The following is a 72089-nucleotide window of genomic DNA, read 5'->3' as shown; positions in this document are numbered from 1 at the left end:
ACACATAAAACTCCTTATTTTAGGTGAACTAATTTCATCTGAGTTCCCCAAGACTTTTTGACATACATTATGAGGTATTTATACCAAATAATTCATAATGTACTGAATTATGATGTCACTTTGCCTTATGCATCCCAGGCACCACGTCTCCCTGTTGCCACTGGAAACGTAGGAAAAAACTAAACCCCATTATCTTTGATAACTTGATAGTATGCGTAGGAGTTCAAAAGTAGTAAATGTTTCAGGTATTCATACAAAAAGCAATCTGATAACGGTTTCTTTCCGGGGGGAACCATGGCAATTAGATCAGTCTGATCATCTGCAGGTAATTTTGATAAACATGCAATACAAGAAACATCATGATGACAATTTTCAAGACAATGAATATATCCAACACAAATCCAGTACTGTTACTTTATAGTGTTCAACAGAGTATTAAACTGTGAAGCAAGATGCATCAAATATTCTTTACTGTTGGTGGTTGAGGCACATGCAATATTTTAAGCCTTAGTTGTTACACTAACTCTCCTGTCAGCGACAGCTGCATGAGTCCTAAATAGCTAAATAGCTTGAATTTCCAGCATCCATCCATCCATCCATCCATCCATAAACCTTGAAGTTTTCTATTTTAAACTTAATTCTTCTCTGAAACTGATTGCTTTGATATTTGGTGTGCATGCGTGCGTGCGTGCATGTGTGTGTGTGTGTGTGTGTGTGTGTGTGTGTGTGTGTGTATGTCTAGAGACTTAGTTAATTAGAAGATGATATATTTCATTGATTATTTTCAATTAATGTTTTTGGTCAAAATCTGAAACATTGCTCATCAGTTTGCTTTTGATATTTGGTGTGCATAATTCTGAGGAATATTTAGTGTGAATGTTCTTAGGGATATTTTGTGTATTCTTAGGGGTCAGACTATTCAGATTTGTTCATTACAAGACATCTTCTTTTCGCTTTTTTAACAGGAATTTTGGGGTAATTTGATAAATTGTGCATAACTGCCAAGAAGTATCAAATTGACAGTTGTTTCACAATCATTGTCCTACCGTAGCACTTGGTGCAGTGTTGCTTCATTGAAGTCAGCACACATACATATACAATGGGTAACACTGAAGTAAAGCACTTTCTCTATGTGCTACACTCATTTATAGCATTTATATCAAGTGTAAAAGTATACTGTTTCAATTGGTTTATTTACAAGCCTGGCATGTGGCCTTTCTAATGTGGTCAATTAGCAAATGAAATAGTATACTTTTATGCTTGATATGGATGCTATAAATGATTGTGGTACATACACAAAATGCTTTACTTTGGTTATGGGTTGTATTAGATGAACAATAAATATTCACGACTCCTAGGTACTAATTACTTCAAATAAATAGTCATGAATATGTATCACTAAAATTACCAATTTAACTAATTAAAAATCGCCTAATAATGGTTAATAGAAATGTTCCCTTTTCAAAATTTGTCATATTTCATGTGCATGTATCTATATATATGGAATTAATTTGCCTCACCACAGCAAGTCTTGTATATGAAGGATATGAATTATGATGTATCATCGATACCTTTCAGTAAATCTTTCAACTATCTGGACATTGCTCAAAGCATCGTCTTATTGTTACGGTTACTCAAAGTAAAGAAGTCCGATAGTAGTAAAATATTCATAACTTTAAAATCATTCTGTATTATTGGTTGATTGAATATATGTATTATTAATATTACTGTAAGTGGATGTTTTCATATATGGTGAAAATAACATAAAATATTTATGGTGTATATAATCAAGTTATGTCATTAATATTGAATTTCTTTTGTGTCTGTATAAATATGTTTACTTTAATGTGAAATATGAGACTGTTTTCCTGGTAAAGAAATATCAACCTATAAAATATTTATTGTTTGGAAATATTTCCATATATTTGATTGCTTTAAGCATAACAGATTATAAGTTTCTATTATCATTCTGGTGAGAGTGTAGGCAGCCAGTTTGTGTTAACAGTTTTTTGAGAGTGTAGGCAGCCAGTTTGTGTTAACAGTTTTTTGAGAGTGTAGGCAGCCAGTTTGTGTTAACATTCTGGTGAGAGTGTAGGCAGCCAGTTTGTGTTAACATTCTGGTGAGAGTGTAGGCAGCCAGTTTGTGTTAACAGTTTTTTGAGAGTGTAGGCAGCCAGTTTGTGTTAACAGTTTTTTGAGAGTGTAGGCAGCCAGTTTGTGTTAACATTCTGGTGAGAGTGTAGGCAGCCAGTTTGTGTTAACATTCTGGTGAGAGTGTAGGCAGCCAGTTTGTGTTAACATTCTGGTGAGAGTGTAGGCAGCCAGTTTGTGTAAACATTCTGGTGAGATTACTGTGTAGGCAGCCAGTTTGTGTTAACATTCTGGTGAGATTACTGTGTAGGCAGCCAGTTTGTGTTAATTAACATTCTGGTGAGATTACTGTGTAGGCAGCCAGTTTGTGTTAACATTCTGGTGAGATTACTGTGTAGGCAGCCAGTTTGTGTTAACATTCTGGTGAGATTACTGTGTAGGCAGCCAGTTTGTGTTAACATTCCGGTGAGAGTGTAGGCAGCCAGTTTGTGTTAACATTCTGGTGAGAGTGTAGGCAGCCAGTTTGTGTTAAGATTCTGGTGAGATTACTGTGTAGGCAGCCAGTTTGTGTTAACATTCCGGTGAGAGTGTAGGCAGCCAGTTTGTGTTAACATTCTGGTGAGAGTGTAGGCAGCCAGTTTGTGTTAACATTCTGGTGAGAGTGTAGGCAGCCACTAGTTTGTGTTAAGATTCTGGTGAGAGTGTAGGCAGCCAGTTTGTGTTAAGATTCTGGTGAGAGTGTAGGCAGCCAGTTTGTGTTAACATTCTGGTGAGAGTGTAGGCAGCCAGTTTGTGTTAACATTCTGGTGAGAGTGTAGGCAGCCAGTTTGTGTTAACATTCTGGTGAGAGTGTAGGCAGCCAGTTTGTGTTAACATTCTGGTGAGAGTGTAGGCAGCCAGTTTGTGTTAACATTCCGGTGAGAGTGTAGGCAGCCAGTTTGTGTTAACATTCTGGTGAGAGTGTCAGCAGCCATGGCAGTTTGTGTTAACATTCTGGTGAGAGTGTAGGCAGCCAGTTTGTGTTAACATTCTGGTGAGAGTGTAGGCAGCCATTTTCTATTATTCTGGTGAGAGTGTAGGCAGCCAGTTTGTGTTAACATTCTGGTGAGAGTGTAGGCAGCCAGTTTGTGTTAACATTCTGGTGAGAGTGTAGGCAGCCAGTTTGTGTTAACATTCTGGTGAGAGTGTAGGCAGCCAGTTTGTGTTAACATTCTGGTGAGAGTGTATTAGGCAGCCAGTTTGTGTTAACATTCTGGTGAGAGTGTAGGCAGCCAGTTTGTGTTAACATTCTGGTGAGAGTGTAGGCAGCCAGTTTGTGTAACATTCTGGTGAGAGTGTAGGCAGCCAGTTTCAGGACAAAATGAAAGCATAAAGGTTATACTGTATAATATAAATTTTGTCATATCACTGCACTTTTCTATTCTCTATTTCTAGGAGTATTGACATAAAACTACTGGAGTGTGAATGCTATTAAATAACCAGTATGGTGTTCACTGTATTCATCAAGGGAAATTAACAAAAAATATTTACTAATTTCTATTCACACCACTCAATATTAATAATGCATTAAGTGTATTTATAGTATGTGCATCATTAATGTTTACATACATGTACATATATGTAAATTGTGACATTTCAATTTTCAACAACAATTTTCGCCACTGACTCTTCTGTAAAGACTGTATGGTTTATACATGTCCCCGCAGGGACACATATTATTGCTTAGATTGTGAATTCCTAAGGAGACTATCACAGGAATCCTGCTACACACGCTCTATACAAAAAGATAACAAGTCTTTGGAGAAGACACAGTCCCCCCCCCCCCCCCAATACTTTATTTCTATGTGACTGAATGGAGACATGATTTAAAAGACATTGCTGGCAACAAATAAATACTACAAAGTATCTGATAATGCAGGAAACTGCTGAATTTCAGTAACTGAACCTGAAGATCAGAGTCAAAGCTAAAGGTCAATATCTCAAAAGAAAGTTTAAACCTGGCAATATGGGGGTAGACACTTGAATGAAGTCTCTATGTATTAATGTTTTTGAGTAATGTGATGAATCATGGTTGTTCACTACAGATATGGCTGCCGTTGAGTGAAAAGTGATACGAGCAACAAAAATAATGAATGTATCTGTTTATCTGGTTCTGCATTATCTACAGACATTAGCCACTCATAATTGCTACAAAATGTCTAAGTAATAGCTTAATTTTGATGGTCTACCCTTTTGGTCAAGATCAAGGTCAATGGTCACTCATGAATAAATTAAGAATACAAGAAAGCTTGCATATGATTACATGGGGTTAGACACTTGAATAACGTCTATGTATTAAAATGTTTGAGTTATGCAGTAATTATGGTGATTTTTTCACTACAAATATGGCTGCCATTCAGTAAAAATTACATGAGCACCAAAAATAATGATTTAAAAGAAATTGGCAATGTGTAATTTACACTACAATGTGCCTGTGATAGGCAGTTATTGGCCTGATTTTGATAATTGAACCTGAAGGACAAGGTATCCAAAGATAGCTTGCATCTGATAACATGCTAATTAAAAGCAGGTTCAATGTGATACTCAGGATATACAGATAATATTGGCAACAGTTCACAGTAGAATAAAATCCTCTTGTTTAACAGTCGATGTTCCTACCAAAATTATGGTAAACTCATTTCTGAAAATTTATTAACTTTACGAGACAAATTGTGCTCTCTTTAATTCAATTGTTTTACTTGGAATCTAAGACTCCACAATAAACATTACAGGCGTACAAGACCATACATAATAAACCTACATGATAAACACTGCATGCATACAAGACGCTACATGATAAACACTGCATACATACATTGTTATGATTATTTACGTGTACCTGACCAGGTAATACAGGTGATGTTTAGTAAGTTCAAGGTCATAACATTTAATGTAGTCAAGGAAACCAATGGTACGGTACACACAGAATTTAATTAAAATGTTGATCACAACATAACTATGATATATTTTGTCTACCCTATTAAGTTTTGCATTATTAGAAGGACTACAGTCAACATATAGTTTAACAGGTGGTTGACTGTGAACTTGTATGCAGCTGTTTCTTAGAAAGGTGAAATAAAGTTAGGACTGTGTCGACCCACAACAGTATAGCATATTATTATCATCATCATAAAACTCTATGCAGTGAGTGTATTCAGTTTTTTTCACTGGAGATTTTGTCCTAGTTTGCAAATATTAAATGTTACCTGGTGAATCATTAGGTCAGTGAGACTGGTCACACTTAGGTTTCATGTTGAGATAGACTCAATAAAGATAACACATAAACATTTGTATTTTGTTTTTGTTATCATAAACAATTAGACACTGTGTAAGGGATGTTTTGTGTGTGTCTATCTCAACATGAGATCTCGTTTTTGAGGGATTTTAGTTCTCATCCTACAAACTCAATTTTACTTTTAATGGATGTTTTGTACCCATAAATACAAATATTTCTTTAAAAAATGTCAAATTAAGAAATGGAAGAATTTTTTGCTATTGTAAATGCATGGCATTAAAATAAAGTGAGGTGTCAACAGAAGAACTATTCTTTACTCACTACATGCTGGCTTTGTATTCATAGCATACATACCACTGCGTACTGATTTGAAATTGTTTGTGCTGTCTGCAACATTTTTCAATTTTGGCCAATTTAGTTGGGGGGTTCTGCAGCCTAACTAACAGAATTTTGTTTTTTATCGTACATTATACTATTGATCTTGCCCCTAAGTCTTTAATAGTTGTCAATTTATTCCCATCAATTACACCTTAGCTTACTTTACAAAAATATTTTATTGGGCAATATAGTTTGACCTAGTTGTCATGAATACACCAGGTCATTTAAGGTCAAATGCACCAATTCTCAAATCATGTAAATATAGCCGCATATCTGTGCAATATGACTTTAACACTGATCATTACATACATGTCAATCAATTTAACTCAAAGCTGCAGGTACGTGTATATAACTGATGATAAGATACAATTTGATCTCACAAAATAAGTTATCCAGACTACAGATACCAGCTATTCAGTCCTAACATCATTTTCTTTTTAATACTAGTAAGTTTCCAAATTATGTTACTTTGTGGTGACACATGCTCTTAGCATTGAACTACAATTAAAATGAGTGTGTTGGTGAAAACACAAGTTTTCATGAATTCTGTTATATATTGTATTAAAGTATCAGTAAAAGAGTTTACCGATATTTGTAATTAAGTTGATAAAATTCCAATTCTTTGGGAGTGTTCCCATGGGTATCTTTGAAGTCAGCACAGTATCAATGGCAATTAAAGTGCTCTAAATTGTGGAGAGTTGAAACTTTTGAAGACTATAATAACTTATAATGATGTAGCAAGTACAATGTGTACAGGTTTTATATTGAATTCAAACTAAATACAGTAAATCATGGTATTAAGGTTATATCAATAAAGCATCCCAGTATAAACAGATTGATATCATGACTGACACACATCCAAACTGAGATAAAATTGACAACTCTTTGTACAACCGACACATCCAAAGATAAAACATACAATTCACTACATACCAAAATAGTCAATTATCATCCCATAGTTAAACCTTTCTTTACATTTATAGTGACAAATAACAATTTTTTTTTTAAAGTTTCTGATTTTGATGATTATAGCTGAGCAAAAAAAACCAAAGCAAACAAATGTTTTGACAAACTGTAGTACTATAGTCAATTGGAAGAAGTGAAATGCAATTTACAGGTATAAATGGTACATTTGGATTGTACTCCAGCTCAGAGTAATACTCTAAAGAATAAATTGAGATCTTATTTGATCATACACACATTTACAAACAAACAAAAAGGACACATTGTGCATGCTAAGCACCATTGCATACTATAGTAACAGATTTTGTGTGCTGGAATTTAATACAAGAAGAAGTATTTATTTTTAACTTAAATGTAAATGACAGCTTTTAAGCTTTTCACCAAAATGGAAATACAAGTATTTAAACTATTCAAAATGTTTATGTAGATGTTAGATGTTATGCAGTCTTAGATGAAATTAAATCATCTTCTGGCTATCATGCCTGAATATCAGGTTTAAGTTCTGCCCATAGAAAGTTATGGTTAAGCGTGCTTTACAGTTATGCACCCCCCACCCCCACCCCCTGCCATGCATAAACTCAGCTTATGCCCGCTTAATTTAATTCATTTGTGAATTTATTGAAAATACAAAAAAATGTATTTGCATCACTTTTTTATATCAATATGAAGAGATTTTCCAAATATCAATAAATTCTTATTTCCAGAGCAGCAGACAAACAAACTTTTTTTTAGCCTGCATGACATGCACATATTTGAGATGTTTGAAAACAATAGAAACCGTCAACAAGAGGACAAAGCACAGTGGAGGTTCATTGTCTCTGAATATACCATTGGAATATTAATTGACATCTTTTTAAGTAGTATTACCCAAGGAACAATGGCTGTAGTTGTCATCAGAGGTCAAAGGTCAAGCACCCACTTGAACTTTGCACAAAGGTAAAACACACCTATACTTTACTGTATAAATCAAAACATTACCTCCACCCAGTTAATTGGACTCAGTACACACTGTACAGTGTTTGTTTAACAGCTAACTTTACAATATGTTCTCAGGAAAACCACTGTATATTTATTATGACAATTTATTTGTTGCTTTGTTTTAAATTTAATGTCTCCATGGCAACAGCTTCCTAGGTCAGATTAGGAGGAATATTAATATGATCAGTAGATAAGGGATAATTATTAATCTGTTGTTTTAACAAAACAACACAAAAGTGACTCAGATATGTCATTTGAAATCAAACAAATTGAAATGTATATTTGTCTACAAATTTTCAAATTAAAATTTCCCATTCGACATCCAGTATATGTCAATATGGTATCTTAAATAAATCACCTACAGCTTTAGCATAGATTTGTGAAATTGGTGTTTTAGTTGAAGTACAGTTTAGTAAAATATATTAAATGGCACTCAAACCTCATCCCTTAAAGCTTTGATTAAACCCAAAGCTATGCTATAAAGTAAAATTTGAATAAAATGTGTGTACTATTATTTTTCTTGCACTTGCCAGCCATATATATATATTAAGGTTATAACAGTACTTTACTGTCATATAAGAGTGCAATAATATTTTGTACTGGCTTTGAACTTGTAAATATACACATATTCTGTTTACTTTTCAAACTGTAAAGTAATTTAAGACGTGTTCATCAGTCTGCCAAGCCTCACTTCACCTGGTGTAGATATGTGTCACAGTAATGAGCAAAAACATTCAAAATTGCTGTCTTATATTTATATTATAATTTCACTCATAATTCATCTAGTACACTATATTGCTGTTGTGATTTATTTTATTGTATATATTTTAATGTTTTTCTTGACACTGTGTGAGAAGAGCCCCTGGCTCAACAGTCTATCGAGATTAAATAAAGTCTAATGATAATAATAATAATAATAATTTTACCAAGCTTTCCTTCCTGTAAGTGTACATTACACCAAAGTGCTGTTTAGAACATCAATATATTTACTGGAGTACATTTAGTGAGAAAAGAAGATACAGCTGTTTTTATATTCTAAAGATTAGAATTTAGTTTTAAAAAATTCACACTATTTTTAGTTGCATTGATGTTTGGACATTACATAATTGCCATAACTTTATGAGGGACTGTACTATTGGTTAGAATTTTAACAAAGACATGATGTTAATGACTGTGTGTGTGGCTGTGGATAAATTTTAAATTGCATCTCATGCATCTCAGGACTTCTAGAGTAACGACTTTGACTATACTGTAAGTGGAGGTGTAAATCGTAACGATACCGTACAGGAACTAGACTATGGAATGCAGGACTAAATTGTATCACATAACACTTGTATAGCCTTGAGGAATTATTATATATTTATAACTTTTATAGTATTTATGACAGATATTAAATTACATGATTAATAGTAAGATAACTTTTTCACCAGGCAAAATCTTTTATAGGTTACAGTCAATTCCTGGAAATGTGCCAATTCAATTTTTCCTGGAATATATTGAGTTTTCATCGTTTAATGGTGTTGCAGTCACCCTTATCATGCACGTAATAATGATAACCCCCTCCCCAGAAAAAATTAGACACCAACCCTTATATTTTTAATAGTGACCCCAATTTTAAACAAATGGATACCTGCCAAGAAATCAATCTCTCTTCTCCTCCTCTCCCCCTCCCCTTCTTTTTGGAAGACTGGCAAAAAATATTCATTTCCTTGTAATATTCTAATTTGTATTGGGAATAATTTTAGTTGTAATAAATATACAAATTATAGAATTTCATTACATTATTAGAAATATTGCAATACTAATCAAGAATTCTGACAAGCCATTCTTATAATTTAACTTTTCTTGACATGGACTGAGCAGCTGAAAGTCATTTACATGAAATGAAAACATAATACAGAATGATGAAATCTTGCAATCATGTACCTTGTATTGAATTACACTACTGTACATCATCACTGCAGCATTATCTCTTTCTCAAGTGTTACATTAATTGATTTCTTTTCTTTTCCAGCGTACATTTCCCCAAATAGACACGTTTTATCATTTTACGAGTGACTTTGTTGATTGTGTACATCAATCATGTGAATATATTGTGTTACTTTAGTGTGTATATAGTATTAATTGTATACAAAGATATGTTAAGTCGATACTTGGTCTGCTTGAGCTCTTGGTATAAAGATAGCAATGATGTTTTTGCTTTTAATAAACTACGTTTAGGGTGTTTGTTTTTTTTGAGGGAATGTAAAGTGAAAAATGATACTGTATGTGTCACCTTTATACCTTGATAGCAGATGACATCAGAGCTGTGGGAAATGAACACGTGAGTAACCATGTTTTCATAACAGGTTTTACTGATCGACTGACTCATTATAGATGAAATGATGCAGTGCAGACACTCATCATGGCAATGGAGGCAGACCCAAGAACTTTAGATAAAATGGGCTGGGTACTTATTCATGGACATTCACACCATTGGATGAAGTTCATGTGCTGTCTGATGGACACTGATAATGGCATTTTTGGACACACTTTTGATGGAATGGATGAACTGACTGACTGATGCTTGTGGCAATGGATTCAAAGAAATGATACACCTTAGGCTTAAGTATCCAATCTGGTTCTTCATCTGCCAGCAGAATCAAAGACAAACAGAAATAAGAATGATATCGCAAATCATTAGTTTTAGTAAAAATAAGCATATATCATATCAGTAAATGTCAGTGGTTGAGCTGCATGGAGAAATAAAATCCATGTACAAAAATCTATTTTGGTTTAATATCATAATTTAATATCATTTGTATTTAAATTGTGATGTATTATATATCTTTCATTTTCACAGAGCCAACAAAATAAAAAAAAACATGCTTAAAATATTAATAAATGATCTACCCCAATATCATTTTGAATTACATAACAAAGAAAATACAATCTTGGAAGTTTTTATGATACACATTTTTTATGTCTTAATGTCATTGTTTTCAATTTCTTCCATGAATATACTTTAAATATGGCATTTGCAAATATATATATATATATACAAAGTGTGTCAGAATTCATTCTCTTCTTACACCCAAACCACTTAAAAAAACTCTTGAAAAAATGCTCATTATTAATTTATATACTGCAGTTTGATGATATACATTTTTCTGTCTTAATTATCATTTTCCTTGCATTATGATATTGCATATATACACAAATGGTTTGTTTGATATCGATCACTTTTTGCCAAAAAAAACACAAAAAGGAAAGATTTATTACTAATTCATACACTGCAATTTCATGATATACATTTTGTATGTGCAAGATATCAAATTTTTTATATTGCTAGCAAATGCACTTTTATGAAATGATTTCATGTGTAGATTGATAAAATCTATTCAACTATGATAATACCATCACACACCATCCCCGTGTCTACTTTATATTCAATATCCATAAAAATACATAAATCCATCACCTGGGCAAACATTCTCATGAAAAGGTAAAAGTATAAAAATATCAGTTGTTTACATTCAAGTACCCATTACAATGATTTCAAGTGCATGAAATGTCACAAATCTTAAGAATTAAAAAAAAAGTTTTAAAAGGAAAAAGCTGTCAGACATGTGATCCCTTCCTGTTCTTCTTTGGTGTTGACAAAAGTCTATGATATATCAGTTTGTTTGAATGAATGAATGAATGAATGAATGAATGAATGAATGAATGAGTGTTTGAATACTTGAAATCAAATGTGAAGCAGTGCCAAATATATATATACTGGATAGTTTTCCAGACTACAGTTCATTAAACAGACAATGGACATTTGTGTTCCTTTAATACTCAGGGATTAGTTTTATTACTTGGTCAATAATTCAATAATGGACATTCCACGGCATCAGTGAAAGGAAACAGCTCAGTATAGTAGTGCAACAGCTGGGAAATGTATTTACTCTTTTTGTATGCCATGCTTGGTATTAAAAGGCAGTGTTGTTATGCAATAAAAAGATTGTACTGGGAATCAAACATATAAAGTTCACTGATCGATTACACATGCATAGATTGACATCCATGACCAATGTATGTCAGGACTCTGTCAGAATAACCTCAACCTGTTTAATTTGATGTACTATTAAAAAGAATACACTTTTTGGGGCAAATTGATCTTAGTGAAATGATTTCGATTTTCAAAATAAGAGAAAACTCAGTAGACACAAACATAGATGTATGTATGAAAAAATGCTTGAGTGGCAGCAATATTTCATATGGCAATTGTAAGTTGTTTTAATTTATACCAAGATACATGCAAGAAATAGGTTATTATAAGTGAATGGTAGAACAAAAATATATTATTTACCTCATAAAAAAATGAAAACTACAAGCAGTACTTGTTACAAACAGGGAAAGTAAACAAATGAATTGGATTGATAACACTTGGCAGTGCAGCACAAAGGAGATTTATGGCCACTTTACAAAATAACTCACAATCACAGATGAAGTTCAAGTTCTCCTGGCATTTCATCTACATGCAAAGCAGTCATAAAACTTTTCATATTAAACCAAACACATCTACTTTCAACAACATGCTGTGCCAAGTGTTATTAATCCAATTCAGTTCTTAACTTTCCCTGTTTGTATTCAAGTTCTGCTTGTAAATGCTTGCCTGTCAGTGGTTATACTTGTTAGCTTTGTGTTTAGTAAATCGACATTCAAAGTTAATGGTCCTATGGTATTTAAATAAACAGAAATGGTTGCAACATGCACAAAGGAAAATAACACAATTCAACTTGGAATTCTATGAAAGCCAGTAAGGGACATTTTGTAAAATAAAAAAAAAAAATTATCTTGTGAGCACAACATAATATCTTGTGCGCACGACTTACTATCTTGTGAGCACGACATACTATCTTGTGAGCACGACATACTATCTTGTGAGCACAAGATGCTATCTTGTGAGCACAACATACTATCTTGTGAGCACAACATACTATCTTGTGAGCACAACATACTATAAGTCGTGCTCACAACATAGTTTCTCGTGCGCACGACATAATTTTTGAAACACTTTAACACATCCTAAGGAGTCCTAATTTCTGATTGGACAATACCTTGCATTCAATGGCCACATAATTAATCAATTTTGTTTCTCCTATATTCAAGTGAATGATGACTCAATCATCGAATACCAATGTCCAACTGTTGCCATTTGTCATTTTGCTTACATCTTAGCTTGTGACTGAAAACAGTAATAGAATAGTGATACTGTGAACCCTGAAATTATTCGCGCATTTTGAATTTCGCGCTTGATCGAGAACACGAAATTAAAACTGCATGGATGTATTTTATTTTGAGACGTAAGTCAGCCTTGTGACATCATTTTCATACGATGTTACTACTGTTACTATGAATATTGTGAGTATGTCAGTCATCTCACGTAAATTCATCTCAGTGAAAACTTGTCGCCAACAGTTTCGTCAAATCCATTGTTTTGTAGCCAACTCGAGTTTCTATTCTATTCGCATTTGGCGACTTGCCGAATGGGTAGCTGTAACCCTGTTTTAAACTTAATTCCAAAAAGATGCATAACAGAGACACTGACGTGATTTGATTATCGTTTCACCAAACGTGTGACTGTAGCACATTGACGCCTGTTTGTTGAGAGTGAGCTTTGACTGCTTCCAGACTTTCGTATTTTTTCATCTGGTAACTTGTCTACCTATAATTAACACCAACAATACATTTGTCACAAATCACCACTGTTACAGTGTGTTAAATTCGCAGCTGTAACAATAGAGGACTGCAATTGACGGATGCCCACAAAGCCATACTGCCCATCAATCCAAAGGGTGCTCAGGCTCATTTAGTTCTGTTTACAAATATAAACAAAACAAAATAAACATACATGTAAACAAACAAACAAAAACAAACAGACAAATAAACAAAAACAAACAAACAAAATAAACTGACAAATGAGTAGATACATACATGAGTAAACGACAACAAACCAACGAACAACCAAATACTGCCCCCCCCTATGGGAAGCCGTTCAGGCCAAAAGTATTTTTTTTTATTTTAGCTGTAGTATTTTATATTTTTCGTACTTACAAACTAATCTTAACAGTTTATGTACTGTTATTCCATGTTCACATTATTTTAATTGTAATAAGTTTTCATTTATTTGAGAATATTGTTTTACTTTTCGTCAAACCAGAATTTTTTTAAGGATTATATATAATTGAAAGTCAAAATATATTTTTTGTTAAAGTTTTTTATTTTATTTTTTAAATTATTAAAAAAAAAAATTTCAACTTTTTTTTTTTCCTTCCCAACTTTTTTTTTGGCCGAGTCTGCTGACAGGCGCCGGTGCAGAGCACGTCGTGCTCGTACCAGGCGCCTAATGTCACGAGTACGAGGCGTGACCTTTGACATCACGTTCTTATTACCTTCGAAATTGATCGCTCAAGCATTATATCAGATCTCAAAACTGTTAATTGACGTGTGATAGTATCTGTTTTTTCCAACAACCGCGACTTCAGCCGCGTACGATCCATGTGCAACGGGTAAAGGTATTTCCAATGGGTCAGTCAGGTACTTCTAGTACGAGCGTACATGTTGACGTCGACCTGCTGTATTACATACGTAGACGTGTTGTCCTCAACTTATCATGATATATGCATGTGTACTCAGAACACCAAGAGAATGTATACTACAATGTACGATGAAGTAAACTGATTCTTAACAACAACAACAACAACAACAACAACAACAACAACAACAACAACAACAACAACAACAACAATGATAACAAGGCGATAAAAGCTGGTTTAGGTTGATATGTAAATTGTAATACAGCAGGTCAACGTCAATATGTGCGCTCGTATTAGAAGTAGTACCTGACTGACCCATTGGAAATACGCGTTCGCTTTTCCTCACGCTTTTGTTCCTAAAGCTGTTTTGCTCACGCTCACAGTATAGTGTACCATCTTATTTCAATTCTGGTCAGTTTCACAATAATGAATGTAATTGTTATTGATGCAACAAACTTTAATTGTTTTAGATTAACTACCTTTACCCTTTGCACATGGATCGTGTCCTACGTACTACATCATGTAGTACATCATACATGCGGTCGATAACCTTAACGTGACGCCTGACGGTGTACACATGTGTGTACGCGGCTGAAGTCGCGGTTGTTGGAAAAAACAGATACTATCACACGTAAATTAACAGTTTTGAGATCTGATATAATGTTTGAGCGACCAATTTCGAAGGTAATGAGAAGGTGTATTTGACGCCGAAACACGTCGTAATGGTTGTCGAAGGACATGCCTGTCACGAGCACGACGTACTCGTGACTGGCGCCGGTCAGCAGACTCGGCCAAAAAAAAAAAAAGTTGGGAAGAAAAAAAAAAAAGTTGAAATTTTTTTTTTTAGATTTAAAAAATAAAATAAAAAACTTTAACAAAAATATATTTTGACTTTCAATTATATATAATCCTTAAAATAATTCTGGTTTGACGAAAAATAAAACAATATTCTCAAATAAATGCAAACTTACTTCAATTAAAATAATGTGAACATGGAATAAAAGTACATAAACTGTTAAAATTAGTTTGTAAGTACGAAAAATATAAAATACTATAGCAAAATAAAAAAATACTTTTGGCCTGAACGGCTTCCCATACCCCCCCCCCCGAACGGTCACATATGGAAATAACCGGTGGGGTTTTTTTGCTTCAGAAGAATTTTTTTTTTTGCTTCACAAGAATTTTTTTTTTTTGCTTCACAAGAATTTTTTTTTTTTGCTTCACAAGAATTTTTTTTTTTTGCTTTACAAGAATTTTTTTTTTTTTGCTTCACAAGAATTTTTTTTTTGCTTCACAAGAATTTTTTTTTTTTTGCTTCACAAGAAATTTTTTTTTTGCTTCACAAGAAATTTTTTTTTTTGCTTCACAAGAATTTTTTTTTTGCTTCACAAGAATTTTTTTTTTTGCTTCACAAGAATTTTTTTTTTTGCTTCACAAGAATTTTTTTTTTTTGCTTTACAAGAATTTTTTTTTTTTGCTTCACAAGAATTTTTTTTTTTTTGCTTCACAAGAATTTTTTTTTTTTTGCTTCACAAGAATTTTTTTTTTTGCTTCACAAGAAATTTTTTTTTTTGCTTCACAAGAATTTTTTTTTTTTGCTTCACAAGAATTTTTTTTTGCTTCACAAGAATTTTTTTTTTTTGCTTCACAAGAATTTTTTTTTTTGCTTCACAAGAATTTTTTTTTTTTTTTTTTGCTTCACAAGAATTTTTTTTTTTTTTTTTTGCTTCACAAGAATTTTTTTTTGCTTCACAAGATAGTATGTCATGCTCACAAGATAGTATCTGGTGTTCACAAGAATAATTTATATAAACCTCAAACCACTATAAGTGACATTATTATCTGAGTATAAACAGAGTGAATTCAGCCTTTCAGTGATAGTCTACTTCATGTTTAGTTCGTCAAAAGGAAAGTTTAGAATGGAGACTAGACTTTGCGTGGTCTATATCGAATACAAGTTATATCTGAGTGGACAGGAAAAGCAGACTTTGAGTGGTCTGCTTGAGTTATATCTTACATTGACAAGATAGTATCTTGGTTTATACTCAGATAACATTGTCACTTATAGTGTTTATATAGGATTTACCTAATTTGCATATCAATAGCCTTAGTATGAAAATTTCCGAGGAACTACTAAAGTCTCAGACTATAATAAGATTTTATTTTAGTCTGACCTAAAGTTGACGACATTTTGCTCGGCGGTCAAAATTTGTGGTCAAAATGAATTGTCAATCATAATTGAAGGTCACTTGACCCATCCATGAAAGTATCACGTACGCGTACGCCGGGCCTGACTTGGACGCTGGCAAAGTTCAGGGACCGTTAGCCAATCAAATTACGAAAACCTACGGACATTGCCATAAAGGTCAAGAAACTTCACTACTCTAAATAACTCGAATTTGAAATAGCTATACTAATACATGGAGAGGTGGATTAGATCGCTTAGTCAGGGTCAAATCGAAATAGAAATCTGTGTCTGTGTTGTGCTCACAAGATAGTATCTTGTGCGCACAAGATAGTATGTTGTGAGCACAAGATAGTATGTTGTGAGCACAAGATAGTATGTTGTGAGCACAAGATAGTATGTTGTGAGCACAAGATGGTATGTTGTGCGCACAACATAGTATGTTGTGAGCACAAGATAGTATGTTGTGAGCACAAGATAGTATGTTGTGAGCACAAGATAGTATGTTGTGCTCACAAGATAGTATCTTGTGCTCACAAGATAGTATGTTGTGCTCACAAGATAGTATCTTGTGCTCACAAGATAGTATCTTGTGCTCACAAGATACTATCTTGTGCGCACAAGATACTATCTTGTGAGCACAACATACTATCTTGTGCGCACGAGATAGTATGTTGTGCTCACAAGATAGTATGTTGTGCTCACAAGATAGTATCTTGTGCTCACAAGATACTATCTTGTACTCACAAGATAGTATGTTGTGCTCACAAGATACTATCTTGTGCGCACAAGATACTATCTTGTGAGCACAACATACTATCTTGTGCGCACAAGATAGTATGTTGTGCTCACAACATACTATCTTGTGCTCACAAGATAGTATCTTGTGAGCACAACATACTATCTTGTGAGCACAACATACTATCTTGTGCGCACAACATACTATCTCCTAAAATTATTAAATGTGATCCTAACACACAACACGTTTGAATTTAATGGAGTTTACTACACATCATTGAAACATGTACACACATGGATAAAATATCACTTTGGACACGTTTCAGAGATGATATATTCATGCTATTTCGTGGCACACAAACTGAACTTAATATTCTTGGTGAAAAAATAAATGAAATGCACCCTACATTAAAATTTTCGTTGGTTAGCCAAAAGGTTAAATATCAAGACTCATACCAAACCGATTGACACTTTTCAGTACCTCCACAGACAATCATGTCACCCAAATGCGGTCTTTAATGGTTTTATTAAAGGCGAGACAATGAGGTACATACGAACGTGCAGTAACGAAGAAGATTTCAAGATTAAATTGAAATTCTTCATAAACAAGTTGACAAAAAGAGGATACAACGAAACAGAAGTGTTTCGCTCGTTAAAAGGGGTCCGATATGAAAATAGGGAGACTTATCTCCAAAATCGGACACCAACTCAAGAGATTCCTCTAGTCTTCAAGACAACATATAGTCCCAACATCAAAACGTCAAAACTAAAAGACGCATTAACGAAACATTAGGAACTCCTATAAAATAATGTAACCTTGAATAAACTCTACCCGACCACGCCAATCATACCACAAAAAAGGAACAACAATCTTAAAGACATACTTGTCACAACTAAACTGAAGTCCTCTGCCTCTAAAAGCCAGGCTGAAAAAGCCAGGCTGATCATAATACCTGCTTGATGAACAAAATTGAATTTTAAGCCACACAAAAGCGGGAACACTGTCTCGTTAGACAGAACTGCGACTGATAAATGACCCCAACAGCAGGTCCGAAATGTCTTAAAAGAAGGGTCAACTAAGTATCGACCCGGGACGTATCACCAATGTCTTCCCTGTTAATTTACCCTAATACTAGGGTCAATAACCTTGACAAAACGGTCACGTAGCTAACTGACCTTCAAACCAATTTATTAATACAAAAAAAAATTAATCAAGTCTGAACCAGCGTGGAAAAATATTTCCACTTATTAGCAAACTTTATCTAACGACCCATAGTTGGTTACATGGTAAACGCAATGTCATACACGTGAATAGAATAGATACTCGAGTTGGCTACAAAACAATGGATTTGACGAAACTGTTGGCGACAAGTTTTCACTGAGATGAATTTACATGAGATGACTGACATACTCACAATATTCATAGTAACAGTAGTAACATCGTATGAAAATGATGTCACAAGGCTGACTTACGTCTCAAAATAAAATACATCCATGCAGTTTTAATTTCGTGTTCTCGATCAAGTGCGAAATTCAAAATGCGCGAATAATTTCAGGGTTCACAGTATCACTATTCTATTACTGTTTTCAGTCACAAGCTAAGATGTAAGCAAAATGATGACAAATGGCAACAGTTGGACATTGGTATTCGATGATTGAGTCATCATTCACTTGAATATAGGAGAAACAAAATTGATTAATTATGTGGCCATTGAATGCAAGGTATTGTCCAATCAGAAATTAGGACTCCTTAGGATGTGTTAAAGTGTTTCAAAAATTATGTCGTGCGCACGAGAAACTATGTTGTGAGCACGACTTATAGTATGTCGTGCTCACAAGATAGTATGTTGTGCTCACAAGATAGCATCTTGTGCTCACAAGATAGTATGTCGTGCTCACAAGATAGTATGTCGTGCTCACAAGATAGTAAGTCGTGAGCACAAGATATTATGTTGTGCTCACGAGAAAATTTTTTATTTTTTATTTTACAAAATGTCCCTTACTGGCTTTCATAGAATTCAATCGCTGTAGATGAAATATACTCCAGGTAATAGCTTTACATTCTACTTCCATTGGGACCTTATTACGTATTACATGAATCCCAATTGGATTATCACACAGTAAGATGACAGGAAAGGGCCAAAAGATTATATCACAAACTCATACCTTTTTTACTATTTTAAGCCACAATCTCTCAGTTTCATAAAAATAATTACCAAAGTAAATGAGAACGATCGGTTGTAGTCTGAAAATTCAAACCAAATTATTAGAGTGGTGATAAGAGTTATTCACTTGAGGGTTTCAATCTATTTGGTTTCAATTTCCTATACAGAATTCTGAATAGCTTATAACACAACCCAAGAGAGTTACATTGCACACAACTAAGAAATTTGACCTTTTTGATGGAAGTTTTATGTATAAATGTCTATTTCTGGCATTGGGGCTTTGATAAAAAGACGGTATCACCCTTTGTAACATTTTAATATATTAGTGTTATCGTGAAATAAAAAGATGATATTTTTGTTCTCGCTATGATGATAATTTAATCCATTATAAAGTACAATACAGGTGACTACAAAACCCGTAACATAAAGATTTATACCAATTTAAAACCAACAGTGGCATTTTTAAAAACAAAATCTTACTGAAACTGCAGAAAACTGCTGAATTCTTCTGTAAACACTTTAACTAACATTGTTTTTGTTTTTATCTCTTTGTAATAAATAATGACTCTTTAACAATTTATTTTCATTTCACTTTTCAACACCACTTTCTTTTCTTGTATTTTGGATTAATTTTCATTTGTAAATTGTTGAATACTGAATATATAAAATCCATGTAGCAGTAAATACCATCAATAGTATATACCGACTTTAATATGCCATGATCATAATTAGAGATTTTTTGTCAAGTTGATTCGCTCCTATTTCCCATTTATACGTATTAAATATTACAAATAACTCTTTTTTCCCTAATTTTTTGTCAAAATATTCTTATTTGTGGGTGTCAAGTGCATTTGTATCGTATGGTAATCCCCGTCAAACGACATACATTAAATTGGTTTTGTAAAACATGGGCGTTGAATCAAAGTACCTCTAAATTTTGTCATTGGTTACGTTCCAGAACCAATAGTATAGTGCAAATGCTGTGATTGGATAACCTAAGGATGCATAAAGAGTCTCCTCAATTTGTTATTGGTGAACAAAAATCTCAAGACAAATACTGTGATTGGATAACCTAAGGAAGAGGTATATCTCCTCAATTTGTTAGTTTAGATTAGAGAAGCGGATGCGTTCATACAAACAAAGTGAATAATTAACCTAAATTATGAAATTAACATTTATACCCCAAAATTTGTCATTGATTAGGTTCCAGATGCAGTCAACAGTACTAACACTCTGAATGGATAGACTATTAAAGAAAAATGACAAATTGTTATTCATGTAAGGTTCAAGTTCTAGAGGCAAAGATTAAAATTGTGGTATTTTATTCAGAATGGAAGTTACATTTTTTTGTAAATTTTATTTTTTGCCACAGAGATTATTATTCTGTTTTTATGTATAAATACATGTGATTATTTCATACAAAGCCCATAATGTGTAGTGGGAAAGGTTCTAGAACTTGAAGCAAGGATTTAACGTTGCAATATGGTTCAAACAGTGTCACAGATTATGTTTAAACTTTACTTTTTGCTGCAAACAGAGATTATTATTCTAACATTACAATTTAGTTCAAATACACTGAGTGACTGGATTTTGATAACCTAAAGGTGAAAGCAAAACCTAAAGTTTGTCATTGGCTATAGGTTCTTGAAGCAGAGATTAATTTTCAATAAATGTTTCAGGTACAAATACCTGTAGTTGGACTGCACCAAATTGGATAACCTAAAGGTGAAAGTAAATCCTAAAGTTGCCATTGGTTAGGTTCTGGAAGCAGAGATGTAGATTATATTCCTTCTAATATTTGATGTACAAATAGACTCAACCTAAAGGCTAAACGTAACAATGTTTAATATAGTCACCATGCACCCTAATCCTTGGCAGTGGGTGAGATTACCTCTTACCCTAATCCTTGGTAGTGGGTGAGATTACCTCTTACCCTAATCCTTGGTAGTGGGTGGGGTTATCTCTCACCCTAATCCTTGGTAGAGGGTGGGATTACCTCTTATTAACTTGAAAGTCTGGTAGCTATGCATGGACACATTATTACAGGAGAGATCTGTTCAGTTATAATATGTAGATGCAAATAAACGCTACAAATAATATCCGGTGACTTCATTATATTGGCACACTAAGTACATTTCAAGTATGTTGTATACACTGAAAATTGGAAATCTTGACAATTTAATGTATACTCCAATAAATGAAATTGTATAATCAAGTAAAACAATCAAAAGAAGTTGTAGTAATATTCAGATCTCATACTAGTCTATTGCTATGTACACATAGACATGCCAAATATAAATGTCACACTACTTATGTTTAGCACTATATGTGATGGCTAGTATTAAGTCAAATATGCAGAGTTTATTAAAGGCACTAATGTTCAGTAATATATGAAATATATAGGTTTATGAATTAAAGTTATGAAAGGGTATACATGTCAATGGCTATGAAATTTTTTAAGTTTCTGTACGCGGCTATTTGCATAACTCACAAAATATGCATACATGTCGTTTATAAAATACAGTTTCATACACAAGTTTGGTGATGATTTCATAAATGATTAAGGATATTAATATATTTAGTACAATTTTTAAGGTTACAACAACTATGTGGTTTATTTCACATCCATGATTTCTAAATTTAACGTGGCTATTTATGAAAAACATGTCATGTCATGAAAGGTTATTGCACTGAAGTTTTGGGTATAAATGAAATACATGCACATCGTACATCATAAATTCATTTTACAAGGTTTATGAGGACTGTCTCAATGGCTTGTAAACTTTATAAACATAAACAAATGATTCAGAAGTCAACTATACATGGTCACTAACTTTACATGTATAATAAATGTTCAAAATTTACAAAATATGTGAAGTAGAAATACGAATATGTGGGTTTAAAAAAAAAATGTCAATGGTTTATGATATTTTCAATTTTAACATAATATGAACAACTTCATACAAATGTGGAACGTGATTTCAACAAGGTTGATCACTGCCAGAAAGCAAATTGTTATCATACATTCCATTTGGCGTGATTTCAGTGGAACATACTTGGTAATTGTCCAGCATTTCTATAGCTACATCATAATAGTGCGATAGAGGTTATGTCGTGGCTGACAGGGAGGTTTGTATTATCCTGTATGTTCTTGTGAATGTACCTGACATTGAATATCACAATGGTAAATGCTACAATAAGGAGATATATTAAGGTGTCCTTTAACAATTGCCAAGGATATACAGACCTATAGACCCTGAGGTTATCTAAATTACTGAGTCATCTCTTTTGCACTGAGGCGCAATAAATATATGAGGAAATCAAGCCACCATTATCATGTATTGGTGGCCATAGCCCTTGTTATCACTAGCCACCGTTATCATGTATTGGTGGCCATAGCCCTTGTTATCACTAGCCACCGTTATTATGTATTGTGGCCATAGCCCTTGTTATGACTAGCCACCGTTATCATGTATTGGTGGCTATAGCCCTTGTTATCACTAGCCACCGTTATCACTAGCCACCGTTATTATGTATTTGTGGCCATAGCCCTTGTGTTATCACTAAGCCACTGTTATCATGTATTTGTGGCCATAGCCCTTGTTATGACTAGCCACCGTTATCATGTATTGGTGGCTATAGCCCTTGTTATCACTAAGTCACCGTTATCATGTATTGGTGGCCATAGCCCTTGTTATCACTAGCCACCATTATCATGTATTGTGGCCATAGCCCTTGTTATCACTAAGTCACCGTTATCATGTATTGGTGGCCATAGCCCTTGTTATCACTAAGTCACCATTATCATGTATTGGTGGCCATAGCCCTTGTTATCACGAGCCACCATTATCATGTATTGGTGGCCATAGCCCTTGTTATCACTAGCCACAATTATCATGCATTGGTGGCCATAGCCCTTGTTATCACTAGCCACCGTTATCATGTATTGGTGGCCATAGCCCTTGTTATCACTAAGTCACCGTTATCATGTATTGGTGGCCATAGCCCTTGTTATCACTAGCCACCATTATCATGTATTGTGGCCATAGCCCTTGTTATCACTAAGTCACCGTTATCATGTATTGGTGGCCATAGCCCTTGTTATCACTAAGTCACCATTATTATGTATTGGTGGCCATAGCCCTTGTTATCACGAGCCACCATTATCATGTATTGGTGGCCATAGCCCTTGTTGTCACTAAGTCACCATTATCATGTATTTGTGGCCATAGCCCTTGTTATCACTATGTTTCTCATGACCCAACTGACCCTATATATTTATAATCTCGTCAATTTTTTTTTTAAATGACTGTATCCTCTATGGCTAGATAAAACCTTCACACTGTCAATTATAAGATGTTAGCAATACCACAATCATTTATCTGGGCAAAAATCAATAATCTTTGAAATTTGGCCTCTTTAATAAATTAAATGATTCATAGAACTGTTCTAACTTTCTAAGTTAATTATCCAGACTGTTAATAGTAGTATTATGTATTGAAAAAATCACCCGTACTTTGCTCCTTTTTTTTGGAATATTTTAACCAACTGACCAACCCACCATTCTTAAACTGTTGAACACAACAATAAATAGGGTTATCATGTAGTGCAAATGCTTTGACAATTTATTAGGTGGGTATACAACTAGATTAATTTATCACCGTTTATTGTACCCCAGTAACCTTCTCTCCCTAAATACTATGTACCCCATTGTAACTCATTCTGGCTAAACATACAATAACTCCTTTACAGCTCAAACTTTTCTTTTGTCTACTGTTTTCAGATCGACAGATTTCAGTTTTGGTCTCCCTGTCTTTGGCATTGGTATATTTAGTGTTTATACCTCTATCTCTTTGACATTGGTATAATTGCAGTCTTACCTTGCAAAGACGAGTGAAGGATGACATACTGCAGTTGAGAAGTGAAGATAAGTTGCAACCAAGATGTGACTTGTGTACACGTACGTACACATCACCTGTCAACGCTTCAAACTTTTACCACAACTTTTGTTTTCTGACTGTCAATTTTATACAGTAAGCTTTCATTCTACTATTGCTAACAATCCAGAAGTTTGACTTTGCCATGCAAAATATATTTGAGATATGTTAAAAGATGCTCCAACAGTATTAGTGCCAGTTGTATCCGAATGCAATGATAATAATTCTAAATTTTGGTAACATGATTCTGTTTTAAACACTAGGAGCTGTAACTGCAGCAACATTTTTCAATATTTGTTTTTATTTTCACTTATTAGTCAATTAGTACGAGGGTTTCACTTTTACAAGAAATTTGAAATTCAATTCAAATTGCAGAGATACATAAAAAGACATGCACACACACACACATTCCATCCTCGCAATCCAGGGTCATATTTCTGCTTATGCAACTCTTGGCTGATATGTTTTCAACGGTGCTGTAAATTGGCCCGTGGTTTACAATGATGGCATGTCCAATGACTGAGAGCTCATCTAACACTTGTGATATGCATCTGCTGAGTAAACAAAATACAAACATACATCACTTGCAGTAATATCAACTATAAATTTATTATATAGTAAACACAAGCTACAGACAATAAAGTCTGCCTACCAAAGAAAGTAACAAAAGTTTGTAAATGAATCATTTTTGAAAGTTTTTGATTTGCAGAATTACAATTAACTCATTGGTCATACCTTTGGCAGGACACTAAACAGAACTCAAAAACATATTATAACACTCAAGTCTACAAGTTCCTGAAGATCATGACAACACAGTGTCTCACTATCTTCAGTGTATCACAGTCTTTGTTCAAATAAACAAATTTTCTCCAAATCCAGATAAATTGTCTTTTAATATTCTCCCACTTTCACTGACTAATAGCATAGTAGCACTTCTACACAACATTTAATGGATGATTTTCTGTTGATCTTTCATATATTGAAAACCTATATTGTAATGTCCCTATCGTCAGTGCTAACATATCCCTGCACTTCAAGAGCCTGTTTACGGCGCTGATGACCTAGCGTCAGTACTAACATATCCCTGCACTTCAAGTGCCTGTTTATGGCCCCGATGACTGTTTCTCCGATAACTGTCATGAGGAATACGAGAGTTATCACAGTAACACATCAGCACAGCACTGTAAACAGACACCTAGTACTGTCCCTGTACAGACACACTTCTCTAAAGATCTATTTTCAGTGTATAAAGTTTGTGTTCTTGACAAAGTTGATGATGTTATCGTTATCATCTGGTTTCAATGGGATATAACAAAGTGATATATATCTCTTAACATTATAATCCTCTTGTGAATTTCTACAAATCAAATCTGATGTAGATGTATTATTTTCAGAAACTCGGGATGCAATCTATCCCCCATACCTAATAAGCATTATTCCCACTGCAAATAATGTACTTCAGTGTTTATACACAACAAAATGATACTGTTAAAAGACATCTAGTCTAGCCGTTGGACTCAATTTTTTATGATCTCTCTCTTCACTGTGTAGTAAGATGTCTTTATCTAGCACGACAAGCCGTTCTTACCTTTGACAGTGGTAGTTTAATGTTATTGTAATATTGGCGTGTTGATATAAAAATGATGACGTTATCACATCCTCACATGACTTACTTTCAGACTGATTGTTGAGTTTGTAGTATTAAACTGAATGAGCCAATTACAACCACCTGTAAGTGTGTGGTAGATTACTACTGACATGTGCTGTTCACCCTTTCCCCAGCAGGAGATAGCTCGATTTTTGGTAGATTGTGTTCATTTGCACCATATGTGGAGAGAGATTGCAGTAAATCAAGCCCAACGTATAATAAAAGATAACAAACTCTAGCTTCAAAGTAACAACACTTTTATATCTTCAAAGCCAATAACAGCAATGTCTCTAATATCCCTTTAGTGTAACTGTCTCTTTCATTTTGCTTTACTCAAAGATAAAAGGGGTAGGAATAAACACTTTATTGTTTGGTCGTCCTCAATCTTGCTTCAATACCAAAACAAATAACATTCTTTATAATTCTCCAAACCAAATACACATGAACTAAACAATAAAAGTCAGAATGAAACTCAATAACAAAAATTAAAATATTCAATATACCGGGGAACTGGTTGTTACACAATATGCATAAATTAAAACAGCTCACATCTCTCATCCCTGGGCTCTCATCCAAGTGTAAAACTGACCATTTTCAACTCTCTTGAAAATTCACAGCATGTATAAAATATGTAATACCAAACTAAAGCAGATACCACATAGCTTTGTGTCTCTTTTTTGTCCATTAAAGTTAATGCCCCATTTTACAATGATCCGTTGCTAGGATACCAAAAGAAACAAGAAGTAATAAGTAGAAATGATGAGGCCTGTACACAAACACTATCCCCATGGCAATCAAACACAAAAGATAAACATGTCACCTTACTGTGAGCCAAGGCAGCAATGAAATGTCAAATCTAGAAATCAGTTTTGTCTTACAGGACTTCACACTTTCATTGCAGCATGTTACCTTATAGCTGCCTTTTCCCTTATTGGTGTGTGTGTGTGTGTGTGTGTGTGTACATACATACATATGTTGTCCTAAAGTATGAACGTAATAGAGAAACTTGTTATTTTCAAAAACCTCACTTCAAAAACCTGTGTAAACCATGTGTGTGTTTGTGTATGTATGGACTGGGATTTGTCATGCCCTGGTTTTATTAAATACATTGCATACCTAAAAAAAAAACAATTTTGCCCTAAGTTTTAGGTTGTCTGACATTGCAGATTTCTGTACTAAATGTCAACCTGAATGTACCACGTCAAACATCTTCATTTCAATATATCTAATCCATGGCTTACTCTACACTTTTGATCCTTCTGATTTACATGGGTCACATCACTATGAAATGTGTGACAAAGTTAGGAGTACACAACTGGATGTATAAACAGGATGGTTTGTTCACTTTATTTTTTCTGGCACATGAAAAGAAAAGTGGTTCAGAGTAGATAAATAGATGACGTGTTACTATGAGGCTGGCACTGCACAAAACAAGCAACTTTGACCCCATCCGTTAGTCAAGTCATTGTAAAACCTCTGAGAGTTCTAGAAACAGAACCTTAGAGTCTTGTACTCATACACACAAACATCAAACTCAAGAAATTGCACGAGCTGCTCTGTTTCAAATTAGAACTGTTTTTCATCAGGGTTTGTATGTCAATATGAAAGAAAATTTACCACCGTGAAAGTACAAGGTTCAGAAGCCTTTACACAGAATCCTCCTGGGGGTTGATGCTATTAAACATGTTTACATGCCATGGTGTTTATAAACAAGACTTTCATGTTTTGTGATACTTGTCAAGTAAATGTCAGCTTGGATTCTCATTCAGATAATATGAAGGAATACAATGTTTGAAAGAGATACAGGAGTGTATGTGTTAATGTAGACCACTAGTACCACTCTGTGGCTGAAATACATGATAGCTAAAAGTACAAGTATCTCACTATGTTATGAAGGGATTACTCTTAACATCCAATCTGTTGTCATCAAATAAGGCTTCACACACCTCAAAAGATTTCCATCAACTGGATAGTATTACTCAGATATATATGAACCAAACTGTGTCAGTAATCTTGTAAAAATGCAACCCTGGGTTTATACACTGGTTTTAAACCCCAAATAACAGAGGGAGGGGAGAGGGAAAGCCTAAAGTCAAATATCCTTGTTTTTCCTACATACAATATTTGGCCAAGATTTGAGAACTCCGGTAGCAGATGATAATAAAATCTTTATAAATTATTAACTTTCCAGTGCAGACAATTGCACATAGATTTACACCAAGGTTTTAAAACTCAAATAACTGGAGGGTGAGGGAGTGATCTGGTCTGATTTCCATCATTTTTTACACAATGACAAGGTATGAGAACGCCGATCACAGTGAAGGGAAAATCTGGTTACATTTAAATGTTATCTGTGCAAGCAGTGTGCTGGCAAGATTTTAGAGCCCATGTATTATTTGAGACAGTCAACATCTTGCATATTAAAGATTCATTCACTTCACATCAACTTCTTAACAACTCTTGTACATAGTAACTCTTACATGTATAAGTTTATAAAACTAGCTATCATTCCTGTGAACAGCAAATCATTTACTTTTATCGCTCAGAATGGTGGCACAGTTATTAGTCTCACCAATTTTTCTCTAAAATTGACCTTTTGTTAACGTCTGACCTACGACCTTAAGTTGGTCCATAAATGACAATGTGAAATTAACAGAAGTAATGACGCAGTCAGGATCATCATGTCTTAAAATAGTGTTCTCAGTACTGAGTATTAACAAAACTGAATACCTTCAAATTCAGAGATATTTGTCATACTTTATTTGACCACACACCAAGAAACACTGTCCTGCAAAAAGGAATATTTGTCTGAGTGTGGGGAGATGGGGGTGGGGGCGGAGAGATTCATACTTTTCAAAATTAATTTTGTCATCTGATATCATTCATAGTTACATAGGAGTGTGAAATATTTGTACCATACAGGTGAGTGAACCCCACAGTAAGTTTTTATCTAAAGTATTTCAACAGACATTACAATAATCAATATAACAAGACTATATTACCAGTATCTGTAGGTACTGTGTAAACACCACGACCTCTGCTAGGTCGTAAGACACAGAGTAAATATAACAATATTGATTAGTTATTGATTTTTCAGCAGTTCTTTTGGACTATATCATGTTGAATTTGATACATTGGAAACGAGACTATTTTTGATAACAAAACAACTAGGCTACATAGAAAACAGTACTGAATGGAAGGAGACAGGCAATCAGTTAAAATGAACAGCAATAGTATGGCTATAAGTTATACTAATATCAGACCTCAGAAATTCAAAATCTGTTTGTCATAATCTACTTGAAAACGTTTAAAAACCTTACAATATGGGTTTCTGAAATTGATGAAATTTGTAAGCAATATTAAGAATTGGGGATAAGAACTGAAAAGTTTTAAATTAGCTAGGAAAACAGCACTATCTTGATACCTGTAGCTTGTGAATCTCATTCTTACCTTTTAATACCAAAGGACTATGTAGTTTTTCAACAGCTTTGAAGAAGTCTCTTTTTAATAGCTTGGAGGTAATGACAATTCTGTTTAAGAAATTATAACCTCTGGAATAAACTTTACAATGAATATATTCAAGAAAACCAATCAATCTGAGATCATGTGCTCCTGAAATCAAATTGTTTGTCACCAGGATATGTTGCTATGGCAATGCAATCAATACGCTAATCATACAAATCAATATAGTCTCTGGTCTTTGGGAATAAAGCTGCTTCAAGCAAAAATTTATATGATGAAAAATATGATTATTTATTGATACAATTCACATTTATCAGGAAGGGATGTTAAAATCGATACAACGGGAAAAAGAGAAATATGACGTGGGTGGCATATCAGATATACCTATGTAGAAAATTTAAGAATAAGAAAATTTTAAGAGAAATGAGACTGAATATAAAATAAAGTCGCTGAAACAAAACTGTGGTGAAATGACTCATTCAATATTAAGTCCAAATATTCAGCAGACATGTTTTGGTATGGTACTAGTTCAATTTTTCGTTCAATTTTACTAGTTTCTTCCATATATGAAATAAAAGAATGAACATTTCATTAGAGTGTTGATACCTTGTCACGTTGTATAAATCTTTAATTAAAGTCACTATGCCATCTTTTTTTCACTGATAATTTATCTATCACCTACGCATTTCTCATATATAGCCTCATTCAATTTTTACTCAGAAGTTTTCTTCCAAGAGTCATCAGCAGTGGTTGAACCTTTCAAAGTAAGGAGGTGAGAGCTACAATATGATGATGACAGAAGAGAGAATATTTTGAGATTAAACTGAACTGTTTGGTTCACTGTGACTACTTTTAAAAATCAATACTAAACAAAGACTGATGTTTTAATGTGAAAATGTCACATAACTGTTGTCATCTGTCATCAGCACTACATAAATTGTCAAATTGTTGATAGATTTGTAACCAGTATTTATCGGGTAGTTAGGCAAAGTACATGACAAATTGCTGTTCACGACCAATAATTACGATACAGAATTTTATACAAATTTTCTCGTTTAGTTGTAAGAAATTCTCAACATCAAGTTCTGTATGCTTTTATATTCTTTTTTTTTTGTTCTCCATGCATAGGTGAACATGAAAACATGTACTATTTTACCAGATTTCCCCACTCTGATATAACGGTTCTCCCCACTCTCAGAGTACAGTTCTCCCCTCTCTGATACAACGTTCTCAAATCTTGGCAAAAAGAGCCATGGTTTGTTTCATATTACTTCTACAGTTTCTATGGTAACAGACAGTGAGATATCACATCCACTGGTTTGCTTGATGTTTGTTTGATTCAACCACATTTCACTTTTCTTAAAAACAACGTTCAAAAAAACTTAGCAAAAACACACTGGTATATATCATATTTCTATAGTAGTTTCTAGGTCAAAACTTCAGTTGTGTTTTGGGCAAGTGACTTTGATTTATTACCATGTTAAACTACTACTGTCATCCCTCACAACGAAGTGTTTACTTTACAGTGAATCACCCATAGTTTATTTCATACACTACACAACAATTCAACCCTTATCAAAATGAATCCTGACCTCGGCTTACATGCTGCTTGTTCTAGTGTGGCTTCTATATGAAGACTAATTAACAACTTGGTGGTCTAATATATCAAACCAGCTATAAATTGTGCTATTTATTTTTGTTTTGTTCCTGACAACCTTTATTGGTAAACCTAGGAAGGAAAGTTCCATGGCTATGCTTGGTTTGGTTATAGAAATCAGCTAAAGAAGAGTCTTCCAATGTGGGACCACTAGCATTCCCTCCCTTACTTGTGAAATGAGTTTGTGTTATCATGCTGAGGTCAGAGGAGGAGTTGGGATCTGACACTGGACTATTTCCTATTTCATGACAACCTTTGAAGATCCTTTGCTCATATTTGTAATAATATTGAACATAAAATTATTGGCCTGATGTGGGAAATGTTTCCACAGTGACATTTTGATAGGAAATGGTTGAAAACCAACAACAGCATTGTATCACTCTCTGGACATTCATCTTTATACGATCAGAACTATTTCATAAATTAACTTGATGTAAAGTTATGTTTTGGTTTGGATGTGTTGTCAACTTTCTTATCATTTGTGAATGAAAAGTGTGTGTATGATACAGATAGTCACAAATACCTTCTAAGCACAACATCCAAACAAGGTTTCATAGAAATACTATGGTCACAGTAGGTCTTTGATACTTTTTATTTATCCAATATTTGTGTCTGTGCATCAATACACATACATGATTTCACTGACAAACAATATTGTAAAGTATAGGAAACACAGGCACTCAAATCAATGTGTAGAAAAAAAATGTATTGTATGTACATAAGACTTATTTACATACATATTTTTTTTTTTAAATCATACACATTGATTGAGTGCCTGTGATAGGAAATGAACTTGGCATAAACATATCATCTAGGTGGGAGGTGAATGGCAAAAAAACCTCAAGAATACCCAAGGACAAATCTGTGTGTAAATGCTACATCCAGCCAATTAGCTGACTTTATCTCTTCCCCTGTGTGCTGACAACATACAGGATACTGCAAAAAACAAAACAAGCTAACAAACACTGAAAAACATCGGAACATCTAAGACTAGATTATGTGTCTAATGAAGTACATTGTGAATTATCAAGTCTGTATTCGCTGTAGTATATAGCTAACACAAATCTTTATTTTGTAAAAACAAAATATAACTTTAGCAAATATTAGAAATACTATATAAATCATTGACTATTACTTAATAGCATATTAAATTTATCTAGTAATGCTTTGCAGTTACAAACATTCACGCTTAACTTGATGCAATCAACTGTGAGGCGAAGGGTTGAGTGTTCGTTCCTTAACATCTGCTAAGTACCATTGTCCAGGGACTTTACAAATCAGTCTGCAAATGAGATAAGAAAAGAACAACAAAGAATAATTGAGCTACTTAAGACTTTATCAAGCATACATAAACCATTACCTCCATGGTGTGTGGAGGTCTGAAATAATGTACTTCAACACATGATGTATTGAGTTAGAGATAACCTGTATTAGCCCCTCAATGTTAACAGGGGTATTGATAGTGGATGGGTTCTGTGTCCAGTCTGGGGATTACGATCTCTGGTGACTATGTCATCACTTGATTTGTTACTATGAGTCACTGGGTTATCTGTCGGCATTTCATCACAGATGGAAGTAATTTAAAGGTATCAAAGTGTGATGTATTTATAGAAGAAATGTAGCTCCTTGCGAGAAATATGTCTGGTTTGGTCGATTTCTGATTAGATCTTTTCACTGCATGGTTCTTTGGTCCCAACACAGGCAAAACTTTGAATGGCATTTTAGTGGGTTTTTAAGAATAGAAGGCAAGGAAAGTAACTGTTCAACCTTAAGCTTTTCCTATGCAGTCAGACACTACTTCCATGGCAACAGAACTAAAACACAAGAGAATCTCACTCCCCATAGATTCTACTTCATACTAAACTTCTGGGCAGTGCTGTAAAAAAACTGTTGTCTCAAAAGTAAAATTAATTACAGGTGATTCAAATAACGTTTGGCATGGTACAATGGCTAACTACATTACTTACTGACAATCAACTATTAGTAGTCCATGAAGACAAACTTTTACTGAACAAGTGAGGAAATTTCTGTCACTGTATTAATTGTAGTGTATTTAATAAGGGGGTGTGTTTACCACTCCAAGTCAATATTATGTCACTTAAATTCAATGATAATGTTTATCTTTGACAGAGATCACATCAAGTTGTCACCCCCTATAATTATCTGAAACACATATATGTGTAGTTGTTGATTGATAGGCTGATGTCTACTTCCTTATATACATGTATTACACACACAGTCATGTATTTAATCTTAGGAATCACACTTTCAATGATTTTAACAAATGACCTTGGTAGAAAAGAATGGCAAATCAGGTCAACTTTTACATTGTTAATTTTGGTGTAACCATGGTAACATTTTGGGAACATAGGTTGATTTTACCTACATTTGTAATACCACTATTGACAAATACACCTGGGTAAATACACAGGGAACTCAAAGTCAAACTTATGTACATTGAATTGTTTACTACAATTGAGGCAGCTACACAATTGATTTTTAAATCTTCAGTTTATCATCAACTTCCAGTCACTGTTATCATGTCAATCTACAATCACAGTAACAATGTTGGAGTCCTCTCTGATCTATCAATCTTTACATTTTGGTTTTTCAAAAACACATCTAGAAGTATTCACTGGACTTACTTTCATTGTGTGAGTAGCAATATAAGCAGGATAATACTAAGGTTATATCAAATCTATACCAAAGTTCACAGCATTTATAGTTTCAGATTACACTACTAAAATACTATTCTCAATGTATTACAACTGTATCAATTTTACATGATTAACCTCCCCACCAACGTGCTGATTTTATAGACCAGTTGTCAGTTCCAATGTATTACAACTGTAGCAATTTTACATGATTAACCTCCCCACCAACGTGCTGATTTTATAGACCAGTTGTCAGTTCCAATGTATTACAACTGTAGCAATTTTACATGATTAACCTCCCCACCAACGTGCTGATTTTATAGACCAGTTGTCAGTTCCAATGTATTACAACTGTACCAATTTTACATGATTAACCTCCCCATCAAAGTGCTGATTTTATAGCCCAGTTGTCAGTTCCAAGATGCATCACACATCATGATCTCACAACACAACACACCATCACTCATATAGGCTCAGGGTACTTTGTACACACTATTCTGGGTGATAGTAATGGTTGTCACCTGACCATACAATGGATTTTACAGAAAGACTTTCCATCATTGATGGTGTTTAGTCTGTGTTCTATAAATCACTTACAATTTATTACAGAGGTCAGCATGTCTTTCTATGATGGACATGTTATTTCAAATGTAATAAAGACAAAACGAGCATAAACATATGAATACAAGCAATGATGTCTTGCACAATGCATCTTGGAATTGGAAAATTAACTACAAAATATTATTATATTAGAATGGTATGAATTTTACCTGATTCTCCTAGCTCTATTCTAAAGATTCTTAAACCAAATAAAGTTTGTGTGTTTGCTTTGGTGATGAAAAGATCAAATCACTTTCAGTTCTCAAGACATTTCACCAATGTTCTTAACTCAAATCACAGTATGATGAAATGTACAAGAAACTATATATAATACATTTGTACATATGTACATTCACTAGATTTCACTCACCCTATCTCTTTCTTAACAGGGTTTTAAAGCATTAGAAAAAACAACAATGAATGTATAGGAAATTTAGTATTTGACAAATCTACACCTTCTATTACCAGGGTTTTGAACCTCTAGAAAGAAAGTGACTGTATATCGGAAAGTATGTATTTCACTGCATTCCCCTCTCTGTACAGAGATAATAAAGCCTTTACAAAAACACTGAGTGTATTGGAAATTATACTAGATTCCCTGCTGTTACAAGTTTTTTACAGTCATAGCAAAAACAGTCAATGCATAGGAAACTATATATTTTACTACATTCCCCTCTTCATTACCAGAGTAAAGCGTTCTCAAACAGACTGAGTGTATAGGAAATTGTACATTTAGAAATGTTTTAAAGCTTTAGCAGAATGTAATGAATTCATATAAAACTCAATTTATTAGCTTCTCCTATCCAAAGACATAGCAACACACAAAGTACAGTCGTAATTGGATATCCTACTGTTTGTAATCAGATCTCCATTTTGTCTTTTTAGACATACATAAAACGTATTGAGCTAAAATACAGCAATAATACAAATTTCTGTTCTATTGGGAATCTGGTTTTGTATTGTATATTTGTGATAAAACAGTATAACACAACAGATATGGAAAATACATTTCATGTTATCTGTACAATGCTACTTGTACCGGACAATTTCATGTGCAGTATAAGTAGTGACTTGAGGGCTGATTAAACTGACTTGGGTTCTTATTCTATTCAGGTAATTATTCCTTACAGAGTACTTTCAACAGATAAGGCCTTGTTGTACATCTGTGCAGACAGGCATGCTAGGCATTGTAGACCAACTACAACAAACATTACCAAATCACAACTGTAGGGGGCACTCTCCACAAGAAATCTGTTTGCCTTTTTTTCAACCTGCTCGCTTGTCTCTAATACACATTTTGTGTGATGTCTACTGCAACCCTAAATCCCTTCCATTTTGTTATTTCTTCTTCATAATAACAATAATACTGCCACTAATGCATTGCCATGGTGGATAGACATACATTTTGTCTGGGGGAAAAACAACAACCTTTTACACAAACATTGTGTCTGTTGACTGGAAACAGAGTGGAACTGCCACTTTTGTGACATCAATTCACCTGTAAAGACCTCAATCTAAATATGGACATTGACTATACATCAAGTCATGGAACACTGCATTACCTTCATGGTCTATTATTTTGTGAAAAAAAACCACACAAAACATTGGTAAATACAACAAATACTAGTCAGAGTAAAGTTCTATACTGTTAAATAAAGTGACATTTATTTGTAGTGTTGGGACACTTAATATTATTATACAATAGTCAAAATATGTAACATTATTTTGTTATAAAGTCAAAGTTTTATTAACTGTGATTTCCTTTTAGTAAAATAATGTGTAAACTTCTAAATCTTATTAGATTTCACGTTATCCACAATTTTTTATTTTAAAGCCCTCTGTTGAAAAATTCGGAATTGATGGCATAATGATGCCCATGGTTAAAGTAGGCAGTAAGTTATTGTAGTTACAGTGTAGTATCTGTTTGTAAATTGGTGACTGGGGCAATATCAAAACCAAACGATGCCAATGGTTAAAGTGGGCAATAATTTTACTACTGCAGTATGTATTCAGTGAATTTGTGCATGGAGCAATAGCAAAACCCCTTTCAAAAGGATATGGAGGGAGAACAGGGGAGGAAGAATAGCCTTTTAAGGGAGGGAAGGGGAGGAGAGGGAGAATTGGGGTAGGAAGGAAAAGGGGAGGGAGAGTAAGGGAGGGGAGAGAGAATTGGGAGGGAAGGGAGAATATGGGAGGGAAGGAAATGGTGAGGGAGAGTAAGTGAGAGGAGAGAGAAGAGGGAGGGAAGAGAGAATAGGGAGGGAACAGAGAATAGGGGAGGGAAGTGAGAATAGGGAGGGGTCAGGAAAATATGAGAGGAAATGGAGAGGAGGAAAGGGAAGGGAAAAGGGAAGGAAAGGGAGAATAAGGGAGGGAAGGAAAAGGGGAGGAAAGGGAGAATAAGGGAGGGAAGGAAATGGGGAGGAAAGGGAGAATAAGGGAGGGAAGGAAAAGGGGAGGAAGAAAAGAACAAAAGAAGAATACTGGGACCTTGTAAGTTGTAGACTGAGACCATGCTAATTTGACAATGCAGGGCAGTTTGGCATTCAAGCTACTTTGTTATGATGTCAATGACCTATGAACATAGATTTTGAAGGAATGTATGAAAGTTGAGATTTACATTGTACATCTCTGTTGACATAGTACAAACACTTTAAAATTTTGTACACCCTTCTTCCTTTTCTGGTAACCCACACACTCCTCCTGTAACAGGTTAATTTATTTTCCTTTGTTCCAATATTTGTTTTTACTTTGTTGACAAACTCATTCAGTTTCAACTCCCATGACAGTATAGAGCTCCATTCAAAAAGCCACTCTCACTTAGAATTCAAACACACAACTTGTACACAAACACTTTGACCAACACTTGATAAATTCTCATCATATTTCAGCATAATTTAATTCTTATATTCAGTTGGTTAATAAAGAACAGATTCCAGACAAAGTCTCTATTCATAATAAAGTTAAATTCTGACCTATAAAGTCCAGAAATAAAAATTTCCAAACAGATCTCTGAATAGATGATAAAAAGATTTCAGCACAATACATGTCGGTTTGCTGGGTGGTCACAATGCAAAGTTTGGTGTTAAAGCACATAACAGCTGGGTTTATATAATTTTATGGGCAATTATTTGTACTAAAATGTACCTGTTACTTCTACCTGGAACTGATGTACACTACATAATCAGCATAACAGCTGAGTTTATACAATTTTATGGGCAATTATTTGTACTACAATGTACCTGTTACTTCTACCTGGAACTGATGTACACTACATATTGTGCCACTTACTGTGTGAACAGTACAGGATAATTCCAATGCATTGACATCAATATTATACATCAGTTAAATCATTATTTTATACAAGTATTTTTTGTAAACTGCTCAGGAGTAAAAATCCCCTTGAGCCAATTTAATCTCAGTATCAGGTAAAATATAAACTACAGTGTGTATGCTATGTGTAGATATAGGTAATATATAAACTACAGTGTGTATGCTATGTGTAGATATAGGTAATATATAAACTACAGTGTGTATGCTATGTGTAGATATACAGACAATTTGGAGTCTACAGACAAAATGTAACCATGACAATGCTAGAACATGAATAGCTACTAAATACTATTTGCTTTGCTTTTATTTTCATTCATTTCCCTGCCACGCTTTTTCATTATTTAAATTTAAGGGGGGAAATACTTTACACTTAAACTTCCTACACACAGGATTTTAATCAAACAACTGACAAGAGAATCCAAGGAAAATAGTCAATTTTTTTTCCAGTAAAAAACTTATTGAATCCATGAAAATCATTGACATTCCACACGGTGTGGACCATCCTTATAATGTGAGTTTTGTGTCAAATAACTAGTCATCAGTTTGACACAACATACTCTAGATGTTATCCATGGTATTGAATTATCTTGATGTCGAGATTCGATGCCACGGATATCACTAGACTAGACATGATACCTGTCATCATACCAATACCACCATTTTATATTATCAACACAGTTTTCTCTATACGATTCATGTATTCACATAGACAGTATACCTTCAGGGCAAATATTTGACAGTTTCATGAGATTCGTAAATCATCCATACACTTTGATCCCTGTATCGATCTCTCAAATGTAAATTATTAGTCATTTTACAAGATTTAGTGCCACTTTTTAATAATTCATGATAAAATACAGTTTCATGTTATAGTACTTCAACCATATATTTTCAATACTGACTCAGAGGTACATTTCAATTTATTTCTAACTATCAATTACTTCTATTTCCAACTATTAATAATCAATGATAAGCTTTTGATGAGTTCAATGAAAAGAAATTTGTGAAAAGTAAAATTTATACTTTGTCAGTGTATGAAGTATATGAATATTTGATAGATGGAGACACTATTTGTAGAAGAAATAAGTATACACTATACTCAGAACATGTGTATTTTTAGCTCTACTGAAAGGAAAGCACTATAAGAAAGGCATGTGTATGTGAAATAATGAATTGAAATATGACAAATATATGGGCAGAATAGTGGAACATGCTAGACATTGAGCTGGTAAAGGAATGAAGGGGGGGGGGGGTGCAGAATAAAATTTGTATTTTTAATTTGCTCTAGCCTAAAAGAACATGCCTTCTGTCATCTAAACAAAATCCGGACTTATAAATTCCAAGTTTTCAAATAAAGAAATTTAATCCCTGTAAAATTTCCATCATAACACCTAACATAGTCTGGATTTTACAAGTCCTGGCTTCAGATTATTATAGTATAGATTTCATGTTAAACAGCTCATTGACAATCTTTGATAAAGTACATGCTTTAGTCAGCCTATAAATGGTTTCCTTTTGACTTGCTACATGTCATTGAATAAATTACTTCAACACTTAGGCCCAATGCTGAGACAAGCTTAAACTTATAAATCTTATAATATGCTATCGTTGTGGTGTAATAACATAGACTTCTCAGAAACCAAGGACTTATACAGTTATTATGACAATAACATAGACTTCTCAGAAACCAAGGACTTATACAGTTATTATGACAATAACATAGACTTCTCAGAAACCAAGAACTTATACAGTTATTTATTATGACAATAACATAGACTTCCCAGAAACCAAGAACTTATACAGTTATTATGACAATAACATAGACTTCCCAGAAACCAAGAACTTATACAGTTATTTATTATGACAATAACATAGACTTCCTTGAAACCAAGGACTTATACAGTTATTATGACAATAACATAGACTTCCTTGAAACCAAGAACTTATACAGTTATTATGACAATAACATAGACTTCCCAGAAACCAAGAACTTATACAGTTATTATGACAATGTTAGCCACCAGAAGAAACCATGAATTGATGGATGGCATATAGATCAATACACTTGTATCATGAAAACAGAGCCGTGTATGTTTTATCACTTTATAGCAGGAATCCCACATTGATGTACAAGACATTTAATTTCCCTAGCGGACTGAAGACTTAATAAATATGTCAGCATTTAACAGACAGTAAACATTGACTCCCAGTACACAATGTACCTTTCAAAGCCATACAGTAGTTGACTTTCATAAACTCATTACTAATATTAGTTTACTTAAACATCAGTTGCCAAGATATAGTGTTTGGTGAGCTCTTTACTAAAGTCAGTATCCTACTTAATATCACTACAACCCTCACTACAAAATGATGCAAGGATTTGCATAGGACAATACATACATTAAAATATATACATTATTAAAAAATACTATTGTTAATCATTGGCAGAGTTTATATTTTGTTTCTCCCCCTGACTGCTAACCATGCCTGTAAACTACCTAGGACTAAGCATACATCTCACTTCTCCCCATTACTGCTAACCATGCCTGTAAACTATTATTATTATTATTATTATTTTATTTCTTGTAAGAAACGCGCTACACATGCGTCTCAACCGAGAACTAAGCATACATTTCATTGCTTCACTTCTCCCCCTGACTGCTAACAGTGCCTGTAAACAACCTAGAACTAAGCATACATTTCATTGCTTCACTTCTCCCCCTGAATGTGAACAGTGCCTGTAAACAACCTAGAACTAAGCATACATTTCATTGCTTCACTTCTCCCCCTGAATGTGAACAGTGCCTGTAAACAACCTAGAACTAAGCATACATTTCATTGCTTCACTTCTCCCCCTGAATGTGAACAGTGCCTGTAAACAACCTAGAACTAAGCATACATTTCATTGCTTCACTTCTCCCCCTCAATGTGAACAGTGCCTGTAAACAACCTAGAACTAAGCATACATTTCATTGCTTCACTTCTCCCCCTGAATGTGAACAGTGCCTGTAAACAACCTAGAACTAAGCATACATTTCATTGCTTCACTTCTCCCCCTGAATGTGAACAGTGCCTGTAAACAACCTAGAACTAAGCATACATTTCATTGCTTCACTTCTCCCCCTGACTGCTAACAGTGACTGTAAACAACCTAGAACTAAGCATACATTTCATTGCTTCACTTCTCCCCCTGACTGCTAACAGTGACTGTAAACAACCTAGAACTAAGCATACATTTCATTGCTTTCATTTATTGAATTACAATTAAATACAACTGAAACAGCAAAAGGATAAAATTTCACAGCAGGTAATATTATTTCCTTATATAAGTATGTTTTATAGATTTTAATGCATAAGAACAAATTTTCAGCATCACATAGGAAAAATTATGACCACATTTTGTTTCCATCTATCATATTTTCAGTTATTTAAAGAAATATTTGTCATCAAAGTTACTTTATACATGCAGTTCAATAAAAGCATGGAACAGAAAGGTTCATTCAACTTGATGCTACAGTTACATCTGTCACAAGATGTCTATTAAAGACTGGAGACAGTCTTCAAACAAGCAACTCATTTAGCAGTTATACAAACACCTATTGAGTTTCTAGTTTGATTAGCACACTCTTGCATAACACTAGTTTCATTGTATACTGAAAGCTTAGGGAGATGTATTGACAATTAGATTTTTTTATCAGGAACCAGCATCTTAGCATAAGTTTTCAACAGCGCCCTCATGGGTGAAGTAGTGTAGATGGTGAATGATTTGTTTGACATAGATACATATATACACCCTTCTTACTGTGGTGGATGCGTGTATGAAAATTAATCAGTGCCTAACAATTAGATTTTTTATCAGGATCCAGCATCTTAGCATAAGTTTTCCCATCAACAGGGGGAGTAGTGTAGATGGCGAATGATTTGTTTGACATAGATACCTATATACACTACTTATTAAGGTGGGTGTGTATTATGAAAATCAATTGGTATTTCAAAATCAACTCATTGAAACATCAATCTATAAAGCGACATCTCAAGAAAGTGTACAAGGATTGTCAGTGTTTCAGTGAGGTGTTGATGCAACATTTCATTATCAGAATGGGACTGTGATCAGCAACATTCTACTACCTTTCCACAACTAGTCCCAGCCTGTGAACACTAGAGGGCGCTGTTTATGACAACCCCTATCTCCCCTGTTATAAAGATGGCTACATTATTTACTCAGATATACAACTGTTATAATTAAGTTAACATACTTTTATAAGGAGTTTCCAAATCATTTCTTTGCTTATCAAGAAATTAATGTTTTTCCTTCACATATTATACATTATTGGCATATCTTGGATTTTGTTTTTCCTTGGAATAACTTATCTACACTTTGTCATGGGTCGACCATTGATTTGAAGTTAAGAAATTTCCAACACAAACTTATCATGAAAAGCCTGCAAACAAATAAGTTATTTACTTGGGATTTAACTAATTTACTGTTATATTCCTTTTGTTAAGATAATGAAGATTATTGTCATTTATTCTGGGAATGTAGATGTGTTGATCTATTTTGGAATTCAGTTAGGGATTGGGTTTAGTTTAGTTATGCATACTAATTAACCTGTTATCTTAACAAAGAAACACTTTTTTTTTTCAATTTCATTTTCCTTCTAGGACATTAATTTATTTTTAGATGTACATATTCAAACACCTTATCACATATACCTGGATTTAAAGTCATATTTACTGATTCAATTTATAAAGTAGAAAACCAAATTGCTTCATCTAGGAAAATATATAAAAAATGGGGACTGTTTCTTACTTATTTTGACGTGTAGGTGATTCTGTGTTTGCTTGTATTAGTCTTGTGTTTTTTTTGTCTTTGACATATAGTCATTTTCCTTCTTATGAAATTAAAAAAAATTAAACACACACAAAAATTAATGTTTTCATTGACAAAAAGCCAGAAATTTAGCATACAGGTACCTGTATATTATTCTCCAGATCGGCAACACACTTTGTTCCTGCATTGCAGATTCTGACAACCACTAGCAGACTCCTGGAATGGTCCTTCTGTGATATTATCACAGTAAAAGAAATGCTCATGTTCCAACATTGGACTGGCCTCGGCTAATTCTTGCAAACCAATGGCTGTGACATTAAGGCACCCAGATAAATTCAGGTGCCTCAGGTTGGGCAACCCTCCGTTGCCAGCTAATACACTGTAATGAACAAGATTTAGTTAATGATTTGATTACACATATACATCCAACCCCCAACCCAAGATATCCAGGAAAACATAGGCAGCTTTGCCATATCAGGTCAGAGGTCAAAGGTTGAAGGGTCATAATACATACAGTTTGACTACTGTTACTTCACTGCTGAGACATTTGTAAAAACATGGCTTTGTGGGAAATACTGCAACCTACTCTCAAATCTAATTATTACAGTACTACAGTCAAAACTCAATGGTAAATTAAAATATTACACTTTCACAAATGAACTGAAGAGTGAAATAATTAAAATTGATTACAAATCAGAATAACAAATAACGATGTCATCTAACCCTTCACATGACCAGCAGGTTTCTTGTTTATTTTTATGTATACTTGGGACATAGCATTCTATTGATGGATAGGGTGGGGGTGAGGGTGTCTGTCTTGACTAATTTGATATATTGTAGGTTTACTATAATCAGATGAATACCACAAGATCCAAGTTCTTGACACACAAGCTTGTTGATTTGTTTTGAAATGTAACCCATTATTCTTCAGGTGTATTTTGATATAGAGGTTAGTTAGCTTTAGGTGAAGAACGTAAACATAGCTAGGTGGTTTCATTTGAAGAACATTAATATAGCTAGGTGGTTTCACTTGAAGAACATAAACATAGCTAGGTGGTTTCACTTGAAGAACATAAACATAGCTAGGTGTTTTCACTTGAAGAATGTAAACATAGCTAGGTGGTTTCACTTGAACATAACAATAGTTAGGTGGTCTCACTTGAAGAACATAAACATAGCTAGGTGGTTTCACTTGAAGAACATAAACATAGCTAGGTGGTTTCACTTGAACATAAACATAGCTAGGTGGTTTCACTTAAGGAACATAAACATAGCTAGGTGGGTGATTTCACTTGAAGAACATAAACATAGCTAGGTTTTATTTGATCTGTAAAATCTGTAAACCTTATGACAAATTCATTCCATCAAGATTTTGTACATACAACACTAACTGCATGGTTGCCTATAATAGATTTGTCATTTAATTCATTATCAAATAGTATCTTGCTATAACCATGGGTTGGTCAGGTTTCAATTTATCAGATCCATTACCAAACTTTGGTCGGTTGGTTCCAGCTTGTCAGCTGATTGTACCATCAGCCAATCCATGTAGACAGGAAACATATCTTCATTCATTGTTGCACATTGTTGTGGTAAATACAGACTTGTTTTCTGTTGCTTTCATCCTATTCAGGCCATATACAAAAATCTACTGAACTAGCTGAATGTGTCTGTGGTTATGAGCAAATGTTCAATGCTAAAGAGTGAGTAGCATATTGGCAACAAACTCATTTCCAATTGATGATACTAGTACACATTGTGTATATAATTTGACCTAGTAACCTTTCATACATGATCTGGGCACAAAGTGTCTTGGTACACATTGTCAGCAAAACCAGTTTTGTATCCAGAATTTGGTGAACTTTTTACATACATAGTCAATGATCATTAATTTGTGACCTAGTTTTACTCACTAGAATCATAGATCGTAGATGTTACTTTTCATGTCATTCATTACAGTATCAATGCAATGTGTTCAAACATTAGGTCAACATGCATGTGTACATTCAATAGCAGCAGGTGAAGTGTGGGCAGCTCCGGAAAACAACAGAATCTTCCAAAGAAAAATACTGATGTACCCTCATCATACACTCATCAGTCATTCAAAATTGTAATTGCCATTTTTCTTTCTTGTGAGTTATGTCAATTTTCTATTTACCATTATTTGCAGATACTTGGACAAAACAAGACAAGTTAAATTGTCAGCTTGTGGGTTGAGAATTGATACTGGTACATAGACATTTCCTTATTGAACAAAGTCCCCTGGTAAGCAGTTTGATAAACTTTGACATTTAAACTTTGACCTACATTAACCTGTCATCAGATAACTGAAAGAAGTTGGTTAAACTTTGATTTGGAATTTTCAGCATCCAACTATATATTCTTCAACACTGATATGCCAGTAGTTTCAATCCCTAACTCATCATTTGAATCCTGATCCACCTTAACTATTCAACTTTTGATATCTATTACATAAACACTGTCACAAGTACCTACCTGACTTGTGAACTTTGAACCTTGACCTACCTTAACCCTTCATCAGTGATCTGATAGCAGCTGGATAAATCTAAGAACTCCAATGGTCTTTCAGTGGTGCCAGCACCACTGCAGCAGCTTCCAGTGCCAGAGCACCGTCTAGTCCTTGTGTTGTTGCTATCTGACAATGACTGTCTGCAGCAAACATTGCTGCTGTTCTCATCATCACAGTCTGATGCAAGTTGGAGTTGATAAGTCCTCATTTTGTCCTCACTCCACTTGCTGTCATGTCCAGAATACTGAGAACGGTTCTCACTTTCACAGCAAGAGCATGAGCTGGCCGTCCTTGGGTACATTACAAGTGTACCCTGATTCTGTGAGTCAGAAGCCCACGTGTCGTACTCATCTCTTGCAATATTACAACAGTCAGGATATTGCTGTTTTTCATCACACACATTCCACCTGCTAAATCTCTTTAACACTGAATCACAGTCTTCAATAGCAACCTCATCATATGTCCTGGTTGCCATGGGTACACAGATATTCTCATCTGCATCCTCCTCATCATCATCATCATTATCATCATCATATGAATGTCTACTATTGTTGTTATTGGAGCAGGCTTCCTTGCAACACATTTCAATCTGAGGAGGGTTCATTCCAAGAGCCTTGGCAAGTCTGATCAGTGTAGTGTCGGTAATCTTCAAGCATCCAGACAGATCCAGATGTTCCAAATGACTACCTCCACCATTTCTACCAAGCCTACATACAATTACAAACAGAATACTGATATCAGCTTTGAAAGTGAAAAGTTGAACATATCCATTTCACTAGAATGCATCTAAGGCTTGTACTACAAAAATACTAGCTGTGTCTTCGAAACAGAAGTGATAATTAGACATAACATCATATCTGAGTCACCAAAGATGAAGTTTCTTCAAACAGTGTGTTGCGGCAATATTCCCACCCCTTCCGGCATAGACAACTTTATATGATCTTATTCCAAATCAGTATGCCTTCCTGAGTCACTGATGTTAGGGCACTCTCACATTTCAATTTACGGATTGAGTCTTTATAGTGAAAAAGATACAAACCAAAGATAAACACACTTTGAGTATGTTAGGTTTGTTATAGGTTATAGTTTGTTAGGTTTTGTTGGAATTTTTCAGAGAATTTGTAATTTTTTGGTAAGTATCATGACGGTGAAGGGCCAAAGGAGGATTTCTCCCATTCACACAGGAATGACTCTCCTCATACAACGACTAGATTTCTGGATAGTCTGACATCTGTGTAAACGTAAACATGTCTTGATATCGTCTCTCTGACCAAGCATCAGCAGGTCTCCTGAAACATCACTATAACCACCATGATATTGCTATGACTATGAATGATAAAGTATAAGAGTTTGATAATTGTATGTTGTGATTTATCATTTCATGAACTTTTACAACAACCTACTTTCTACGTATTTTGGTATTACTTACCCTTTGAATGCAACATCGGACACATTAGTTTGTGATAGATTCAAATGTTTCAAGTTTGGACAACTGATAATAATTTTGTACACCTGGAATAGAAACATAATATGGTTGTCATGATTCCAAATAAGGAAATGTATACCATGATAAAATGTACATGTACTGGTAATGGTTGGCCATGTTTTCTTTGGTAATTCTCGGTACCTGAAATAGAATATTACCGCCTAGACGCATCATAAATATAACAAAACATTTGATTTCTTGGTTGACACCATAACTTCCACTCCATGCACTTCACGTGCATAATGGTTGGCAATGTTTTGTTTGGTACTTTTGACTAGTTCTCATAGCAAAATATGTCATCAATTCATACTAATGCTTCATATTAAATCAAGATTTTGCAAGTCAAAGTAATGTATGTTTTAGACTAGTGTTACTACAAACCAGAACAAATCATAACACGAAACCATAATTGCAAAAGGAATTCACTTAGGTGTGGAAAAAGTAAGTCAATTTTATCCACTAATCTCTTCCTTCATATACTATGTATAACAATTAAAGGACTAATCTTTCAGTCAAAATTATTTCATTTTCAAAAGGAAAAAAAATGGGAAAAAAAATAAAAATAAAATAAATTGCCAATTTTGTCACCTTTGTGCTGAACATACCCTTCTTCCATTATATGGTTAAAACAAAACCAAGTTTGTCTATTATGTGTTACCTAGACACTACATGAGGTATATATGCATCCTAGTTTTCTTACCAATCCATTGTTAACACCTTTACTTCTACTCAGATCTACCTTCTGTACACCATTTCCAATCAATGGTATAAGATACTTAGTTATGTCTGTCAACATCTTAGCTTCTTTGCGAATACACATGGCTGTGTAACTTAGAGCACTACAAGCACTGTTATCACTCTCCTCAGACTCATCAAAATCAGCGTCTTCATCTACGACTACATACAGGTCTTCTGTACTACTGGATAGTGGTGTGCTATCAGACAGGTTACCTTGGTAGTCATCCACAGTAACACCAAACTGCCAAATACCTGCAATATGGATGGGTATAATAATGTAATAAAACTCTATAATTTGATTGTCACATGGAAAGCAATAATCCTGTCATTTTTACAATATACAACTCTGGTATTCGAGGCTTCAGTTTACTAAGATAGACACAAACTAAAACTATTATTGTTGTTCAATGTGGTAGATTACACAAGTGGGTGATAACAGTTCCTCTGTTGTGTGAATCTAATCACCCTGTGATGAAGATCGTGTAAACATTGGAAGTCCCAAAACAGTACACTACGAATTTATGGAACCAGCTTTCAGAGATGCCTCCCTACTGAGACTATATAATTGAACCAATGTCCATTCAACAGCATATCAATGTCGTATAAACATGTTGTGACAATAGTTTTAGTTTGTTTTATCTTTGTAAACCAAAGGCTCAATTACCAGAGTACTGCTTTTAGGTGAAAATTAAGAATTAAGAGAGTATCATGGCAAGTGGAAAATTTTATACAAAGATTAGCACACCTTCTCAACAAATTCAAATATATCACTAGTGACTATGAAAAAACATAAACAATTGATGGGCATGAAACTTCCTTTCAAAGATAAAACAGTAATCAACTCTTTCCCAACATTTCTAGTTTGGACTACTAGTGGTTATTCTTACCAGGTATATACCTAAAATTCAATGAATGTTTTATTTTCACTATTCTAAAACTGCTATTACACCAACATTTCACTTCACGTTTTGTTAGTAAATCTCCAACATTCAATTTTTTAAAATGTTTTTCTAATATTTCTAATATTATATAATCTAATATTTATTTGTTTACCTTGCGCCCATCTGCTTAGGTGCAGAATCTGCCATAACACTCCAGAGAAGGCAAACTTTGACCAGTTAGTGCAAACTTGGGCACATCGACACAGGTCTTTGGGTCCCAAATGAGAAAATATCTTTATCACTATCTCAGGAGGCAACTGCCAGAACTTACTGTCTTCTTCAAAATCATCCTCTGTAAAAAAAGATGAAGATATTTCCAGTGATTTTGCTATGGGTTGGGAAGCCCTATCTGGTAAAATTTAGATTCCCATACTTTGTACAAAATGTACAATAATTTTAGAGTGCAACCTCAATGAAGTGATGGAGACATCGGGTAAATTTATATTATTTTTCAATGAAAAACTGGTGATATGTGGGTGAAGATTGTGTTTTGCTTGATGTAATACATTATTTGACCATTTGTCAATAAACAGATCAATCACATATTAACAGTATTTAAATAAGAAATAAAATGGCAGAGTTTTACTTTTTGTGATTAAAACTATTTTCATTTGACCAAGTCAAAAAAAGTCATTGACGAACATTTATGCCCACTATCTCGCCATATACAAAATAACAAACACACTCGCAAACACATTCTAACCCATACATGATAACCCCCAACCCCATCACCAACACACAAATGCACACACGCATGCATTTACACACACACACACACATATGCATGCCCGCACGCGCACGCGCACGCTCACGCACACACACACACACACAATAATCTCTCACACTGAGGTTCAAAAACCAACAACCCACAAAGACCTGGTTGAAACTCATCATACCTGTAGGTTTCTCAGCAGTATCTGTCAGATACTTCAGGTACTCAAAAGGACGACTATGCAGCTGACAATGTCTTTCTATCACCAAGGCTTTAATGCTCTTCAGCTCTTCAAATGAGAAATACTGCATCAACAAAGCTTGAAAAACCTGGCACAAGAAAGAAAGAAATGTAGAATTCAAATACAGCAAATACAATTTTTTTAAAAAATTATTTCCACTGCTTCATATTTTCAAATTTAGCAAGTACAGGTACGAAAGATTAAGCATAATGGTAATTCAGTGGACTGCCAATGCAATATATACACAATTTAAACAAGTTAAGGAGTATAGACATTCATGTAGTTAGTCTGTAATGAATAAAGACCTCCTAGAATAACCTGATTGATGAAATGTTGTGGTCCTTTACTATGTGCAAATGACAATAGACAGAAATGTTTGCAACTGTCATTCTGTATACTTCTTTATTCACATGTAAAGTTGTATATGTGATTGAAAGAATGTACACCATGATGGATCTTTCAGTGTAAAATGTCAAAGACTCTAACAGTTATCACTACAAATCAGCATGTCTGCAGCCTCAGGCAACACAAATCTAAAATTACATATTTCTTTCTTCTATGTTCCACATAAATTATTATTCTCTGAGAAATGTCACTTTCTTACCTCTTCCTCTTCCTTCAAGTGAGGCAGGAAGTCTTTGGTGAACTCTTTCAGAGCTTTAGTCAGCATTCTACCAAAGTTGATACGGTCATCCTCAGTCTTACTTCTATCTAAATGATAGCCATCATCCACCATCTCTAACATATCAGTCAAATGATTGTCTGAGTGAACATTGGTCACTGCTGCAATCTCTATCTTCAGTCCCTTCAGTCTACACTTCAGTTTCTGCATGATGCACTCATTTTCAATCCTTTCATGTATTTTGAAGTCAGAGAAGGTGGTCTTCACCTTGTCAAGTATCAGTTGCCAGGCAGTGTGGTCTGAGAAATTGGTTGCCTGCAACTAGAAAGACAGAGAAGAATGTTCCAATTCAGTAAGATCTCTACTAGGAAGCTATAGCAGCAATGCAGGAAGTTTTACAAACATTGTCCACTTCACAGGGTTACACAATGACAGCTAAAGTAGAACTGAACTAGATGTAGTGACAATAACAGACTGGATATGACTCTTGGTGCTACATTTTGTATTAGTAATCATTTCAACTCTGTTTACTGAAAAATCATGCAGTTTAACCCTTTACTAGTCTGTGTTAATTGGACTGAAATGATGTCATTGTTCCGGCTTTTATCAGCCTGCTCTAAATGTTTTGGGAAAGGAGAGATTAGACCACGCCCACAACGGCTGATCTGTCAGTCTAGTCAATCAGTAGACAGTAATGACGTCATTGGTCCGGGCGTATCAGCCTGCCCTAATTTGGGGAAAGGGGAGATTAGACCACGCCCACAACAGCTGATCTATCACTGATCTGATAAAATCATATATCGAAATGGTAACGGTTAACATTTACACAACACACATATGCTCACAAGAAGCGTGATAGGGCTGAACAACACACATAGTATCTTACAGTCTATTAACCCTTTACATACACAGAAATCTATACTTATACTTAATATTGATTTCTTGACAAATGCATATGCCCCATTGGCTTATTTATATTTATGATGCATAAACAGTTTGGGTAATCTGTCATCAAATATTCATGTTATGATGGACATGCTATTAATTTTTTATGTTTCTCATCACCAACTTTCCTCTTATTGCATTGTCTTGTAAGAAGGTCAAACAAGACAAAATTTAAACAGCTGAAGATTTCTTCCCAATACTGACATCTTTAATTGTTTACTACAGCACTGTATTCTTTTATTTTTATGATCCATTGAATTATTATTGAATACAACCACAGACAGAAAATCGTTTCTTAGTTTCATAATTTCTACTGAGGTTGTAAAATTACTATCTTGCATGCTCTCTTCAGATATGACATATTTTTTATTCCAGTTAACGTGATTGAAGGATAAATATGTTAGAATAAAATATTTCTGTCTACCAGGATACAGTGTATGTCTACAGGATGCTATGTGAGGACTAGTCATTCCTCGAAGTTATATATTAACACTAACATTTTTGTACTTTGTGTTTCATTTCTTACTTTACCTTTACCCTGCGTTTCAACAATCAAATATAGATGCTTACAGATAAAGTGGTATTATATATAGAAGTATGCCATTTATACTGGTCATTTGTTCAAACTTTCATAAAATACAAAATATAGCAATTAAATTATGTATACTACAGGATAAAATCACATATTGAAATTCCATGGTAATGGTTACGTTTACAAGACATGTATATGCTCACAGAATACAATCAGAAAACGTGATCCTTTTGTAAATCAATATGTTTATACAACTGAACATATATCAATTTTGCCTGAATGTCTACCATATCATATCCTCGATACAGAATATAGACTGTTAGCCTGTGACACACTAACTTTATAAGCTGCTGGCTAAATCATGACATTGACTTGATCAAACTAAGGTTCAATCATGAACTATTTGTTTTTTCTTCCTATTTCCTATCATATTGTCACACTGAAATCATAATTAAAGGTAGCACAAAAGTGAAAGATATCACATTTGAGTTTACTTGTAGTGAAAAAAAAAACTTGCATCAGAGATCCCTGTGAATAATTGATATTGACTTTAGAGTGTGGTAATTTAGTATATACTGTTTTACATCAATGTTGCAAGCACTTTATCACTTTACATTTATGTGGCTTACAATCGGGCATGCAACATTGGATCTATATATTATATATACTGATTGTGTGGTAGACAACACAATCAAACAGTACAATACAGTAAAGTAACATACAATAGAATACAACCAGTGTGTCCTCTAAGCCAATTTGACGTGATATTGACGTCGGTATACAATTTCTAGTGACGCACCAAACTTTGATATTCTACTATCTCTTACTAAGTGGTGACTCACAAGAAATGCCAGTTTTTCTCATTTTGACTCACAACAACAAAATTTGGCTTTCATTTATACTATAGAGCACACTGAATACAACAACTTTAATTGCACTGTGTTATTCACAGTCACATTTGTTTATACAATCAGTATTTGGTACATAAACTATAATTTTGGTATTTTTTTACCACGAATCTAAGGCTTCAGATTAGAACCAAAGGGTAGATCTAATGTGACAGTAATCAACACTATCTCAAATCATCTCATGTGAACAGGTGTTTTGCCTAATCACCTTTCTAATGTGCAGGCAAGAATAAAAATACACACAGGTATCTATTTCAAGGGTAAGTCTGACCTGTATATATTTAATACAGACAACAATGACTGTTTATCAGTCAACAAACCAGAATGATTTGCACTTTTTATTTGTGACAAGAACTCATCAACATGTCAATTCAAAATAGCTTTGATGACTAAATTTTGTGATGGTAGTGATCGGGGAAACAATTCCATGTTATACAAAATGTACATGTACAAATATAGTTATGTGATCAGTATGTAATGAAAGCGAGTTGTTTCCCTGATAACACCTACAACAAAATATACTTGTCAATGCTATAAAGCTATAAGCTGCATCAGTGTATGCTCTTGTATCATTTATATACATGTATTCTGATCAGAGGTTAATCTGGTAAATTTGTTACTATTCATGACATGCAGTATTCATAATGTGCTAACCAGCAAAATCAACAACCCTTTTAATTAATGGGTAAATTGGTTGCTGGAGACATACAAGTTATTGATATGTATGAATAAATAATTAATTTTGCATTGTGTTCACACTCACACCAACAGCCAATATATTGTAGACAAATTGTTTTTCTAAATGACATACTCTGCCATGTTGTTGTTGAGGATTATGACATGACAAGGCAAAATTTACCGACATGCTCCACCAAAACACTTACTGTTGAAGCTACAGGACACAGTGTAGATTACCAGATTCCTCCTTTATTGTAGTGATTCTGAATACTTCACAAATTAATACATAAATCTACCAACTTGAATGTGTTATATAGCTTGTTGGTCTAATTTGTCATCTAATATATATTATCAAGACATGTACAAGAGTGTACCAACTTCATAATGTGTGACTGACTAACTTATTTTGATATTTCTTTGCATAACGGATGTCTAGAAAATGGAAAATTTATTTATAGATTGTTGCCATAGATACTTGTAACCCATGACAACATGTTTCAGAATACATACTTGATAATATAATGTCACTTAGTCTGATTGACAATACACAAAAATGGGAAAAGATAACAAGTTTCCCTAGGGTAGTGTAATATTCATATATTCCTGCTTGCAAACATAATATAAGACATACCATTTACACTTTGGTTATTGTACATTGTGTGTTCCTACAAATCTAAACTATTCTGCTGAGCCTGATATACCTTTGTCAGGCTTTGAAAATCAAAGACAATGGTATTACAAATACTGTAATTTATTAGATTCTTACAAATACGAGTGTAAAGGTCACAAGTACGGCATCTAAGATACACTACTGACATTGGAACCAAGCAACAATATATGGTCCTTGCACACAGAGTAAGACAAGACTTACTCTGGATATATGCACTCCGACACTCTCCACTATGGATCTGACCATAAGGAAAATGCGAGACTGTGCATCGTTTTCCTGCACAAGAATTTTCGGTAAAAAATCTCAATTACAAATAATACAGAAATAAACTTCAAATCACTAAACTTAACCTATGGCTACACATGTATGTCTATTTCTACCTGTCATTTCTTGTCTAATGTTTGCTTCAGCCACAAAACTGACAACTGTTTGTCATGCAAATTGACTATCTCAATATTGCACGGGTGCAAAACCTTGTGCAGGTTTACACTGCGCTGCAGTCATATTGTCCTTTTTGCAACTCAAGTAAACATTTGACAAGAAATGATATGAACAGACAAGATGTAGAATTTAGTTTTTTAATAGGAAAAGTTTAATTGTGTATTTTCCATAATCATTGGATTGGATTGGATTGGACAGGACGCAATTCTGAAATTGTCCCATTCTACACCAGAGATAGAAAGGGACAATGTCAGAATTGAATCCCGACTTACTCCGTCTGCAAGCAGGACTACATCATAAACATAAGCTCGATGTACAAGAAATTGCCAAAAGCCTGGTGGTCAACATGTTACTATTTGTTACAAAAGTGAACCACTGAAAACTGCAGTAAAGTGGATATGACAACAGAGACTACCAAATAGAAACTACTCGTTGCATTCATGTGTCTTTTAAAATGTTATAATAAAGATTTTACTTGAAAGCTTTGGATCATGGAAGTATAAAAACCCATAGTTGGATCGTGAGTCGTGACGTTATTAGACGATTTCGATGTGTATTATTGCACGTACGCCCACATTACTAGTTTTGCAGGCGTTTCTGTCTGAAGCTGGAATCACCTGTGTTATAGTAAACAGGCAAAGTGAAGTTCGTATTCAAATAAAACACAGTATGCTGATCATACCATTTGGCTTGTTAATTAAAAAAAGTCGAGTTTAAATATTTCACTGGTACTTGGATTGGAATGGAAAGATAGATGCACAGTGACACACAGTGTTTACATGATGATGTAGATGCACGTTGCGTCAAATGTGAATGATTTTGACTTGAAAATATCGCCAATTACTTCTTTCAATAAAGTACCTTAACTATAAAATAATATCAAAAATTACTAATTAAACATTACATCGGTGATATGCTTACCTTGCTTGTCAAATCTTGGAGCTGTTCAACTATATTTGAGTGCGGAATAGAGAAGACATCGACTTCTGCGGGAGGAGGCGCCATTTTGTCTCCATCGGTCGAGTTCATTTCTGTACGTAATATGCTATTTGTGGTGGACAGCACTTTCAACCATGTAAGTACTATAAGTACTATAGCAATCAAATATGAATACAAAATTAGATTTTGTGCATAATTTTCAAATATCTTATATGAATTTTGACTTAAAAGCTTTCATTTCACGCTAAGTCAATGAGTCCATCATTCGCGTGCTATTCCCTCTTCAATAAATGGAATACACCTAGCTATCACTCCCAGAATCCCAAGCGCCATGTACATGGAATCGCGCGGATGTGAACACACACGCTACTTATTGATGGGTTCGGTATCTCATAATTTACCAGTAACACACAACGTAACAGATGGTGTCAATTTTATGCAAACCATTCGTTATTTTGCAGCTTGTTTTATTTCAGTTTGACTTCCGTCTACAGATATGAAATGCACCTATCTGAACTTCAGTTCAAAGGTCGCGAACAGGTGTTCTATTGTCATTCTTTTAGAAAAGCAATGCTTTGACATGATCCACATAATGCAATATTCTACAGGTGCTAAGAATCCTACGTCAATTATCAAATTCACAAATGAAATTAAAGACCTCTCTTGAGTTCCCTTGTTAGTCCGAAGATTCCCCCAATAACTAATAACCTAGGATGTAATTGAAGATAATGTTAACTAAGTAACCGAGACTATTCTTAATTAGCATAGACGTTTCCATTCGTCTTGGGGTGTTCAATGTTTGTAAATATCGGTACGTCATTTTCAATATGTCCAAAATTATTAAAGATTGATGGACTAAAGAGTTAGATCACAGGCTAAAAATTATATTGTTATATAGAAGAGTTAAAAATTATCTTTTGGTCAACAATTTCAACATGAGAATCACGTGCGTTCTATGTCGAGGATTGGGAACCCTTAAAAATTATGGAATGTCCCAACCGGAGGCGAGCCATAGCAACGTTGGAAGCCATATGAATACAAAAACGTGTACAATCGACTTTTGCGTGAGGCGGTAGCATAAATCTATTCCGTCCACACATTGGACTGAGGTGTCCATATATATTTACTCGTCTATATTTACTTCAGACATCAAAATCCGTCCAAAATGGTGCGAGAATTAATGGACACCCAGAGACAGAATTTCTGGAAGGAGTCGATCCAAAAGGAGGCGTATGTACGACTTGCTTGGCATGAGAAGTACAGCAAAGAGTTTGCTAAAGACTCGGCAAAAGCTATTCGTCGGAAACAGCGTCCAGACATGGTACCCAAACCTGTCATGACACTGAAATTACCACAGCTAGAAAGGGCGAAGAAATCCGACGACAAGGCCAAGAAGGAAGCCGAAGCGAAAGCAAGTTTTGCTATGCTTGCAAAGAAGAATCCCGACGCTTTGCTAGTTGAAATGAGACCTGTTTCGACGTCCACGAAAGCGCAATTGTATAAAGGTGAGTGGATAGGTCGAAAGATCAAAGAATAAACACACTATCACATCGTGATTAAATTGTCATGGCAGTCTATTTTAGTTATTGACAATTGATAAAGAGGCCTTCTGACGCAGCGTTAGTAGTTGGAGGTTTATTGTCCAACGTATCAACAATGGAATTTAGATTGTTCTCATTTGTTTGTTATTCAATGTGATTTACTGTGATACCCAATGTATAATGTTGTATTTAGAATCCATGTTAGAGCCAGGGAGACAGACTGAAGTAAACAAAGAATTTTCTGTCCTGGGGATACAAGTAATGTACTTGCTCGTCTCCTACCGAAAAACAGACGATGCAACAGGTGTCTAGTGACGTCATTGTTCTGTAGTGCATTTCGTTTTAGTAAGTCTGGCACGCAGAATATGTCCATTTAGGATGTCTTTCGCCCTGAATGCCGTGTGTTTTCTTTGTAACAATGTTTATCATTATTGTTTCCTTCCACAGGTTTCAGCAAACTTGGAGAGGGTAGATACGCTTACCTGCAACAAAGGAAATTGAAGAAACCCGAGGAAAAGTACGAGTTCCCAATCACAAGTAGCTGGGAATATGGCTGGCGACTAGATGATGTCGTCACTGAAATGCGAGCACCAGCTTTTGGCAGATCGCGTATAGTGAAAGAGTCTTTCTACAGAACCAACGGAATTTTATAGATTTCTATCACTTGTCTACCATTAAAGCTGTGTAGACATCCAGGAATTCTATCTGACGAGTCCTGACAGATTTACATAAACTAACTTGTGATTCGTTGGAATTGCAAGAAGTTTGAACCGACATGTACTTTTGTTGTCTTTGAGCGTGAATCAGAAATATAACATTGTTATTATAAGAGAAAACAACAGACAACTTCGAAGGATTAGAAGTAGGGATATGATTGAAAGTTTATTACTTATTTCTTTAATTTCAATGACGCATGACTTTAAAGCCACAATAGCATTAACTGTAGGCGGTGACCACTTCTGCTGGTGTGAAAATCTGGTAAAAGCTTACTGAAAGAGTTCAAATGTTCCAAAACGCTGCTTTCACCTGTCAAGAAGTCGCTGATATTACATAAAGGCGACGCCAAAATGTACCCGTGTTAGCTTTCATTTCGTATATAGGTTGAAATCTCAGCTATGACGATTATGTACTTTTGGTGAATTGCTGTTTATACTGTCTTGTATACTATAGAGTTTACGCTGCTGTGGCTTTAAAGTTAGTCTATCCATACACAGTTCACAATGTTTAAAGCTTACACAAGAGAAGGTAATGACGTTTTGATTAGGCCTTTCTCAAATGTCAACATTGTGTATCTGTAACATCACGGTCTATTAGAACAACAATTACAACAACACTGTAGACAGTCCCATGTGGTAGAAATAGGATATTTGCCCCCTCTCAAATTTAGACGTATTTTGTTACTCCACCCATGTAAGGATACATTGAATCCTTATTCTTACCTTAACCGTGTGTTTTTTGAATGATTATACTTGTATCAGTAATATGCTTGTGACGTACTGCCAAACTTGTTTTTTTTTATAATACTGTTTTAACTTTTATAAGTTTTCATTTAATTTACATAAAGTAACATCTACTAAACATCAGCATTACCGTGAAGAAAGTTTTAACTGAAAAACTCAGAGTAGTTGTTTATAGGGTATATTTTTGTCTTGGTGTTGTATTTACAATAGTTATGAATGATGCAAATCAGAGTGTTTTGTACATTTGTACATTGTGTAGGCCTTCTTAAATGCAGATGTTGTTGTTTTCCCCTGCTTGGTTGATTGCTTAAACACTGTTTGTTTACCAAAAAGTACACATAATCAGGTCCAGATTTATGTCTGGTGCAATAATTTAATTATATGGTGCCATTTTCAAACATATATGTAATATGGTAATTCCTTGGAATTCACCTATATCACAGACAAGAATATACACTGTATCTTCCCTTGAGTGTGTGCTATTTCAACTTTGGAATAGAACTGTTTCTGAAGATAAGGGTAGCTGTATTGGTCGAATGATATTTTTTATACCTCCGATGACAAAAAGCAAAATTAAAATATAACTCTAGCTTGCATTTGGGTGACATATTATGGGACAAAGATAAGGTCGCAAAGTAAATAATAATTTTACTGTGTATATATTTTTATGCCTTAGAATACTACTGTACTGTCATTGCCGATATAGATGATAGACTAATTCATTTTTCGAGTTCTTTATCACAGTGATATAAACTTTGTCGAATCTACAGACTGTTCTATCCATCCATCTATCCATCCATCCATCCATCCATCCATCCATCCATCCATCCATCCATCCACCCATCCTACTCAGGTGATGGAAATATTGACTATTTGTGATAATGAATTCTTAATAAATTGATATTTTTAAAACCAAATTTTTACAAGATCCAATGGCTCAGTGAATACTTCCAAGTTTGTCCAAAGCGTACATTTTGGAAAGTGTATCTTTAATTGACCCACTGTTGTTGCTGGACTGGTATTACAAGGAACTCACTCCATGGAAGGAATGAAAACCCAAATTTTGGTGTAATGAAGTTTCGTTTATATCAAAGCATGTACAAATGTACACAGTCACAATTATTTCAACTAGCGTTGCTCTAAGAGAGCGCTTGTACACCTCCAGTGCTATTTTAATTTGTGGTACATGTGTTCTGATGATATCTTCCAATATAGATTAATTAATTAATTAATTAATTAATTATATACTCTCTGTTGGTGTACTATACCAATTACACATCTTATGGTAGGATTCACGTACCAGTGTACATTACCACCGGTTGTACAATCTAGTATGTACAATATAACGCAATGCCTCTAAACGATAATATACACGTAACAACATTTCTAAGTTACACCGCTGGCGGAAATTGATATGTGTCTGTCACGTTGTGCATAATGTTTTAATCGATAAACTCAAGTTGACATTACACTGTGTGTACGTGTTGGTGCAGCCTGTGTGTTTTGTCGATTATATTATCTTAGACAAGGTTGAACTCTGTTTATTCGTTATATTTCCACGTGGGTCTTTCCTGCAAAATGTGCTTTCGTGTAACTTTCTCGGTAAAATGTAATGCATGCCTTTTTAGTGATTAAAATATTTTTACATTCAAAATAAATGTCCGCAAATCTGGTTCTAAACCATTGCCTTCAATTTGTTATAAGATACATGTGTACATGGCAATGTGTTAGATCTTGAGGGTATACTGATAATCAATGTTCTATGTTGAACTCAACGTGCGACATTTTACCAATCTCTTGCGGCTAACAGCTGTACCACAGTCATGATAGTCCCTCTATCACATGTCCCTAATATTACATCCACAAATTACCTAAATAATTGAAAATAGCCGTTACTCGTTACTTGAACCGAAGACCGATACTATACTAACAAGTCTGTATTCTCGATAACCATTACGTTTTAAATTTCAGCCATTTCACGACTGCCTGCAGACACTGAACAATTGACATTTAACACATTCAATTCATCAAAGTATTGATTCTATGTTTACTACACCCATCTCATATTTCACACCATGTCTGACCTCAAAAGGTGGTCTGTTGTCAACAACAAACAAACTTTGAATCGATTTTGACGTACAGTGCCAACAGAATACAATGGCTTACACATAGTGCCAAAAGAGTACAAATACATTTGCTCGATAATACCAATCTATTTCTTATTAAATATGATTACATCCATTAATTACTATTAATTCATTTCGAAAAGAGGTAATCAGGAAAATTGAATAACTACTAGTCCGACTCAGACTAGTGGGAATTTTGGGTGTTGTGCCGACAGTTTCTGATGGTTAATCATGCGTGTTAAAGTGTGAGTTTGCGTTCGATTGACCTTGCAGAGGAGCTTCGTGATCTACCAAGGTGCATATGCGCATACATGAGACCAATATACTCTGAACATTAACACAGTCCTAATAACTTCTAATTTACATTTAAAAAAAACGATTGCTTCAATTCCTGGTTACTTCAACGGACAATTTACATAATTAAAATATTGTATTTTGGTATATGGAAATATGCGATATTGACAGGCAATGTATTTTATAACCATACCCAAGAGAGGTGGGGGGGGGGGGATTAAAATATAAATGTACAAGACCAGTGTCGCAAACAAAACAGATAAAGGCCTTTTCCCCGGAGTGTGTAAACTACAAATATACCACCCGTATCGGACCAATTACACATTGCCGTTCTATTTGAGTTGATGGTGATGATGCTCTGGAATTCAACCGGACAAGGCTTCAATGTGTGACAATTTGATAAGACCGTGAACAGCAATGACGTATTTTACTACAGTAGTACTGCAGTAGCTTACTGGGACGATACAACATTATCTTTGATGTATGATTATTTTGCATCATATCAAGTTCACTGCAAATTGACGACTTGATCCCCCCTTCCACCCTCCACATATGTGTATGTACTAGATTACACTTTGTCATTATTCGAAAGCATGAACACCCACTTTCTTTCTTTCTTTTCCAAATTATGCAATCACATTGTCTTTTCACCTAGACCTGTAAACGTTGACACAATGTAACTTGGTAATTCTTACATACTAAGTATGTCATTGTAAGTAAGTCATTGGGTCTATGACATGTCAATGGAAACAACCCACCAATATTTAATCAACTTGAATCAGTTCCGATCCCTGGCAGATTGAAAGTACTTGTAGTCTCAAAAATACAGGTCATTTTTGTTCCAGCCTGTGAGGAGATAGAGTTTAATCATATGGGTTGTACTTCTGAAATGCCTTTCAAATAATCTTTACTATCATGCCAGTTTTCATGAGAAGTTGGTATGATATAGTTATATGTACTGCTTACACAGTGTTTGACATATACGTTGTAGCAATCCTTTTACCAGTGATGATCGTGAAAAGTGTTTAAGTTTGTGCAGTGGTATGCATTCTATCATTACACGCGAAAGAATAAACGTGAACGTACGTGTCATTTTACGACAAACCTGTTTAGATAATTAAAGAGTGCCCCCAAACACGCAGACAGGTGAGGTGTTTACGTTTGTTTTTGCCTGTAGCAGCGCGAATTTCAGTTTCAGTATTTCAAAGAAACTATATTTTTACAATTATACAAGCAAATGGTGAGAGACATACATACATACATACATACATACATACATACATACATACATACATACATACATACATACATACATACATACATACATACATACATACTGTACATTCATACATACATATCAAATTATTTTATTTCTTTTACATATCAAATTCGTTTATTCCAACTTACATGAAAATAGCATGTACAGGTAAAGTATTTATATAATGTATGTGTGTATGTATGTATGTATGTATGTATGTATGTATGTATGTGTGTGTGTGTGTGTGTGTGTGTGGGGGGGGGGGGGTGGGTGGATGGATGGATGTATGTATGTGTGTGTGTGTGTGTATGTATGTATGTATGTATGAATGTATGTATGTATGTATGTATGTATGTATGAATGTATGTATGTATGTATGTATGTATGTATGTATGTATGTATGTATGTATGTATGTATGAATGTATGTATGTATGTATGTATGTATGTATGTATGTATGTATGTATGTATGAGTGTGTGTGTGTGTGTGTGTATGTATGTATGTATGTATGTATGTATGTATGTATGTATGTATGTATGTATGTATGGATGTATGGATGTATGTATGGATGGATGGATGGATGGATGGATGGATAAAAAAATACTATTCTAATAGACTTAGTCCACACTGATCCCTTGTATCGTATTTTCTTCCTTGATGTGCCCCTCAAATATTGACACTGTTGTATAACTTTGGTGGACATGCTTTACATTTGCCATCATTCGATAGCCACCAGTGACTCCATTGCTTTGCACGACTTTCTTTGTTATCGTTCCCTCGTATGTAGTTGTTAAGAATCACTACAGGGTCTGTTTTTAGCCTGACTTCTTCCTGCATGTACCAAAAGCCGCTCACAAAATGTTCGATTGGTAACCATTGCATATGTAACGGATGTTTATTAAGAATCTGACCAAGGATCATTTGTTCAGAACCTGTGATACCAATATCTGTTTTATCATTACATGTCTTATATCGATGCATAATATTGTGAAGTTCTCCAGTCAGTTCATTCCAAATGTATCGTGTTTCTGACGTTGCGTTTAGATAGATAAAACCACCATTGATGACACCGGATGGTTTCATATCGGCACATCCATTATCCATTACGATCAGATCAATATTTTTGTACCGTTGAAAGTATTTAGTCGGATTATCAAACCATACAGCATCGGACTCGGTCTCAAACACTGACATACCACCCTTAAGAATTTCGTTGATAACTCTCACCCTGAACAGTCCATATTTGTAATAGTCAACTTCACCAAACAGCATAGACTCTGGAGAGCCGAATATTTCAAGTACAACGTTAAGTTCTGGTTTCCAACTTGTTAGACGTTGGTAGGTTTCCATATCACTTACGATGAACAGAGTCGATGGAAGTATTCCAAAGCACTCTACATTGCAGATCCAACTCTTTGTTAAGTTTAGATACCCTAGATTTAGAAACTGAGTAGTGACAAAACCGTATCGGTTGTAGATTGGTGTAGCTTGAGTTGTTACATTTGTGTAATTTCGTGTATCAAAGGCAGCCTGTTGAAACCCTGTTATGAAGAGTACATCTTTAAAGCTAAGCCTACAATCTGATGTTAAGACAAGGTACATGTAGTCTAAAGTAATAGAACCAATTGCGAGAACAACACATATAATCACTAATTTTCTGGCGCTTGGCCGTCTACAGTTACAGCTTTTCATTTTGTTACTGGTACAGTAACTACCAATATATGGTCATATAACAATAATGGTCATCGTATCTGGTCATATTGGTATCATTTTTTTTACGGTACTCCTATTGGTGCGTAAACCCCAGCGTCATTCACCTACAATGATAAAAAAGAGAAATTGAAAGATGAACATGATTTATTAGGAAATTCAAAAGTAACATATCTTACCAATCTAATTAAAATCCGATGCGGTGAAAGCGGCTCGATGCCTTTATTTACCTCTATTTCCACCACGGTTTTGTGTCGTTTGTTTTGTTCCGAGTGATCGCCGCCTTCCCATAAGAAATGTGGGAAGGCAGCGATCACTCGGAACAAAACAAACGACACAAAATGATGGAAATAGATGTAAATAAAGGCATCTAGCGGCTTTCACCACATCGGATTTCAATCAGATTGCACATCTTACCAGTCCAGGATCATTCGAGACGCGTTAAAACTGACCATAGTATAAATCCGGTAGAAATTAGTGAAGAGCATGTCAACATTTCTTTCTCTAATGAACGCACTTTTTAAAATTCTAGCCAGGTAATATAATCTTTATCATATACCCTATGTAGTGGCACAGAAACGATACTTAAATCACATATCCACATATATTGATATAGTTACACATTATTTTAAGTGCAAAAACGTAAAGATATTGAGAAAAAAATAAAAACAGAATCACCGAGCAAATGCATATCGACGAGAGCGCCACTTACCATGGCAAAATGTGCCAGGTCGTGAACATTATATGTATTGCACGGTTTACAATATTAATTTGGAACTTTCATGCCTTCTATATTAAAGACTTGTTATCAAGATCTCCATTTTATCAGAACTGCTATTTTTATCTTAATAAGGGAACGAGCAGAATTCATCACTGCGGGGAAGAAAATATTTTGGCCCATTTATATTTTGCAGCCCCCCCCCCCCCCCATCAATCTCAAAATGTTTCATGCCCCACCCCGAATTGAAGCCAATAATTTTCGTGGCCGCCCCCTTCCCGCCCCCCCCCCCCAAACAAAAACAAAAACAAAACAAAACAAAAAAACTATCGGGTTTTAATATCCTTGAATACTTTAATAATTATTAATAGAAACGGTCCGGTAAGAAATATCCCATTTAGAATACAAATGTACATACATATGCACGCACGCACACATACATACATACATACATACATACATACATACATACATACATACATACATACATTGTGTATGAAAGTAAATTTCAGCTCATCTGCTTTGGTCTCGTCTTCCCTTGTGCACACAGTGTGAAAGTGGTTTAGCAGCACGTTATCTCGCGTGACTTCAGGTATTGTATAAGGTCAACACGGAAATAGGTAGAAAAAATAACTTGTGACGCACGACTGCTCAATGCTCGTCACTTATATTTTTTTTTACCATAAAGTGAACCGTTGGCGATAAAAGTGAATGTTCTCAAGGTTGGTATAAAATGTTTTGGTTTTTTTTTTAAAACAAATACTATTTTGGTTTAGTCAGTATGAATTGTTACTGTGTGCAAGTTACACTATTCAAGCCGATTTTCTCTGATTGCACGGTCTCCCTGGGTGTTTGGTTTTAACAAGAAATCTACTGTTGTTGATAAAGGCGTTTTGTATATTCTTATAGAATGACACTAAACACTTTGTTTGATGAGTCAATGCTACATGGTTACTCAGACCACTTTACTTCATCGGGATTTACATGATTTGCAGATTTGGAAAACTCAGCAATTTCAAAAAAAAAAAAATATGGTGTCACTGCTGTAAGCCACTCGACTGTATACAAGCTAAATTGAAAGTTTTGTACTAGTCTTTTTTATGTTTCAACTGTTCAGAGAGAAATATGTAATACACTCTACATTATATTTTTCACAGTCAGCGAGATATTATTTTACTCATGTCATGTGAAATCTAACGTAAAACTATCTTGACCCTATATGATCTCTAGATCTATGGGACTACCAACGGTACTACATGTATGAACTCTATGGGACTACCAACGGTATTATGATCTCTTCTAATAAATCACATACACGGGTTCTTATAAACACTGTTTCATTGTCGCGCTGCAGTAAACAAGCAACGCGACTGTACTGCAGTAAACAAGCAACGCGACTGTACTTCAGTAAACAATTAAGCATAGTGACTGTGCTGCAGTACACAAACAACGCGACTTTACTTTCCCAAGTAGAACCAGTGAATGTAGTAGGGTCAAAAAGGTCAAAATGAGACGTGTACGAGACTAGTAGTAGGTAGATCTTTGTCGAAATTGCCTTTGTGTGAATATATAAGGTAGTAACTACGCAATTCTACGTTACGATTATGACGTATAATAAACGTGAAATGAAATGACACAATCACCCTGTAATAACTACGAAAATATTTTTTTCTCCCTCACTGAGAATGGTGATAAAAGCTGACAAAAAACAAAGTAATGCAATGTTAGGCAATCCATTGACTCAAAGTAAAATGTGACTCTCCCCTAATAGCATATTTTTAAAATATAGCCCTTCACCAAGAGCCGATTTGTAAAAAGTGAACCCCCTAATTCCCCTGCCCCCTATAGATACTGAAGGCTCCCTTACAAACATATACATTGTACTTTGTAATTGTTGCTTCTGAATGCAAAAGGTATTATATTTCTATTTTTACAGGATAGTGTCTTGAAGTGTAAAAACAATGGGTTACCTTAACGTCATGGTGTTAACCATTGCTGTCTGGGTTGTTAACCTGTATGTGGTACACAGTTGTCCATCGGTATGTCGATGTCAATCAAATGGTTTCGTGTATTGTAACGGTAAATCTCTGACAGAAATTCCACCAAACATACCACCTGACACAGTGGGGCTGTACTTAAATAATAATAACCTAACGTCAATCCCTGCAGGATCTTTTCAAGAACTACCAATGCTGGAGTATTTATATCTCTACTACAACAATATAGATTATGTTTCCAATGATGCATTTCGAGGTTTGGACAAACTAAAAGAGTTGTATATGTACAACAACCAAATCAAGGATTTCCCATGGCACGTCTTGAGTGGACTAGGCAGATTATCACATTTACACATACGAAATAATATTCTGGAAAGTTTGCCAATTATCAGTAACCTACTCAATATGACGTATATGCATTTTTCTAACAACAACATTAAGGACATCGGTGGTTTTCATAATTTACCAGAATTGGGTACATTGAATTTAGAGGACAACACTATTTCATCATTACCTGATAACGTCTTTGATGGATTACCAAACCTAAGGTACCTCTACCTCAGAAATAACGACATAGATTCTATTCAAAGCAATGTGTTTAATTCACTCAAAAACCTGCAAACTCTACAACTTGATAACAACAGACTGTCAGAACCACCAAATATCACATCACTCCATCTGTTGCGACAACTGTATTTATCACATAACAACATTCATGATATATCGGAGAGTTTCTTTAGTGGTGTTTCGAACATTTATTATCTAGATCTCGGTTACAACAAACTGACAAGGATCCCATCCTTCAACAATCCAACTGCTACATGGAGTAGTTTCGACACTACAGTTAATTTGAATTATAACCTTATAGAGTCAATCGGACCGCATGCGTTGCAAGGACTTAATGATACCGGTATTCAATATTTATATTTGTATATGACGGATAATAAGATCATTGACATAGATGAAATGGCGTTTGATGGTTTACACTTCAGAAATGTGTACATATACCTAGATAGAAATAATTTGGCGACACTCCCTTCACTGACGATATCCCAGGTCGGGCTTAATTACATGGGTCTTCAGGTAAGAGGCAATCCTTGGTCATGTGATTGCCGTTTGAGTGCATTCAAAAGATGGTTAGAAGAGTCTACTACATCAGTGTACGTTTACGACATGATATGTCAATACCCCGAGACACATTTTGAGATGAATGCGATGTATATCCCGGCTGAAAATATGACTTGTAGTCTTCCTACATTTAACGACCTCATTCAGTGGGTATCAATCGATGAGGGTGAGCAAGTTGAAATTGACTGTGAAGCAGAAGGAATTCCACAGCCAAGCATCTATTGGGTTACACCGAATGGGAATGCTACAATACCCGGTGACGATATAACCAATACTTTCGATTCAACACAGATTGTCTACAGCTCTTTGAAGATCAACAAAGTTGAAACTAGACATCAAGGGACGTATGTATGTGTTGCTACCAACGCAGCAGGTTCCGCGATTGCGATGAGATATCTACAAGTAGGGTTACAACAAACAGATGAAAATCAGGAAATGGAGACAACAACCATGGAAGAACAAGTCGACAATCATACCGTGCCTATAGTCCAAGGATCGGAGACGTCGAATGGAAATCCGGCAGGTATTATTGCCGGGTCTTTCATTGGTGGAATTATTTTTGGAGTCCTAAGCATACTCTTCGTTTTGGTAACTTGTTACTGTTGCGTATTACGGAAAGGTATGGATGGAAAGACAAATAGTACACCGAGCACTCGTATGAAATTTAGTGACCTGAAAGAGATATTCACTAATAAAGGTCGGCGGGAAACTAGCGATGGCATCGAACAGAAAGTGAATACTACAAGTGAGGAAGTCACGCGAAATAGCTATACTGAACCACCGATACCTGTTGACGGAGATCACAATAAAATCTATGTAAATGTTGAAGCAACCCCTACCACTGAATCACCATACACATCGTTATCTCTTAATACAAAATCTCAGGAAAGTGTTTATCAAACTCTGTCAAAGTGAACTGAAGGCCAGGGTTTCAATTCCAGATAGTTTTATCTCATGAGTTGAGCCATGCGGATTACATATAATCACTCGTTTCTTCTAGCTCAACCTTTTCCAGAGCGCTGACAACGATTTTTTACACGTAAATTGTAAACGTAATCAGAAGTATGTTTATGTAGGACAAGTCTTACACTGATATTTTTGCATTTTTCTCTCAATTCATTCATTCATTCATTCATTCATTCATTCATTCATTCATTCATTCATTCATTCATTCATTCATTCATTCATTCATTCATTCATTCATTCATTCATTCATTCATCCACCCACCCACCCACCCACGTTCCAACCCACTCACTCACTCACTCACTCACTCACTCACTCACTCACTCACTCACTCACTCACTCACTCACTCACTCACTCACTCACTCACTCACTCACTCACTCACTCACTCACTCACTCACTCACTCACTCACTCACTCACTCACTCACTCATAAAAGTTATGTAAGGGGGTGATTTTGTTTGGTATAATATGAATATTATAATAATAATACAGAGTGTATTTAATCCGTGGATTTTCAATAGGTATATCACTTGGCCACTCAGTGTTAAAGTTAGCGATGTTGAGTATAAATATCTGTTACAAATATTTGAAAAATATGGTGAATCTTTCATGCGCAAATGTCATCTCCTATACACAAATTTGATAATTTGGGCAGAAATTGATTTGGAATATGATAAATCAAATCGGTATATCACTTGGCCACTTAATGTCACGGATTGTATTTCTAAGTTGCCTCCAACTTCTTTTAAATTATGTCTATTCAGTTACACAGAAGTAAAGTATTTGAGGGACGACTGTCTTTTTGTCCCAGCAGTAGTACAGTATGCAGCAGGGGAGTCAGCTGATATGAATATGTATTAGATTAGCAGTAAATATTCATGGATCCTAAGTGCTTATTACCTTAAGATAAATAGTCACGAATAGTCCTAATTGTTAACAGACTTACACACAATGTAGTCGTGATTACTTCATGCATATACGCTCATAAAAACTTGTGATATTTGCTTCAGATTCAGACGACTTTTACTTTGAAAAATATGTATACTCTTCAAAATGTTCATTAGTCGCGTGGGTAAAAGCAAAAGTTTGGGAATATATTTCACTAGTTTACAATATAACAACTGTTTTTGATAATCAAGAATGATAAATGACACTAACAATTATTACATACTGTGTCGTGTATTCAAATAATGGTCCCCCCACACACATACACAAAGGAGAGAGAGAGAGAGAGAGAGAGAGAGAGAGAGAGAGAGAGAGAGAGAGAGAGAGAGAGAGAGAGAGAGAGAGAGAGAGAGAGAGAGAGAGAGAGAGAGAGAGAGAGAGAGAGAGAGAGAGAGATTTCAAATGTACCCTTTTTCCCGAAATATTTCAATGAAAAACACCCGTACCCGCTTCGTCTGTGACTGCCACCACCGGGCGTTGTATACAAGTGTCGTGTTTTCATACCTTCACAGTTTACCTTTGAACCCGACGAGATGAAATCACATGTACAATAATACTGCTATACAAAATGTATACGAGTCTTAAGCAATACAGTGAATTCGATAACCACTGAACACATAATATCACCTTGGTTGTCTGAGGTATAGGGGCACGTAGCTGTCTTAGATTGTTGTTTTTCTTGTCCACAGGCTATAGTATATATATAAACGTTTTGACTTGAATATATTTGGTATGTCTTTGTGGAACGAACACCGTATTCTTGTATATGTACTTCTCTTCTAAATCTACATACTAGTACATGTATTTCAATTTTAAATGTCGCTTACCGTATACGTCTTACATACAGCCTCTGGTATTATAATGTGACAACGTTTCCGTTGTCCTCACAGGGACACTGTTGTAACAGGTTAGGTTGGGTTTAATATTAACCAGCAGATAAAAAAAAACATGTCTACGCACGCTGAGAACAACCACGTACCTTTGCTATATAATTTACTGCCAGTAGAGTGGTCATGTGTCATTTATGATGTAGCCTACCTTCCTAATGGGAAAGAAGCGCAAACTCAAAAAAATCAAAATGTCAGTTAGGATTATATAGTAATAGTGTAGCAATACCCATTCTCAAGTCTAGAGGGAGGCTATTTATCAGGGGCCACTGTAATTTTTCTGACTACGTGACCGACCTTAATATTACAAAGATACGAATAAACATGGTGAAAAAAGAACTGTTACTCCAACGGTCCCACCTTTCGAACTCTTTCCAAAGCCGTAGTGTCAGTGGCACGATTTCACGACAATTTCAGTCACCCTGACCAGGTTAGATCAAAAGAGAAGTGCCGTGGTGATTTTTTCTGACGCTGACATAGCCTATGATGTTACGACATTAACAAGATAATTCAGTCGGTCATCTATTTAGACGAATTTTGTCATTGTCATTGTAAAATAAGTGCAGAACTAAAGGGCCATAACATAACATAAGAATAACATATAACGGTGAGTACCGCAGCGACATCTACGACAAGTCCTAAAATTACTTCTGTTTTTGTCAAATTGCGCAGTAGACGTATATGCCCACTTCTTAAAGCACACGTTACTACTTATAGCAAGTAAAACGAAAGAAGCCATCTCTCCGTCTATCGTTGTTGTTGTTGTTGTTGTTGTTGTTGTTGTTGTTGTTGTTGTTGTTGTTACATCTGATCTGACCCGGCTCACTTGATTGTTTTCGACCCTCCTTATATATACAATGCACTTTTTCGCCAGAATCAAGCATTGGTTGATCAACTGTCTTGCAATGCCTTGATTTCGACGGAAATAGAAGTAAATTTTTACTATTTTACCTTGTTGGATGCAAAAATATGTTTGGGTTCGGGACTTAAACTAATAGGGTCAGTTGGGTTACTGGAAACACACAATTGTTTTTATTTGGCCTAACAGGGAAATTGTTTGAAAGTTATTATAAAATTCCTAAAAAAGTTTGAACTGTCACATTCTACAGTTTTATCAACTGTCGATGCCATCATTGATCTGTTACTCTTCATGCCTTGGGTATAATTATAATTATGACGTCATCGGAGACCTTTGACGAGCTCATATACATACACAGACACATATACACACAAATTAATTAGTGACTGTATTGATATAGGCAGTGGCGATTAGATGTTACCATGTATAGATGCAGGAGGGGTATATACTCGTCTGGTTTATTCATTTCAGTCAAATAACAGTTACAGTTCCTGTACTGATAGCGGATGGTGATGTATAACTTATATATTGTATTCTATCACAGTTACAGTTCCTGTACTGATAGCGGATGGTGATGTATAACTTATATATTGTAGTCTATCACAGTTACAGCTCCTGTACTGATAGCGGATGATGATGTATAACTTATATATTGTATTCTATCACAGTTACAGTAATACTACATAACACGTAATTACACAAGCGATTCCGTCTGATCCGAGTGACACACAAGAATCTCAAGAAAGGGTAGTTGGGAAAATCTTCATTATCCAGAGTCACGATGTGCGTGCTTTGTTTGTAAAACTTGAGCCTTTGCTAGAGTACTTTTAGTCTGAGATGTACACACCTACCGTTTGACACGGCTTGACAGAAGCTTTACACTCTATTGATAACAGAGTCGATTTATGTCGAGCTTCGCCGAGTTACACCCAAATTGAAGTAAATATACAGACATACACACTTCCAGGCGTGTATTTGGATATGGATGCATGTCGGATTGACGATTTATGTCGACATTGAAATATGTGTACACGTGTACCAGTAACATTCAGTGTAATACGGGGAAGCTTCTAGTCTGAAGTAATCTAAGAATAGATACATGTATGTCTAAAATTAAATGAATAGATCTCAGTAGATACTGTGGATAGAATATGTATACCAGTCTGATAGCAGAATAATGGTTTACCACTCCGTACTAAAATATTCATGTTATGTGGATTTACTACAACGAATAATAATATTACAACCAATCTCTATTGGATGGCTCGGATCCTCCCAGCCGTTTTCGTTCTATCAGAACCAGTTCACATGACACGTGACCCTTGACCCTTGATGTTGTCTTCGTGTGTACATTTATC

General features: G+C 34.8%; 3 protein-coding genes across 3 annotated transcripts; 1 reads left to right on the top strand and 2 right to left on the bottom strand.

The window, feature by feature from the left end:
- Positions 1 to 29425: 29425 nt before the first annotated feature.
- LOC144437930 (F-box/LRR-repeat protein 5-like) lies at positions 29426 to 54909 on the bottom strand. Its single transcript, XM_078126967.1, has 9 exons — positions 54826 to 54909; positions 49713 to 50051; positions 49052 to 49196; positions 48268 to 48447; positions 47177 to 47466; positions 46420 to 46502; positions 44987 to 45697; positions 42604 to 42839; positions 29426 to 32324 (listed from the first exon to the last, which is right to left on the bottom strand). The coding sequence occupies exons 1-8, from the start codon at positions 54907 to 54909 to the stop codon at positions 42611 to 42613; spliced, it is 2061 nt and encodes a 686-aa protein (XP_077983093.1). The 3' UTR covers positions 29426 to 32324; positions 42604 to 42610.
- A 1016-nt stretch (positions 54910 to 55925) lies between these two features.
- On the top strand, positions 55926 to 57397 carry LOC144438078 (protein SPMIP1-like). The gene is made up of 2 exons (XM_078127111.1): positions 55926 to 56348; positions 56832 to 57397. Exons 1-2 carry the CDS (start codon positions 56009 to 56011, stop codon positions 57035 to 57037), a joined length of 546 nt encoding a protein of 181 aa, XP_077983237.1. The 5' UTR covers positions 55926 to 56008; the 3' UTR covers positions 57038 to 57397.
- A 4791-nt stretch (positions 57398 to 62188) lies between these two features.
- Positions 62189 to 63214, bottom strand: LOC144443328 (uncharacterized). Its single transcript, XM_078132789.1, has one exon. The coding sequence runs from the start codon at positions 63212 to 63214 to the stop codon at positions 62189 to 62191; it is 1026 nt and encodes a 341-aa protein (XP_077988915.1).
- Positions 63215 to 72089: the final 8875 nt, after the last annotated feature.

This window comes from Glandiceps talaboti, chromosome 1 (assembly GCF_964340395.1).
Source record: "Glandiceps talaboti chromosome 1, keGlaTala1.1, whole genome shotgun sequence".
In the NCBI taxonomy this organism is placed as follows: Eukaryota; Metazoa; Hemichordata; class Enteropneusta; family Spengelidae; genus Glandiceps; species Glandiceps talaboti.
Note: the sequence above shows the minus strand (reverse complement) of the source record. Positions and strands in the feature narration are given on the sequence as shown.

What these genes read in the sequence shown, in the direction of transcription:
- LOC144438078 (XM_078127111.1), top strand. Translation starts at nt 56,009, where the DNA reads ATGGTGCGAGAATTAATGGACACCCAGAGACAGAATTTCTGGAAGGAG. An exon ending in GAAAGCGCAATTGTATAAAG is followed by an intron (nt 56,349 to 56,831) that starts GTGAGTGGATAG and finishes TTCCTTCCACAG; the next exon opens with GTTTCAGCAAACTTGGAGAG.
- LOC144443328 (XM_078132789.1), bottom strand. Translation starts at nt 63,214, where the DNA reads ATGAAAAGCTGTAACTGTAGACGGCCAAGCGCCAGAAAATTAGTGATT.
- LOC144437930 (XM_078126967.1), bottom strand. Translation starts at nt 54,909, where the DNA reads ATGGCGCCTCCTCCCGCAGAAGTCGATGTCTTCTCTATTCCGCACTCA. An exon ending in AAGGTGTTAACAATGGATTG is followed by an intron (nt 46,503 to 47,176) that starts GTAAGAAAACTA and finishes TTTCTATTCCAG; the next exon opens with GTGTACAAAATTATTATCAG. An exon ending in ATCACTGATGAAGGGTTAAG is followed by an intron (nt 42,840 to 44,986) that starts GTAGGTCAAGGT and finishes TGTTCATTACAG; the next exon opens with TGTATTAGCTGGCAACGGAG.